The 69,888-nt window shown below is 40.2% G+C and overlaps 8 protein-coding genes across 8 annotated transcripts in view; 3 read left to right on the top strand and 5 right to left on the bottom strand.

Moving 5' to 3' along the window:
- Positions 1-3, bottom strand: part of pde8a (phosphodiesterase 8A) — a 45,669-nt gene extending 45,666 nt beyond the window's left edge. Inside the window, exon 1 of the mRNA XM_068730260.1 lies at positions 1-3. This exon is cut by the window's left edge and continues 1,525 nt beyond it. The gene's annotated coding sequence lies outside the window, so the exon portion shown is untranslated.
- Positions 4-9,245: 9,242 nt separating this feature from the next.
- On the bottom strand, positions 9,246-14,063 carry gatm (glycine amidinotransferase (L-arginine:glycine amidinotransferase)). The gene is made up of 9 exons (XM_068731083.1): positions 13,910-14,063; positions 12,784-12,996; positions 12,447-12,642; positions 11,796-11,986; positions 11,457-11,594; positions 10,967-11,131; positions 10,781-10,844; positions 10,575-10,691; positions 9,246-10,439 (listed from the first exon to the last, which is right to left on the bottom strand). The coding sequence occupies exons 1-9, from the start codon at positions 13,976-13,978 to the stop codon at positions 10,327-10,329; spliced, it is 1,266 nt and encodes a 421-aa protein (XP_068587184.1). The 5' UTR covers positions 13,979-14,063; the 3' UTR covers positions 9,246-10,326.
- A 6,755-nt stretch (positions 14,064-20,818) lies between these two features.
- Positions 20,819-30,442, top strand: LOC137887568 (long-chain fatty acid transport protein 2-like). The gene is made up of 10 exons (XM_068730658.1): positions 20,819-21,400; positions 22,540-22,749; positions 22,836-22,994; positions 24,283-24,407; positions 27,583-27,777; positions 28,012-28,102; positions 28,328-28,526; positions 28,972-29,069; positions 29,163-29,293; positions 29,533-30,442. Exons 1-10 carry the CDS (start codon positions 20,917-20,919, stop codon positions 29,707-29,709), a joined length of 1,869 nt encoding a protein of 622 aa, XP_068586759.1. The 5' UTR covers positions 20,819-20,916; the 3' UTR covers positions 29,710-30,442.
- A 1,739-nt stretch (positions 30,443-32,181) lies between these two features.
- Positions 32,182-37,831, top strand: LOC137887430 (long-chain fatty acid transport protein 2-like). The gene is made up of 10 exons (XM_068730409.1): positions 32,182-32,744; positions 34,817-35,026; positions 35,144-35,302; positions 35,481-35,605; positions 35,816-36,010; positions 36,185-36,275; positions 36,366-36,564; positions 36,976-37,073; positions 37,222-37,352; positions 37,438-37,831. The coding sequence occupies exons 1-10, from the start codon at positions 32,264-32,266 to the stop codon at positions 37,609-37,611; spliced, it is 1,863 nt and encodes a 620-aa protein (XP_068586510.1). The 5' UTR covers positions 32,182-32,263; the 3' UTR covers positions 37,612-37,831.
- Positions 37,832-37,901: 70 nt separating this feature from the next.
- On the bottom strand, positions 37,902-41,723 carry hdc (histidine decarboxylase). Its single transcript, XM_068730408.1, has 12 exons — positions 41,661-41,723; positions 41,331-41,503; positions 41,133-41,246; positions 40,883-41,005; positions 40,657-40,794; positions 40,429-40,572; positions 39,949-40,015; positions 39,664-39,826; positions 39,480-39,570; positions 39,289-39,387; positions 39,019-39,120; positions 37,902-38,765 (listed from the first exon to the last, which is right to left on the bottom strand). The coding sequence occupies exons 1-12, from the start codon at positions 41,686-41,688 to the stop codon at positions 37,983-37,985; spliced, it is 2,025 nt and encodes a 674-aa protein (XP_068586509.1). The 5' UTR covers positions 41,689-41,723; the 3' UTR covers positions 37,902-37,982.
- A 3,356-nt stretch (positions 41,724-45,079) lies between these two features.
- On the top strand, positions 45,080-56,761 carry usp8 (ubiquitin specific peptidase 8). The gene is made up of 19 exons (XM_068730465.1): positions 45,080-45,156; positions 45,849-46,024; positions 46,189-46,333; positions 46,452-46,537; positions 46,647-46,788; positions 47,066-47,108; positions 47,274-47,445; positions 47,690-47,852; positions 47,970-48,111; positions 48,645-48,931; positions 49,046-49,543; positions 50,091-50,165; positions 50,318-50,616; positions 50,816-51,034; positions 51,114-51,324; positions 52,344-52,580; positions 52,896-53,038; positions 53,212-53,344; positions 55,171-56,761. The coding sequence occupies exons 2-19, from the start codon at positions 45,921-45,923 to the stop codon at positions 55,327-55,329; spliced, it is 3,258 nt and encodes a 1,085-aa protein (XP_068586566.1). The 5' UTR covers positions 45,080-45,156; positions 45,849-45,920; the 3' UTR covers positions 55,330-56,761.
- Positions 55,623-59,288, bottom strand: LOC137887731 (ubiquitin carboxyl-terminal hydrolase 50-like). Its single transcript, XM_068730916.1, has 6 exons — positions 58,945-59,288; positions 58,628-58,855; positions 58,383-58,525; positions 57,670-57,805; positions 56,966-57,150; positions 55,623-55,767 (listed from the first exon to the last, which is right to left on the bottom strand). Exons 1-6 carry the CDS (start codon positions 59,116-59,118, stop codon positions 55,623-55,625), a joined length of 1,011 nt encoding a protein of 336 aa, XP_068587017.1. The 5' UTR covers positions 59,119-59,288.
- A 9,332-nt stretch (positions 59,289-68,620) lies between these two features.
- The window catches only part of mapk6 (mitogen-activated protein kinase 6), a 12,035-nt gene continuing 10,767 nt past the window's right edge, over positions 68,621-69,888 (bottom strand). Inside the window, 1 exon segment of the mRNA XM_068731156.1 lies at positions 68,621-69,888. This exon segment is cut by the window's right edge and continues 387 nt beyond it. The gene's annotated coding sequence lies outside the window, so the exon portion shown is untranslated.

Here is a 69,888-nt window from a genome sequence, read left to right as displayed (position 1 = left end):
ACCTACAGCCTTTACTGACGTTAATGCAAATGAGCTCCGCGCAGCTAATCGGCGTCGTGCTCGGCTCCGCTGGGTGGTCCTCCGCTTTCCGTGGGAACTTTGAAAGCAGAAAAAAGGACTCGCTCAGACGAACACGGAGCTGGCTGTAAGTAATAAGCTGTCTCAACGTTTTCTGCAGATTGCACACATGTAAACCGGGCTGATGCTGTTTTTTTTGTTGGGCGGTTTTCACGGTATATATCTTCGGCACAGCAACACAATTTACAGATGTAGTTAAGCGCTTTTGAACATCCAGTAAAGCCTCTCTGGTCGAACGTCAGAGCTTTTTGGAAAACCAATTGGGCCAAAATAAATTACATTTAAAGGCACCTTATTTGACCAAAAACTATAAAACATACAAGGCATATACATGAATGATCCAATACACTGTCTAATGAGAAATTATTAATATTTAAAATCCAAAAGCATTTTGTTTGCTATCATGCAATATTAATAACATCCCCACATTTTAGAAGCTGATATCAGTATTTGTTTGATGTTTTTTTTTTTTTTAAATGACTCAAATGCCTTGTCACATGTTACAATAGTTTCTGATTGATTGTCTGTCCGACTAATCGATTAATTTAATTTTCATCTCTATTGTTTGACTTCTTCAAAGCATTTCCATTTGAAAATGCACCCCTTCATAATGTCTGTATATTTTTCCTAGTGACACTTTTTTTTAATAATGTCACATTTTACGACACCGTTCATGTTCACCCTCGGCCTATTGGCAAGCTCAGCAACCGTTACTTTATTTATCTTTATTTCCTCAACACCTTTAATGATACAAAGAGAGTGAATCATATGACCACCTGCTGTATGAAGGTGTACACAGTATAGCCTGATATACAGTAAAGCCCACAAATAGTCCGTTATTAAACTCTCTCGAGATTGTGTGAGAGATATTGTGTGGAATCTATAGTAAGGAGAGACCATCTTGTGATGGGATCACACTATGTGGCCAGGGGCGTAAAGTGTTTTTGTGTGTCTGTGTGTGTGTGTGTGTGTGTGTGTGTGGGGGGGGGGGGCGTCACTACTTTCTAACCCCCTTGCCTTTTTTTTTATCTCAGCTACACACCTTTAAAGTTTCGTGACTGCATCTTGCACGCTTGTGACGCTATTGCGGAGGCAAAATCTGTCCAGACAGACAAAGTACTCAGAACCTCCTCTCCTGTACTTCCTGTTACAGTAGGTGTCTCTAGGAGCACATTTTGCCATTATGATACACACAGACTTACAAGGTGAAAACCAGCGTTGCTGTTGCGGCTGGTAATTATGATGTTTTGTTAAGTTAAGTTTAGTATAGTATAGATAGCTTTGACTCGACTGTGTGTTGTTGCATTCGCTTTCATCATGAGATTGAGACCCTCTAATAACATCAGGAATTTCATTGTTCTGTATTAACAAGCAGTGATGATCAGAGCCAGTCTGACACTTGGTTTTCAAGGCTTATGTGTTATGTAGGAGCGTGGATATTTTATAACAAAATATGGTCCATTTTTCCCTTTTCTAACATCATGGATAGGATAAACAACTTTTTCTTTAAAAACCACATGTCATTTTGGTTATGGTGACTAAGATATGAGCTGAGCAGAACATTTTATAGTTGAAAAATAAACTTGTCATCGCCCTCTGGTGGACAAACTATGTGATAGCAACACTGTTTTTAACACTCCTTTGAAGCTAAAATCAGCCCATAATGTGGAAGCATTCTGTCACTTGACGCGTCTCATTTGAAGCCCACAGAAGACACTGAATGTGCAACACAGACGGATTGCATTACAGTTATACAAGGTCAAATTAAAGGCGTTGATTCTTTCAAAGGAGTACTCCAACAATTTAGTACTACACTTTCATAAAGCTGGCTTGCAAGAGACGGAGAAGAAAAGGAATGATCAGAAGCCAAAAGGCAGAGATATCCTGACTGTAGTCCCTATAAGCTCCAAAAATGTGGAATCCTACATTTCCCATAATGCAACAAATAGCATGTTTTCATTAGACCCCCTCTCTGTAGACACACCTGTCTGTCATGTAGTCTTCAAGGCCAAATTAAGATAAACCTGATCACCAGGAGTGTTTTCTAAGACTCAGGCAGAGTAGTGCTCCCGATGACAAGTAAACTCACCTTTTATAAGTAAATGTATCTGTTCAATATTAGTTTCAATAATAATTGCTTTATTGAGCTTTAAGCAACTAATCATATGAGGATGTGGTACGTTTCTTTAGACAGGGCATTACACAAAAAAACAAACCACTTTAAACCAACTTCAAAATTACAGCCTCAAATGTTTCATTGCTCTTATAAAACAAAAAGTGTTAAATATAATCGATGTTGGAGATGACTGATGACAGCATGTAAACAAATCCACTAACAGATCATGCTCACTTCTTTCTAAGCTTTCACTGTCATTCATGAGGGGATGACTTCTGTCATTTAGGTGTGTTTAGCAGTTATCATCACCATACCTTGTGCTGCTTCTCCAGTTGGGCCACTGTAGAAAAGGTAACTCGTTGCGTATGTTTACTGTCAGCTGCAGGTTTTGTGTACACTATATGTTCATTTTTGTGTCAGTCGTGTCTTTTCCAATTGTCCTGATCAAATTCCTTTGGATTATGTCACTGTGGAGTGTTTGTCATCTGTAGTTTAAAATACACAAACCAAATAAAGATCACAGCATTGAGTTATGTGAAAATTAGCATGATATTGACTTAAGTTTGTACAGTATATTTGAAGTCTTCTCTTGTAAAAATAGCTTTTTGGAGTAGAACAAACGTCTGCATTTCTGATATTAGACTTTGAATGTCAATATTAATATTCAGCCTCCAATCAGGCCAAAACCTTTTTTGTTTCCCTCTAACTAATAAACCAAAGCTAAAGCTGAACTACCTATAAACTGCAATTATTCCCATAACCGTCATCAGAATTAGCTTGGATTTGGTGGGTGAAATTTATTTAGTTATTGATATTTCTAAACCAGTAAAGGTCTTTTGCAGGCAGTAAAGAAACAGCTGGATGCCACGTCGTCCAGAAGCTGTAAACATCAGCATTTTCACAAAAGCAGACAGTTTTCTTTAAAGAGTAACGTCAACCAAATTAGGAAAAAACAACATTTTCCTACTTATCAATGGTTGTATTTTATAGTTTCCGTGTTATTTTGCAGGTGTTATTTTTTGAGAATTTTTGAGACTCCTTTCACTCTCTTCTACAATAGTGGTGAATGGATTTGTAGTTGTAGTAGAACATTTCCACTTAAAGATAGCTGATGTATCCTGGGCATATAAAGCATGTTTTAGGCAGCTGAAGAAGCCTGTGTTCATAGTGTACGAAGCTCAAGTGCTCCATTATACCATTCACTGAAAGGAGTTGAGCCCTAGTTAATCTTCCTGTCCTACGTCACCTTCCTTGTTCTATCTGTGACTGTCACAGGAATCAAGAAGCCCTGGAAGGAACATCTTGAAAGGAGCTGCACAAGAAAATGATTGGTTTGTACCGCTGCAATAATGTTTCTTCTGATGTTCAGAGTCAGAGAAAGCTTGTGTGTGTGTGTGTGTCCCTATGTATGTGTATGTATATATGTATGTGTATGTATGTATGTGTGTGTGTGTGTGTGTGTGTGTGTGTGTGTGTGTGTGTGTGTGTGTGTGTGTGTATATGTATATATGTATATATATATATATATATATATATATATATATATATATATATATATATATATATATAATAAATAAAATATTAATTTACATAGGGACACAGCATTGCGGAAGCTTATTTGCAATTCCCGTCCCTAGATGGGCCTTTAATAGGTCCTAAAACTTAACAATAAATACACAAGAGACATGCAAAACACAAACTCAGCAATACGTACATTAAAAACACAAAAAGAAGACACCAATTAATACAATAAAGCACTATTAAACAAGAAGCACCAGATCATGCATGACTACATGACTGAACCCTCTTCAAAATCGGATTCAGTTTGAGTTTGAATTGATCCTGGTCACAGAACCCAAAGCTCTGAGTGGAACAACAAGGTCATTGAGCCTGGGAAGCCTAGTTATTATGAGTGTAGGATTATCGTACTTAAGAAAATGATCACAACTTATATTTAATTTCTTAAGAACATGGCAATGCTGTGATCTTATTGGCTTACTATCCAACATTTCCATTGCTTGATTGTAGATCATGATAAGAGGTTAGCCACTGCTGGAGTAGTTTTGGCATTTTGTCTGCATGATTGCAGTGGAATGAGAGCATTGCTGTTTAAGAGTCGACAGCCGGAATCTAACCGCATGATTACGGTATGCATGCATGATTATGGCCATACTCTTTTTTTGGATTTTGGAATTTTGGAGGCGTGATTGTGGCTTTATTTTATTAAATGAAATGCATACTGCATGCAACAGTACGTATTTTGTAAGGGCAGCTGCAGCATGTACTAAAAGTAAAAAGGAAGAGTATGCCATTTGCTAGTATGTGTGCAGTCCAAATGAGTTTTATGTTTTATATTTTATCAAATTACTTATCTTGCTCACCAGAGCCTTCGCTATATTAACTCTACAACTTCACAACAAGAAAACATGTTCCACTTTGGCCGTGTTTGTTTTTGCAACGGATTTTAAACCAAATTCTGCTGTACACCATTTACGGAAAGTGCCTGACAACTGCCCCAATAGAGTGCAGTGAAGTGTACTTCAGTGTCTTTTCTGATCCACAAGGGGGCGCCAAACGAGTACATTTCCATATTCTACAAATAGTGACTTTAAACTTAATCATGTTACCTTAACAGAATATACAACATATATTTTAGAGGCTGGATTAAAAAAAGTTTATACCTCTCCACACAAGTCTTTCTACAAATTTAGGGGTTTAATACAATTATTTGATAATTAGGATATATCTTAATCTTATCTTGTTATCTAAATCTAAAAAAAAAAATTCTGTTGCGCTCTACTGTCAACTGTGACAAAATGTTGTATAATAACGTTAAAAAAGGTGTTTAGATGTTTTCTTCTGAAGGCAGTAAACTATTATATATTTAAATGTTAATGCAAATACAACAAAACAAAAACAGCGTTTTGTTTTTAATGCCCAAGACGTCTACATTTATTCCTTGTTCTGTACATTTTTTTTACTTTTCAAGTTGCTACAAAACCGCCTGGATATGACAGCAGACAATAGTGTAAACTGAGCAGCGTAGCATTTGGCAGTGACTCTATTTTATGTCACGAGTATCTATTCAAATTTAAAAACAAATATTGATAGTATGTGTTGTCTGCAGGCATTGTGCTCGCAGTGTCTTTGATCAACAAGCGGTACTTGGCCAGTTCAATCTTCAATCCAGTTTTAAACAGACAATATAAAGGACACCTTGTTCAAATCATTAGATTAAAGTGAGTGCATGAAACCTAACTGACGTGGATGAACTCAGGATCATCTGTCCTTTCATACGATTGGATATAAATCAACACATCAAAGAGTTACTCCAACCGTTTTTACACTTAAAGGTCACTTTACTCTTCATGGTTAGAACAATCCAGCCTGTGAAAACAGCTGTTAAATATCTTCTTGGACTTTCTGTCGCAGGATTTCATAACAGAAATCCTTTGTTACAAACTCAGGGCATGACATTTGAAAGATGTGGTTATTTACCGCTGCCAGAAAGGGGATCATTAGCATTTCTCTTTTCTATTTCTCACGTTATATATTATATTACCACCACAAACTATTGTTTGTCCCAATATGGCTAAAAAAAACCATTTTGACCACCTGTAAAGCTTCAGCTGATAGAGATGTGAACATGTGGATCCTCTTTGGCTGACTGTTCTGGACCTAATTCAGACATAGTCAAGTCACACATAGTCAAGGAAATATGAGAAGATGACGGCTGCTTTCTTACAGACGTTTAAGCCTAATCATTACCAGATCCCAATCAATTCTCCTTTTTAGAGCAGTTGTTGAGGCAGCCGCAGTATTACGTAATTAGGCAGCTGTACAAACAAGCAATCCATCTGCAGAAGACTAGACTTACATAGAAGCAGGGCAAAACAAAGAGACTGAACAGCTGTGAAGAGAAGCGACTTGGCTTCTAGTGAACCTGTCACTGACACACAGTCACCTTCAATCCGGAGGGTGATTCTGAATGTGATTTATCGGTGGATCGTCTCAGGCCACAGCTGTAGCCTCATAGCGTTCACCCTGCAGCGCCTGATCCCGACCACATTGTGACAAAAGTGAAGCAGTTAAGTAGGCAGCGTGCTTGTGCCCAGCATCAGATGGTCCGCACATAGCCAGGATGCGTCTGCTGGCAGCAAGCCGCTGTGCTCCCAATGAAGGCGTATGATGTCAGGTCTGAAAAAGGTCAATCGGATGGAGGAAATTATGAATACTCTGCCCCCTAAAATGTGGGCTACTCTTAACTGCAGATCAATCCTCAAGTAGTTGTTTACTCATCAGCAGTGGAGGAAGAAATACTCAGACCTTTTACTTAAGTCAAAGTAATACTACAGTGTAGTAATACTTAAAAGTAAAAGATCTTCTTATTATTAGTTTAGTGAAAGGACAAAAGTATTAGCATCAAAACATATTTTTAGTACCAAAGGTATGAAGTACTCATCATGCAGATTATCCATTACAGAATAATGTATCATTTGATTATAATTATTGATGCATTAATGTTTACACTACCTTATCTTATCTTAACATTTAACAAGACATATTTGATGTGTTTATCATATTTTGTGTTATTAATCTGAATCTGCAAAGTTAAGTTATCAAATGAATGACAGTAAAAAGTACAATATTTACAATACAATCGTTTTTTTTAAATAAATTAGCAGAAAATGGAAACACTTAATTGAACTTAAATACATTACTTTCCACCACTGTGAATCAGAGCTGTTTATTTAAAGGCCCTTGTTCACACCTTACAGAGCGCTGCAGTATGTGGCTTCGGTTTTAAGTGATGCTCTCAGGAGCAACAAGTGCTGCAGCAAGATTTACATAAGAGAATACGAAGATTGTTTAATTGCGGTCTTGAAAACAAAATCAAATAACAGCTATCCATAAAGATGGAGGCATTTTAGAGTATGACAGGGAGTAAACAAAGTATTACGATTTAATGTGAAGTCGTAGAAGCATTTGGAGTGTGAAGGAAGTGTTGAGAGGTTGAGTTTTTTTAGGGTCTGGATCAGAATAATACATTTGTCTTGTATGTTCTTTGCCTCTTCAGCACAAATGTAATTTGCTAAATAACTTGCACACTGAAGAAAACCATTTCATATGCTACAATGTTACACATACACTGCCTGGCCAAAAAAAAAGTCGCCACCAAAAAAAAAAGGTCACACACTCTAATATTTCGTTGGACCGCCTTTAGCTTTGATTACGGCACGCATTCGCTGTGGCATTGTTTCGATAAGCTTCTGCAATGTCACAAGATTTATTTCCATCCAGATCAAGATCTTGTATTGATGATGGTAGAGTCTGACCGCTGCGCAAAGCCTTCTCCAGCACAGCCCAAAGATCCTCAATGGGGTTAAGGTCTGGACTCTGTGGTGGCCAATCCATGTGTGAAAATGATGTCTCATGCTCCCTGAACCACTCTTTCACAATTTGAGCCCCATGAATCCTGGCATTGTCATCTTGGAATATGCCCGTGCCATCAGGGAAGAAAAAATCCATTGATGGAATAACCTGGTCATTCAGTATATTCAGGTAGTCAGCTGACCTCATTCTTTGAGCACATACTGTTGCTGAACCTAGACCTGACCAACTGCAGCAACCCCAGATCATAGCACTGCCCCCACAGGCTTGTACAGTAGGCACTAGGCATGATGATTCAGGTGGCGACTTTTTTTTTGGCCAGGCAGTGTGTGTATGTATATATATATATATATATATATATATATATATATATATATATATATATATATATATATCTCAATACATTTCCCATTAGCTACAACTGAATTTACTGTTATGACCTCAAATTTAAGATGCAGCAACATCATTTTTTGTGTCATTCAGAAACAAATTGTTCTATAAACGTCAGAGTGCTAAGTGTAGTTACCACTACTAAAAGGCAGCAGAATGCAGAAATTAACTGGTACATTTTCAGCATGTTGTAATTTCTAATTGAGATGAACATTAAAATACTGAGACAGTCATAAATAGTTCTCATGGAGTATGTTCTCCGGTAAGCTGTGTATGGTGCCAGAGAATGACATGAAAATCAAAGTTAAGGTTTTATGAATTTGTTCAGAGGTGCATACATGGCAGAATACCGTATGAGACAGTACAGTAAATACATTAAGTCAAATGTGAGTGATTATTTATGAGCACCACTTGCATAACAATGTTTTGATACTGCGGATCTTGAGACTGTTATTTTGTCTTTTACTGGTCACTTCATCAATTGTTCATTACACATTTCACCTACGTTTATACAGCATTAAGATGGTTTTTAATACTGTTAAAAAACATTTTAATACACATAAATTACCTGAAAACAGCACCTCTGACTACAAGCCTTTCATTTAGTAGAATCAAACTGAAGACTCTGCTTTATTTTTTCATTGCTTTTGTTTAAGAAGAAGCCAGTGGACTTTTGAATCGTTACAGTAAAGTCACCATTTCTATTTGCAGTAGTCCGGTTTACATAACGATATGTGATGCAATATTTCTCCCAGCCTGGTTAATGTTTACAGACATAGAGGTGTCACAGATCTGTAACCCTCACTGACCTATTCTGCTAAATGTGTGGTATACTAATATTTACCATATGATGTACCTTCACTCGGGTTTTTCCATTTGATGCTACTTTATACTCTGCATTTATTTGATTACTTAAGTTACAAGTTATGTTTCAGATTAAAAGTTAAAAAAAATATATGAACAGCCTCTAAAATATGATGCATTGTAAAATAAAACTGCTTCACAGTATGTGAAGCAGTTAAATAACTCCCATTTGAGATTTAAAATGCTGCTAACACATAAATAATGAATAATATACAAAACGGATATAACACTATGAAAGGACTCACTCTGTGTAATGAGTACTTTTCCTTTTAATACTTAAAGTGCATTGATGCTGATAATACTCCTGTACGTTTATTTAGATATGCAGAGCTAAATACGTTTACTCTTAACAAACACAAATGTGTGAAATATAACGTAATACAATTAAAAAAAACTGACACACAACTCTTTTTAATTACATTTAATAGTATTGCATAATACAAAACATCACTTGCATTCATCTGCTGAGCCAAAGCTTCCCTTGGATTCATTGTATTCAAATAAACCTCAAGACTTAAACATCCTATATCCTATACAGCAAAGGAATCACAAAACATCTTCACCACAAAACATATTTCTTTCTTTGGGCATTTTTGCTTTGCACACAGAAGCAGCCAATCAGCTCAGTGAGAATGACGAGTAGCATATAACTGGCCCAGATTTGTAATAGGAGAACAAGCAAAAGGTACACAACATCTGATATGGGCTGCAAACTTTTTTAAGTAAATATATAATCCAATCAAGAGTATGAAAAATATAAATAGAACTTTGTCTGTTAAATCAATTCAAATCTTTACAAAACTATATACTAGAGATAATAAATTTATATTGTTTATTGACCTACTTAACAACTTTTATACATTTGTTTGAATAAAAAATGTAAAAAAAATTTGGAAAAAGATGGTGTCTGACTTTTCCATGAGGAGGTAGCTTCTCTCCTCCTTGTTTGATGACTTTCACATACCAAATTGTACCTTGTACTCAACGTTATGACTTTTAGATGTATGAGCCATAAACAATTCAGCTTCACAATAGCCAGGCCAGAAATGCAGTTAATATTGAGATTACTGATTGAAGTAAAGTTATGTTCATTGGTTACTATTGAGCATGTGTGTGTATACGTAGAGATATATAGATATCAGGACAACGCTGTTGGCAAAGGCACTGTTTTTCCTACATGTTCATTTAGGGCAGAAAGACACATTTCCAGAAAAGAACTTTGGTGCCACCTGTCATGATAAGATTGCCCCATTATTAGTTTGTTCCAGGCACGTTTGAACGATATGCTGCTTTGACTTTGAGCTGCAGCGGGTGACACACAAATTTCAAATACTTTTTCAAAGAAATTTGCCAGAAGTAGATTTGTGACTAGTGTGTACATACACAATTGACTGACAGTTAAGATTCGATAACTATAGTGGAAGCAAAATTCCAAACTGACGCTTTAATCTTCAAAGCTCAATAAAAACTGCCTATTTCTGGCATGACTAGTTGAAGTAGGACTCCAGGGTACCGCGGCGGCGGACATCGGTTGTCCAGCAGTGGAAGCCACCACCCAGGGAGTTGGCATGGCGTATATTGACCTTTATGGTCTTGATACCTGCAACAAAAACACATTCATGCCTCAAACACAGAGTATTTTAAAACGGATGATTTGGAAGATCAGAACATCTGTTGAAATGAATCTTAAATGCTGCAAAAATAAAGATGGAACAACTTTAATTTAGGAACTCACCGAGGCTCTCGAACATTTTGTGAATTGTGCCCTCGTTGGCGTCAACCATAACACGCTTCTCACCCAACATCAGCACGTTCATGGACAGCCATTTGGAGGACATCCACAGTGGGTGGTCTACATAGAAAGGGAGAGGGAAGGTTTATTTATAAGGAACAACTTAAAATGTTTTCCTTATGTAGGAGAAGATGACTTTTAGTACACACCATCAGGCATGAGAGGTGTCGGAGGTTTCACAATAGTCCAACCGGCCTTCTGGAACATGTCGATCTGAGGAAGAGGACAAAGAGGAGTAGTGAACATGGAGCACTCTAGGTTAAAGCATCTGTCCACAAGAGGGCAGCACACGACACTGTGAGAGTTGAAAGACCACCTTTCCTATCCTACAGTACCTGGCGACATGGACGATCAGGGTTTGACAGCACCAGTCCTGGCCCGATGATGTTAAAAGTTGCATCAATGTGCATGGGGTTAGGGTCCTTGAATGAGATTATGTGGACGTTGTAGTCTGGAGCCAGATGGCGGCGCATCCACTCAATGCCCATGTAATTTGTAACCTGCAAAAAAAAAAAAAAAACAGTGGTGGAGGTTTGAGCTGTATATTCCCAAACTTGTATGTATCTGTATTAGTTTTGAATGAATAAATGGTAAATTGGTGTTCACACGCACAGAGACCTCTGTATGTCATCTTGAGTTTAGCTGAAGCAAATAATGCTTTATCTAATCTTTCATTCTGCACGTTGCACGTTGCTCTGCATGTGACTCCCATTAAAAAAACGTCTACACCATAGACGTCAGTACTTGTACCTGGGGTGCTTTTTAAGAAAGGTCACCCTCCCTATCAGATGGCAGACGTGCTCACAAGTGCGACAGCCTTCATACCTGACTCCTCTGGACGAAAAGGTCCCTCCCAGCTCGGATGAAGTCGGCAGCATCGAAGCAGGGCTCGTGCTCTGTGGTCACAAACTTCCCATCGGCAGCCAGCTTGTGTCTGTCCTCCACTGTGCGCATGGGGTAGTCCTGAAAGACCCCACGCAGTCATGATTTACACTCAATTGATCAGTGTGTGGCCTACAGAGGCCTGCGGTGATATGGAGAACCTAAACAATGTGTTTTAGTACAGGTTTAACTTTATAATGGAGCATTAGTCCTTAGTCCTACACAGTCCACTCTTCAAATATTTAACATGTGCTATCCTAATCTCACAAGATAAGGTCTCACCTGATCATACAGCTCATCGGCCATAGTGGGTTTAGGAGCAGTGGTCCATTTTGCGCCGTTTCTGAAGTACTCCTTGATCAAAGGTCTGTAAGCTCTGTACTCGAAGAAGCGAGCCCTCCAGGCCATAGGAGCCTCGATAATCTCATTCCCCACAACCATGAGGATGTCTCTGGGCATGGCAGCATACATGCCTGCAACGGATTCAGCAATACATCATTAGCTTACATAAAACATTCTATAAAATACAATTTGAGCGTTGCTATAACACAGAAAAATAAGAGACCAGCAGGTGAAAGAATTATTCAGATCATTTACTGAAGTAAAAGTAGCATTACATTAAAAAAAAGACTTGAGTAGGCTACAAGTGAAAGTGTCAAATGTACAAGTACTTGTTAGGTAGAATAGGCCTTGTCAGTATTATATCATTATTGATATTATTATTCTAAGAATAAATCAGCAGTAAATGGAAATACTCAAGTGAAGTACTTCAAAATTGTACTTGTACTTGTGTCTTCATGGATTACTGGCTTTGAGCTGTGAACTACTTCTTTACGCACACATTTCAGACATATTTGTGATATGAATGGGGAATGAAAACATATTTAAAAGCCTAATCAGTGAGTGATACTTCTGCTTTGTCTCGTTCTTTACCTGATGATGCGAAGTCTGGAGTTTTGTATTCCATGGACCAGTTGTAGGGCTCCGGCCTCCTCACAGTGACGCCCTCGTGGCGCAGAATATTGCACATTTCCTCAATCTCAGCAACAGCTTTTTTTAAGTGGTCCGCAGGAAAACACTGGCCCCCATACTGCTGGTAGAAGGGCCAATACTTTTCATATGTGTTAGCCTGTTGAGAGGTTCACAAAATGACAACCTGGAGTTAATCTCACAGTGCACACCTTAGTAGCTCTTTACCTGCACAACAGTGGCCCACTCGTGAGCATCGTGAGATCTGGCTCACAGAAGTCATCTTGACATTATGGCTTACTTTCACTTCCACGGTGAAGGGAGGCACACAGGCGTTTTCGGCGCGACCTACGATCACCTCCTCAAGAGTGTCCCATTCATTGTAGCTGCACACAGGACACTCCTGCTGGACGGGCTCAGTAACATGTTCAACAGCATGGCGCGGCTGTGCAGCTGCTGCACTGGAAGTGCTCTGGAAGGCCCCCTGCACCCATCCAGTCATCGCCCGGCCAAGCTGAGGAGGGAACAAAACGAAGCTCTAGTTGTTTCTTTATGTTCTGCAGCACAAAAAAAAAGCCCCTCAGTTTTGTGAATCTATACTGAGAAAGGCATATTTTAAGATTGAATCAACCTTTTTTTAGATAAAATAAATTACAAATGTTGATACAATCTGTATATTAGTTGTAAACAAAACTAATGTGCGTGTTACCATTGTTGTTTGCTTGTTTATAATTTCATTTTAGTTTTAAGTTAAATTCAAATAAATGACGTGGCTGGCAGCTCACACACACAAAGGCCAATTTAAACACAGTAAAGCAGTAGAAGCTGATAAGTAACAAAGATATCTGCTTCAGATTTGTTTGGTGCTAAAGTTCACATGTTATTAAGAAGCCGCTATCGCCACAGAGAGTCGTCTGCTGACTCAGGATCAGCTCCAGTGTAACTGAGTCTGGGAGCGCATCTGTTGCAAACAGCTGCTCACTGTCACTCAAGGACCAGGACCAAAAAAAGCTCTCTTAGCAGTTAGAAGAAATCGATCCTTTGACTAAGATCTCTTTGAGATAATCTCTGAGTTCTTTTTTTTCTTCTTTTTTCTCCGAATTGTATTTTCAACTAAAATGCTCAATCTCGGAATAGGGCAACAACTCGTGGGTAGAGGCGAGGCAGATCACAGAAAAATAATAAAGAATAGAGTACGGCAAATATATGTTGATTAGAAATGTATTTGTAATACGTCAAAAACAAACGCAATCAGGGAGAAAATACGTTCATAGTTAAACGTAATTGAGAATGCATTTTAGTTTTGGGGGAACGTAATTTTAGGAGACAGGGCTGGATTTTTTTAACCCCCCCCCAAAAAAATTTAATTTTTCTAACATTTTTGGAAGAAAAAAAATAGAAGACATTAAAACCACCAAAATACCAACCATGGCTCCGATCAGATGGGCCGCCTCGGCCCCTCTGCTACCTCCTCTCAGACACCTGACTCGCAGCATTGTCCAACGTAATAGTGAACGTGTCAGTGAAATCAAACGGCAGCGCAGGATCCACCTCGCAGTTTGCTCATGAATGAAGGCGCCTCAGCTCAAAGCCAACTTTATAGCGGAGGGTCTACGTGCCTCTTAGACTATTGGTCGCTGTCATGCTGAGAGTCAACGTGACTTTTGAAAAAGCATTTCTGAAACTCAATCCCTGACGCCAGCAAATTCTTATCAACTGTGCTACTAGGCGCTAAAAAGTTTCCAAGGACTACGTCTGAAAATGTATCAAGAATTATTTGCATTGTGCAGAGCATTTTTGTTGTTGTCCTCCTTCAAAATAGCGACCTGGGCAGTGTTATATCTGCTGAAGAAATTATTAAGGAAGTGTAAAAAACTGTTAAACACATTTCAAACTCTTTAAAAAGAAAGAAGAAGATTGGAATAGACTACACCTTGTTTGCTACTGCATTAAAAAGGCTGAACACATACATTAAGCATTTTTAGTGATTTCATTTATTCAGTATTTAATTTAAGTACACGTCTACGAGTAATGTATTTTTTTCCAATATTCTCTTCTTAATGTTTCCTGTGTTAATCACAAAAAAGCCACAGGTCTATTGTATTAGGAAAACAATCACATTTAATAAATCTCCTAAAAAACTGGCTTTACTGTCTGTGGGTGTTTGTCATGCTTCTTCATTTGACCCCTTTGACTCCAATGTGGTGTAATAACATTAACAGTATTTCAGTATTCTGAAACATTAGAACAAGCACACCGGGAGTCAAAGCACAGCGAAGGGTGAGAAAGGAGTGGACATAATCAAAAGAAATAGATAGCCTTGTGCCGGCTGTGTCACCACATGCTCTGCTGGACTGTGCTCACAGGAGTTTCACAACCCAAAGACCTCAGTGACCGCTGATATCCCGCCCTCTAAAAAAAATGATATATATATCTCAGGCTGATGCCCAGGGTTCACCGGTTAAGCACCGAGGATGCCTTCAGCTCCATAGCATCAATTACTGGTCCAACGGTCACAAAGAGAACTTTGTGAGCCTAATTCATATCTAACGCTGCATTATTCAATTCATCGTCATAGGGGGCAGAAGATCATCCAATCCAGCAGACACATACACGGCTGATATGAGTTCAGGAAGTTATTGCCTCTGTGCAATAAATAGCTGGACACATAACCGCCCATTAAACTGCAACCTGTTGTTTTGCACGTATATGTTTTAAAGTTATTAAACAAACAAGATAAAATGTGTTATTTTGTGATCTATAAAGATGCTGGTAGGGAGATTTTCATACCTTTAAACAGAGCCAGGGCTGCTGTTTCCCTGTTTCCAATATTTTTGTGTGGACACAAAACGGGCCTGAGGATTAAACTTCATAATTATTATTGTCTTATTGTGTGTGTGTGTGTGTGTGTGTGTGTGTGTGTGTGTGTGTGTGTGTGTATATAGGCCTACACATGCATATGCAGTCAGTCATCTGAATTGTCCAATCTGTGCTCTAAACACAAGGGTCCCATTACCGGCAGAAAGTACCATATACTCAAGTACTGTACTTGAGTACATTTTGAGGTACTTGTACTTAAGAATGTCCACGATATGCCACTCCTACTCCACTACAAGTCAGAGGCTTTCCTACACTGCATTTATTTGACAGCTTGAGTTATGAGTTAGATTGAGTTCACATAAAACCACACTAATGAATTGCTGTAAATTTACAGTGGATTGAAAACGGTGTCTTACAGTATTTTATAATAACTTTAACATAGTTAAATGTTCATCCCTCACATGTAAATTAACAGTCAATGCTATCAATTAACCATAACAGCAGAATTCTGCAATTCATCAGCATAATACAGTATTTTCTGTGAAGTGGAGAATACACGCTTCTCTATACAAATTCCAAATCCATCTACATCGTACTGTCTATTGTAGGTTAATGTATCTGTAATGACAATATAATATTTTTTATTATTCATTCATTGCCTAAAAGTCATTTTTGAGTGACAAGACGTGACCAACTGCTCATGAACGTGACTTTGGTGCACACAGCTTCAGTTCATCCTTCTGAGTATATTCCATGTGGAGATCAACCGAGGAGCCGAAGTAATGTTAAGCTTATCATCTGAAATGCAAAGTCTCCAGTATTGTTTTGTCTTCATGATTATTGAACTGTTAACATCTCAGATAATGTGTCACTTGGTCTATTTCGTTACATCAGGTTGGTAATATTGGTGGAGCTAGCTCTGTAACATTAGCTAGCTCGAGCTAAATTAGCCTTAGAAAGGTTAGCTAGCTAACAGCATAGCACGTTAAGTGAACACAAATAAAGTTAATCACCAATTACAGTGTTAAGATGTAACGTTAGTAACCTAACTTGTGCCAATATAGAACTGACTGTAGGACCGCAAACGGGACGATTAGGCTATCAAAAGGGAGAGCGGACCAGAAATCACCGACATGTGTTCAAGACGATGAACAGTTGAGGTAACCCTAACAGTAACGTTAGTGTGTGTTATACCAGGAGCAACATTAAAACCAGACCAAACTCATTTTATTGTTGAACGTTAGTCCATTGTGGTCCATTGTCTCAGCTTCATTTCTTCACTTCACGTAATCAGCTCATTACATAGGAGAGTCTGTTGATTTAAACTGTATGCTATTGTTGTATTAGCTTTTTGCATAGACTTGCACTGATATGTTCACATATGTGAGGTACATGCAAACCCACAGTTGCACACCCAAAGCTTATTTTAAGTGTGCTTATCCTGGATGTCATAGAACTTTCCAGAAGTTCAGAACATTGTGTTTCTTAAGTTTTTATTTTGTTTGTTTTACAGTCAGTCATCATCAGAGATTGAGGGTAGCAGCCAGACGCTGCAGTCAAGTCCTCTTTTAAGGTGTTCTCTCTCTTTATTGTTTTCATTCATGTGTGAGTTCATGCAGTTCAAATTAACTATTAATGTGTATAAGACTTGTTAACAAGCTAGACTGTGATGCAGTTCTATTACACTGTTCTTGATACTATTTTAATTCAGCGTTTCACTCTTAATGCTATTTTAATTCAGTGTCTGAGGGAGTGACACCGAAATCGAAAAGTGGACGATGGTATGCTACTGTTGTTCAGAGGAAGGTACCTATCCCTGGAGTGGTATGCGAGTACTTTTCCAACGGCACACTGTTTGCTGAAGGCAGGTGCCGTTTGAGTTCATATTAGTGGTATATGCCGTTGAATCAGAGTGGTATACATATATATATATAAATATATATATATACACGTATATATATATACGTGTATATATATATATATATGTATATATAAATATATATATATACACGTATATATATATACGTGTATATATATATATGTATATATATATATATATATACATATATATATATATATATATATATATATACACATATATACAGTTGTGGTCAAAAGTTTACATACACTTGTAAAGAACATAATGTCATGGCTCTCTTGAGTTTCCCCGTTATTTCTACAACTCTGATTTTTCTCTGATAGAGTGATTGGAACAGATACTTCTTTGTCACAAAAAACATTCATGAAGTTTGGTTCTGCCATGACTTTATTATGGGTTAACAGAAAAAGTGATCAAATCTGCTGGGTCAAAAATATACATACAGCAGTGCTAATATTTGGTTACATGTCCCTTGGCCATTTTCACTTCAATTAGGAGCTTTTGGTAGCCATCCACAAGCTTCTGGCAAGCTTCTCGTTGAATCTTTGACCACTCCTCTTGACAGAATTGGTGCAGTTCAGTTAAATTTGATGGCTTTCTGACATGGACTTGTTTCTTCAGCATTGTCCACATGTTCTCAATGGGATTTAAGTCAGGACTTTGGGAAGGCCATTCTAAAACCCTAATTCTAGCCTGACTTAGCCATTCCATTACCACTTTTGATGTGCGTTTGGGGTCATTGTCCTGTCGGAACACCCAACTGCGCCCAAGACCCAACCTTCGGGCTGATGATTTTAGGTTATCCTGAAGAATTTGAAGGTAATCCTCCTTCTTCATTATCCCATTTACTCTCTGTAAAGCACCAGTTCCATTGGCAGCAAAACAGCCCCACAGCATAATACTACCACCACCGTGCTTGACGGTAGGCATGGTGTTCTTGGGGTTAAAGGCCTCACCTTTTCTCCTCCAAACATATTGCTGGGCATTGTGGCCAAACAGCTCGATTTTTGTTTCGTCTGACCACAGAACTTTCCTCCAGAAGGTCTTATCTTTGTCCACGTGATCAGCAGCAAACTTCAGTCGAGCCTTAAGGTGCCGCTTTTGGAGCAAGGGCTTCCTTCTTGCACGGCAGCCTCTCAGTCCATGGAGATGCAAAACACGCTTGACTGTGGACACTGACACCTGTGTTCCAGCAGCTTCTAATTCTTGGCAGATCTGCTTTTTGGTGGTTCTCGGTTGACTCTTCACCCTCCTGACCAATTTTCTCTCAGCAGCAGGTGATAGCTTGCGTTTTCTTCCTGATCGTGGCAGTGACAAAACAGTGCCATGCACTTTATACTTACAAACAATTGTTTGCACTGTTGCTCTTTGGACCTGCAGCTGCTTTGAAATGGCTCCAAGTGACTTTCCTGACTTGTTCAAGTCAATGATTCGCTTTTTCAGATCCATGCTGAGCTCCTTTGACTTTCCCATTGTAGTGTTTGTGGCCGTTTGTATCCAATGAGCCCTATTTAAATGGCCTCAGAGAAGTCACCAGCTGTAGTCACTCATAATCACTCACAAGAAGTTAAGAGGCCATGCTATGAAGCTCATTTCATTGACACAACTTTCTAAGTCACCAAAATTGCTAATTCATGTTGCTGTATGTATATTTTTGACCCAGCAGATTTTGTCACTTTTTCTGTTAACCCATAATAAAGTCATGAAAGAACCAAGCTTCAAGAATGTTTTTTGTGACAAAGAAGTATCTGTTCCAATCACTCTATCAGAGAAAAATCAGAGTTGTAGAAATAACTGGAAACTCAAGAGAGCCATGACATTATGTTCTTTACAAGTGTATGTAAACTTTTGACCACAACTGTATATATATATTAGTGCTGGGCAACTTAACGGTTATTATCGCGTTAACGCATTCATTAATTAACGCCGACAATTATTTTATCCCGCATTAACGCAGTTCTAAAAAAAAAAAAAAAGCAATACACACCATTGATGCCAGCAAATCACCCACCCAAACAAACAGTGGAGCGAGGCTTCGGCAGACTACGTTGGATGCAGCGTGTGGGAGAAGTATAGATAAACAAAAGCAATACAAGCTAACAAATGCCACAGCTAAGTGGATAGCTACAAACTGCAGGCCCATTAGTATTGTGGAAGATGTCGGTTTGAGGAACGTTCTCAAGATGCATTCGCGTCGCGTTTGGTGTGAACGCACCTTTAGCATCGCAACGAATGACGGCACATATGAGCCTCCCTCAAGACGCACCATCACAAGAAGAATACACAAGTTGTATGAAAAGTTGAGGACTACAAAAGCGACGGCGTTACAACGTGCACCAGCTGTTGCTCTCACTGGAGACTACTGGGCATCGCTGGGTAACCATAATTACCTTGGAGTTACAGCTGCGTTACATTGATGAACAGTGGGAGCTGCATTCACATGCTCTGACTGTCATGAAAACAGAAGACAGACATTTTGCTGAAACATGCGCGGAACATTTTATTCATGTTGCACAGTAGTGGAACGTTCCAAATAAAGTCAGCACACTGAGCACAGATAGTGCAAGAAATATAATTGCTACTGTGTAAAGGGAATACTGCTGTTATAAAGCACCTTATTTGTTTAAAGTGTTTGCAAACCAAATGTTATTACACTTTTGTTCATATAGCAGTACTTTTAAAATAAAAGTGTGCAATACACTACTTTTTAATTCATTATTGAACTATGCGCATAACAATGCGATTAATCTGAGAAAATCATGCAATTAATCGCAATAGAAAACTGTAATCCTTGCCCAGCACTAATACACACACATACTGTATATATAGGGCATATCAGTAAATACTAAATCACTTTATTGTCATTTACAAAGCCTTTAATATATCCAAACAAGAAAATGGACAAGATAAAACTTTTTTTTTTATTTAAGACACTGTGTTGCGCATATATATATATATATATATATATATATATATATATATATATATATATATATATATATATATATATATATATATATATGTGTGTGTGTGTATGGCACTAAATAGCGCAAGTTAGATGTTAATGTTATTTGTATGTACCTTTGCACGAGGAGATTTTCTCAATCTGGACCTTTTGGAATTTTAATTGAATAATCCTGGGCTAGGAAGTCTGGCCACAATGTGTATTCTTCATCATATGCCAGTACTTTTCCAACAGCACACTGTTTGCTGAAGGCAGGTTGTCTCTCAGTAAATTACCGTTATTTTACGGTGAAATTGTTTATAGTGCAGTGGTTCCCAATCCTTGTTTGGCTCGTGGCCCTCTACATACCAGTCATGTTTGTGTGGGGCCCCATGGGACGTTTCATATGTCTGTGAGTTGTTACATATTTGTGTGTTGTCGCTGCTATAATCATGTCTCAGCTCCATTTGTCTCGTGACCCTCAGGAGGGAGTCTGACTAATTAACACACAGTGCGGTAGGAAATACGAAGGGGCTCATTTACAATCTTTATGTCGTCAGGTTTGAACACAGCGACACACGCCGCTGCTGAGCAATTTCCCCTTCATCATTTGTATTCCGGATTATTCAAATATTTGACATTTTCCATGAACTGAACTTTTGTGAGAAAATGCCCCGCCCCACTGAACACAATCCTTATTGCCACAACGCTCCCCATTTTGCAGCCCGGAGCTGCACTGTTGTTGTTTTTTCTTTTCTTTTTTTACACAACTCGTGGCTCAGGGAGAAAACATGATGTTGGTCTATTTTATTTCAGTCCTTTTAGCAAGTGTTCTCATCATACCAGTGTCGCTCAGAACTGTGGCCCCGTATCTTTGGATGGACGTTCTGTATTTCGGGGATCTGCTACGGATTTTGGTGAAGTTCGTCTCGAGGCGAAGACGGAGACCTCTCTTCTTTGTTTTGGACCGTTTCTTGGAGCAGACCGCGGCGCAACCAGACAAGATCTTTATTGCGTTTGAAAATGAAAGCTACTCGTACGCGTACACGGACAGAAGGAGCAACAAAACAGCCGACGCGCTGCGGTCTCACCCGGGGTACGAAGCCGGGGACACCGTGGCACTTTTCATGGGGAACGAGCCCGCCTTCGTGTTCACCTGGCTGGCCCTGGCTAAATTAGGCTCTCCCGTGGCTCTTCTCAATCACAACATCCGCACCAAGTCTCTGCTGCACTGCTTTAACTGCTGCAAGGCCAAAGTGTTGATCGCGGCCCCAGGTATGCATCTGCGTAAATGAGCGAAGCTTTGCTTCACGTTAAGGCAGCAAGGCCCCTGCTCTTTTACAAGCCGTACATTCAGAGTGGGCGTTCCCATTTTAAACCACTGTGAAACAAAATCATATGGTTTGTGGCTGCAGCTATTTTGACCTCAGTCATGCCTAAAGGTTCAAGCTGTTTATTTTTTATTGTTAAAGAAGTTAAAAGATTTGGCCCTCATGGGGTTTGCAACCTGAAGTGCAGAAATAAATAGACAAATTAAAATGCTTATGGAATGCCGTACAGTTTTTGTTTCAATAAAACTTTTGTTTAGGGAAGTATTCTTTCATCCAAACGCACAGTAATCTACCGTTCAATAACAGCTTCTTCCTCATGTAATTTATACAAGTAACAAACTGTCATTTAAAAAACAACAACAACAAGGCTCACCTAAGGCCACTGACCATTTTTCCTAGAACTCCATTGCCTTTGGCGAGTCCTGATCCTTCTTTGAAGAAGTTAAGGATGCATAATGTATATGCTTGGTTCTGATACTATACAGTCTAGTCTCTGACTGTACGTTGTATCTGACTGTACTATTTTAGCTATTCTGACTGCACTGTTTTAACTCTTTGTTTTACGTCATGTATTGTATTTATTATGTTTTGTCCTTTCTGTGGAACTAAGGAGAATTAGCGGCTGCCAAGACGTCAGCTAATGGGGATCCAGTTAATAAACAATCTGAACATACATTTATTTTATATCTGACTGAAGTTTAAATTTCAAGCCTCTGTGAAAAATATAGAGAATTTTTTTTTCGAGATAATATAGAGAATTTCACTCGGTTTGACAAGACTTTTTTCAGGGGTCTCAACAGTTGCCTTTGCCGTTATTGTCCTCAAAATACTGCAGCCACATTGTCTTTGTCTCCTGAACTAATCCCCGAAGTTCACTGACTACCGTCTTCCATGTTCTCAGTGACTGTTGTCCACACTTACAACTCAAAGTGAATGCCAAGCTTGCAAGGTTTTGGTTGGCTTTAATCATTATAGTTTTTGTTTGTAAAGTTGCATATTTCACTGCCAGTAGTGGGCCAATATCTGCATATTAACCTGAAACTATATTTAGTGGTAATGTTTGTCCTGTATGTCCCTTTCCAGAGCTGAAGGAAGCGGTGGAGGACGTGCTGCCCTCACTGAAGGAGCAGGGCGTCACCGTCCTCCTGATGACCAAACACTGCAACACACCTGGGATCGAGAGCTTCTCTGATAAAGTGGACGAGGCATCAGACGCTTCACTCCCTCGATCCCTCAGATCACACATCACGTTCAAAAGTCCTGCGGTTTATATTTACACCTCCGGAACTACAGGTAGGGTTTGTCCATCAGTTCCCACGATGACGTGTCAGTTCTTCTGTTGTCAAGGTTTGTGCCGTTTGTGTCTTGTTGTATTCCAGGTCTCCCAAAGGCGGCTGTGGTCAATCAGAACCGCCTCTTAACCGCTCTGGCTGTTCTATCTTCAAACGGTGTAACGTCCAGTGATATCATCTACCTAAACCTGCCTCTGTACCACACAGCTGGATTCATTGTAGGCTTTATTGGCGCCATTGAGACGGGTGAGACGAGCTCAGACCAGAGTGTAAATCAAACACGACTTTGTGAGGGCTGTGTGAAATTCCTTTCAGACAAATGAATACTCACTTTACTGAGCTAACATGGAGTTTTCAGGTTGTTTTACATTTAAGGCTTGGATAGATCACTGTACAAAAACTCTATAGTTATTTAATCTCAGGCCAAACTGTTTCAAATTCAGACTGCAGTCAGGGTTAAAGTTCAATATCCATCCTTAAGTTCACCAAGTTGACCCCAAAGGGGTCCAACTGCAAGCCAGTGAATTTTATTTTTAATGCAAGCTGAATGTCAAACTATCCATCCTAGTGTGAAAGCAAACAGGTCACAGGTGTAGCATTGTTGTACCATAAAGCAAACAAAACTTAAAATGGTTTGAGTCTTAAACCAAAAAGAAAACTGTCACTAAAAGAGGTTGTCCATGCAGACAGTGGCCGTCGCAGGAAAGAGAAGCGATGGATGATTTGTGGCAGATCCAGGTTCAGTTTGTCGTCATCCATCATTGACATAATTAGTGTTCTAAGAAAACCATGGGTCTCTACTTCAAAGTGGCTCAAAAAAACATTTCAAAATGCCATCGGATTAGTAGAAAAATGTGTCGTCACAAAGCTGTTATTAGCTTTTGAAAAGTTGAAGTTTTGGAGATGCATGGTTTTCGCAGGACAACCACGACAGTTAACATACAATGATTCATTGTTTTGACAAGGATTTGATCCCTCACTGGCTTCCCACCGACTAGGTATAGAGGAATCACGCAACCCAAATATGAGGCTACAGCGCTTCACAAAAAGTGATGCCCCTGATCCTCCTCCTCCTCCCGCTGGGTTTTCTGTCCCCGTGGGAAACTAAAAGAAAGAGTCCTTTGTCGCTGTGAACCGGTAATATGAACAGAGCCGGGTCAACCACAACCAGATTACCTCTAATTTCTAACTGCTTCTTTGTAAATAGGCTAAAGTTCACATCCCTACATGTCTGGGTTAGCAGCCTGAGTTAGGCACATCTTAGGAGATATCCAACACCGTTGCAGAACAATCACCGTCCTGTTGTGCAGTACAAGCTGTTAAATTACATACAGTTTAATATTGTTGGCATGAGTGTTTTGGAAATGTTCAAGATTAACATAAAGTACAGCAATTCATCTTTAACGTAAATCAAAATACAGTGCAGAACTTGCTGAAAGGAAAGCCTTAAAAATGGATCTGAATCTGTTGTCATCACATTTTTATGCTGTTTAGCTCATAATCAAATTTTCTTTTTTGCTGTCTTATTGTGAAGGGTCAACTATCATTCTGAAGAGGAAGTTCTCTGCCTCTCAGTTTTGGGACGACTGCAGGAAATACAGTGTGACTGTTGTGCAGTACATAGGAGAGGTGATGCGTTACCTCTGTAGTGCACCCAAGGTAAATGTATTATTGTTGTTCGTTTTTTTACTTTGTCAGGGTGACATAGTACAAACAGGTGACAAATAGACAGATAAAGGTGTAACGAAATATTCAGGGATTAACACAGGACGTATTTATTTATTTGTTATTATTATTTATTATTTGTTTATTTATTTATTTTGCAGGGACAATGCACACCAATCAACAGTGAAACTGTAGGTGAGCCAGAGTTAGCCAGAGAGGCTAGTTTTCATCTGCTGCCAGATGTTCGAAGGCTGCCTAAAAATTACAAAATTTCAAATTAAAATGGAATTAAAATTCATAGATAGACAGTAACGTATAGACAAAACCAATACACATATCAGCAAAAGAAAAGTGTACGACACTAGAGCAGAGCAGACATAACAGGCTGCAGCATGCGTCAGGCAGAACAAACCCTCCTACAGTGCAAGCACATATATAACACTGAGGAACATAACACACACATCAAAAATGGAAAATAGCAACAGTGAACAAGACAAATGCACATATAGGCGAAACAAGCAGGCAGGACAGACAGTACTTCAATGCTTACACACCTGATTGGCAACAAGCCATTCCTTAAGGCTGTGTTTGAATGTTGTGTACATGTTTTGTGTGTGTGTGTGTGTGTGTGTGTGTGTGTGTGTGTGTGTGTGGTGGCAGAGCATTCCACGAGTGAGCTGCCTTCACAGAGAATGTAGATTTGCTAAAAGAGCTTGACCTATGTGAAATGACACAATCACCTCTTGAAGCAGATCCAGTGAGTCTGCTGCTTTGAGCGCTTTGTTTAATAAAATCACTAAGCGGAGGCAGGGCCATGCTATGTAACATTTTAAAAAGCAGACACACATCAGTGGATTTACTGAGGTTCTCCCAACTCAAGATATGTTTGATGAGGATGTTGCAGTGATGGTGACTTTTTTTTTTTTTTTATCAAGTGTTTTTAGAGCTTGTTTATGGAGAATATGAATAGATGTTAATGTTGTGCTGCTGGCTTGTGCCCAGCTGGTTAAGCAGTAGGTCACATGGGGGACAATCATCGCTTTAAAATACAGTTTTGCAGAAAGTATGAAAAAGACATCATCATTTACAAATGGTTCAGGTTTTTTGTTGTTTTTTTGGAGTGGGAGTATTGCCTGTTTGTGTGCATGTATGAAAGTGGGTTGTGTAAGTTTGTCATATATTCATATTTAAATAACTGACCAGAGGAATCTGCAGGTATGTTTCAGGAGGAGGAGGAGAGAGTAATACATAAATGGAAATAATATTCATTAGTTTATCACGTACATAAATAAATAATAACAATAACAAACAAAATACATAATAATAATAGTAAAAATAATTGACTTAAATAGAGGGCTAATGGAGTCTACACCTTATAAAATGATTTTCACTGTTCTCAGCCTTTCACATAGTGTTGCTGCAGCCACGCAGAGATCAGAACTGCAAAACTAAGCAGCATTACAATATTTCAGCATTGGTTAAGTAGGAATAATATTTGTTTTGCAGATTTTGAAGTCTGATAATAGTATTTAGCTTATATATAACGCTTTTAAGTTGCCCTTTAGTTTTCTTTCCTTCAGGGCTGGCAGGAGCTAAAGGTCTCCCTCCCTCTTAATCAGGGACAAATGGAAAATGCCTTCAGAGGAACATATTTGTGGAACAGAATGTACAATTTAAGGGACAATTAAAATTGATATAATTGTTTTAGTCATCTGTGGTTGTGACGGAGCTGTCATGATGTCATAAGTAAACCGTCGTACCTGATGTCTCATTTTGAATATATTGTATGCTGAGGGATTGATAATATTGATAATATATATTAGGTATTTTGAATGACCATGTATCTCTTTTATTAGAGTGATTGCAAGGCAAACAAGCCCACATAAGATCTTTGGCATGGCGCTGTAGAACCACGCCTCCTCTCTTCCATCTTAGTGTAAAACTCCTTTTAATAGAGACAGAGTACTGTGAACCGGCGGCAGCAAGCTGCCATTGAGACGCATCCAGACAGAGTTAACTTTCCAAATCAGTACATTCCCACAGTGCACCACAGCTGGCTTACAAAAATAGAAATCGTTAAATCTCAACTATCGGGTTTCAGCCTTCTGCGTCATTATCTGTAAGGGGTTTGAACAGCATGAAACACTGTGGATACATGTCAATATCATGCTAATATCATGCTAATACGATAAACTGACATTTTTCAAACAGCATTGCATACTTTTCATGTCACTCAAAGATGTATCTGCTGTATTTAGGAGAACTGTACGCATTCTGTCTACATGTATGGCCATTCAGAGTATCTAATTGCATCACATGAAGTGCAGTCTCAATTTACCGTGTGACCTCGAGTCAGAAGAGGTGCCTGTCTGTATCTGGTCATCACTAGGAATAGATGCTGGCCTTAATTTAGGAAGACCATATCAAGTGACTTGGCAACCAGATTACTCTGGACTTGTAGACTTTAGGGTCACATTTAAAGTATTTCTTATATAGTATTTGTTTGTTTTTAGAGAACAATAATAATTTTAAGACGCTCAGACATGTTTTTGCTTGTGTGAACTGGTTTTTCAATTACAAATTCTCACATATAGACAGGGATTAGCCACTTGATCAGAGATGATCCTAATTAAAAACCTAATTAGATGACGGATGTCTGTATTATGAAGCACATGACATATGTGTGTTTCAGGGTTCAACTTGTCACCTTTTGTCAAAAATCACCGTTTTGAATTCAAAATAGGTCATGTGTAAGTCGTGTAGATCAACGTATAGATCAAGAGTTTTTTTGGGCCTTCGAGGTCCTGGTAGCCACTACCTACTGTAATTTACGATAACAGTTTATAACTGTAATATTATTACAGTTTCTTCATGTTAAAATCAATATTTTTAAGCTGATATTTAAAAAGAAAAATCTTTCTGGGTGGTCGCCTCTTTGCCACCTTTTCAACTCTGATGATTTTGCACCCCTGGTGTTTAAAAGCAGTGCATTCTCACATTTTATAAACCCCCATAAAAACTGCTGACAGGTGTTTTTTGGCCCCACCGCCCACAGTCAGTCAATTCCAGCACTTTGACTATTACATTGATTAACTATCAAATCATGTATTTCTGTAATATTTGCAAAATGCTTGATCTATTCATTTTCTATTTTTATGTGTCAACGCAGAAAGAAAATGAGAAGGAACATAAAGTAAGACTGGCCATTGGCAACGGGATCAGAGCAGAGATATGGAGGGAGTTTCTCAATCGCTTTGGAGACATTCAGGTCCGAGAGTTTTACGCCTCCACAGAGGGAAATGTGGGATTTGTCAACTACGTAGGGAAAATTGGAGCTATTGGACGAGTTAACTTTTTTCATCAGGTAAGAATGGAAAAATAGTTTCTGTCAACATTGTTCCTGCTATCAATTACAGCCAATTAATACATGTGTGTGTGTAAAAGTAGGTACATATATATGTACATTTGTTGGAAACACACATATGTCATTCATTAGAATGTCATGTCTGTCAATAGATTATTTTTATTTAACCGTTGGTGTAAAGATGAATTATGCACATAAAGCAGCTCTAATGTCTTTGCTTCTTTACTCCTGTAGAAGCTGTTTCCCTTCACTCTTATTAAGTACGACACAGAGCGGGACGAACCGATTCGAGATGCTAACGGCCTCTGTCTGGAGTCGCCCAAAGGTGAAGAAACTCCAGCTTAAACTTGATATATATACTGTATGTATATATATATATATATATATACGTCTCTGCTTATTTCATCCACCATGACCCTCGATATAACATCTGGATCTTGTAGACAGCTTGGGATGTTTACCAACTAAATCAGGACCCCGAAGATGGGGAAAGTATTCCATTGATAGACAATGGCAGTAAAAGACATGTCTCGTTGTCTTTTTCTTTAAGGTGAGACTGGACTGCTGGTGTCGAAGATCACAGACATCGCTCCGTTTGTGGGATACGCCCAGAACGAGGAACAAACGGAAAGGAAAAGACTTCGCAATGTTCTCAAGAAGGGAGACCTTTACTTCAACAGTGGAGACCTGATGAAGATCGATAAAGACAACTTCATTTACTTTCAGGACCGTGTGGGTGACACATTCAGGTACAGAACTCATGTACACAGTGATTTTAATGTAGAGTAGAATCTCTTTACTCGTTAATTTACTGGCAGCAGGTTTAAGAGAAATTCTGCCACTTTTTGTATGAATTAAGAAAAAAGATTAAATTAAAAAAAACACAAGGTTTATTAGTTTTTTCCTCCCAAATGTGCTTTGGTTTTTCTTTTGTATTGAAATGATTATCTACTTCCTGTTTGAGATGCAATCCATTATTATTACAACTCTCCCTCTACCAAAACTATCTAAACTGGAGAATTTCATGAGACAGTCCCGCAACGCTTCATGTACAACCTCATTGTTGTTATGCACAAGGCTCCTTTAAAAAGGCTTGGCAAACTTGTGTTTGTTTCTCACACGAGTATCTTGTAAATTGTACTTTTTATAAACCAAATCCAAATCGATATAAGTTGCAACTTGTTTGTTCAACAGGTGGAAAGGTGAGAATGTGGCCACAAACGAGGTGTCTGACATCCTGACGCTCAGTGATTGTCTCAAAGAGGCCAACGTTTATGGAGTCCAAGTGCCAGGTAGCGGACATGTCCTCTGTGCATTTTGTCACGGCTTACAAATGGCAGAACATTGAAGTGCTTTGTCTGTTTCAATTTTGTCTGTCAATGTAGGACATGAGGGGCGGATAGGGATGGCAGCTGTCACTGTGAATGAAGGTGCCCTGTTTGATGGAAGTAGACTATATAACCATGTGGTTAACTACCTGCCTTCATATGCCCGACCTCGCTTTATAAGAATACAGGTATGTTTATTTCATACACACTTTACTGCATTTCACTTTTGGAAGAAACTGTACATTAAATTGAAATAATTTAAAATATTTGAAAAACAAACATTGTTCTGTTGTGAAGGAAGGTTTATATCACTTGTCAATATTGGACGATGCATTTTTCTCACAGTGTCTGCAGCGTGTGATGAGAAGCAGTAGTGATATGTTGATACTGTACTTGAGTGAGTATTTTGTGCCTGTCGTCTGTCTAGAATGCAGTGGAGGTGACGGGGACTTTCAAGCAGATGAAAGTGAAGTTGGTGGAGGAGAGTTTCAATCCAGGGCGTATCCAGGACCCTATTTACATCCTTGATGGAAAAGAGAAGAGCTACCTACCGCTGACAGCTCAGGTCTACGGCTCCATCCTATCAGGAAACATCAAACTATGAGTAGGAGCTTAGAATGCACAAACTGTGCTTTCAATAACTTTTGATAATGAACCTTCAGCACAGCGACTAAACAAATGTTTTTCTACTAATACTCCTATTATTTGAGTGTTGTAAAGTAATATGGATAAATAAAACGCAGTAGACGGTATATGCTGCTTTTGCTTTATTCCGTTTAATAATGGCGTTGAAGTGTTGCTTTGTATATCGATAAACAGATGTAGCGTTTAATGAGATGTTTCCGGAGAACAAACTTTAAGACTGCGGCTATTGGACTTTCTCTCAGGTAGTATCTGATGTACTAACGAATACTTTGCTTTTAGGAAAGAAACAAGTATCATGTAAAATGGTTTGAGAGTTTGTAATGGTACATTTTTACTGAGTATATATTTCTACTTAGTTTTCTCTGAACTCAGTTGAGCTTCACTGTGTTAGTGTACATGCTCAGATGTATCTTTCTTATTGTTGTGCAAAAGAAGAATTCACCCATGGCTGATAACTGTAACAGTGTTGTATGAGAATGTTCCAGCACCAATGCCATCTGGCCGCTTGTTTTTCATTGTTGTTTCTATCAGTCTGAGACCAAAATGTCTGTAGCATTGCTCCCCACCTTTTGTTCCTTCTGTATAAAGAAAGCGTGTTCACTTTATACGGGGTTCTTCCTCACTGAGACTGTACGCATTCTGTTGTGATGATTGAACCTTCTCTGCGCAAAGAATAAATACTCAAAAAGCAACCTCTGGTTTTTCGGTATTCTTTATTTCAGCATTAAAAGACTCACGCAAAGCGGGTATGGGATTTTTCCCACCACAAGTTACAAAATACACTGATTTTATATTTTTGTGCCAATATCTGTAGATTGCCTTCCTAAAAAATAAAGTGATTCTTACTGAAAAACCAGGACTAGTTTTCATGTGCACATCTACTCGGATTTTATTGATTTTTAAATATCGAGTGACAGATGTGTAAAAACCACAAGGTGGAGACAAATGCACATGCAACTAGAGATTTTTTCCTCAGTGTTGTTTACTGATATACTGTACCCTACATCAACAAAAATTGCACCTATATAAGCACTAAGATTTATTTTAAGTGGAACGAATGAAAAACCGCACCAACTACACAGATGAATGTAGATAGGGGTGTCTACGTACCTTTCTGCCATGTATGCTTTTGTGTTTAATATTTCCCGATATTTATAGCGTATCTGTACAGCCCTTTAAAACCTTAATAATTAAAAAATGAAGTTGCAGATTTCTCTCAGGGGCCTGCTGCGGGTATAACTTGTACAATACTTTCAATTCTAATCAGTCACATGCCAGTTCAATTGTAACATCTTCACTCAAAAACGCCAAATCATCTATGTAAAATATGAAATATATAAAAAACAGGACATGACGGACCTTACCTAAGAACACTGTTGGCACGGTCCCACATGCGTAAAAATTAACTTTGACAGTCTTCTGTTCCCTTCCAGTAATGTTCACTGTCTCAGCAATCCTGATTGAGGAGAAACAGTTTTTTATTCTTTTATGATCAGTTTGCTGCTTTAGATGGAAAAATGTGGAGACATTCACAGGAAGTTGATCTTTGATTTGATAACTCGGTAAAGGTCAAGGTCAGGCTTTTTTTTTTTACTGTTACTGCCTTGTCACAAAAAAATATTTTAGGCTGTAGGTCATACTGATGTTTGCCATCATTTTATCATCTATACTGTTGACCTTTACCGAGTTATCAAATCAAAGATCAACTTCCTGTGAATGTCTCCACCTTTGTCCATCTAAAGCAGCAAACTGATCATAAAAGAATAAAAAACTACTTCTCCTCAATCAGGATTGCTGCAACAGTGAACATTACTGGGAACAGAAGACTGTCAAAATTAATTTTTACGCATGTGGGACCGTGCCAACAGTGTTCTTAGGTAAGGTCCGTCATGTCCTGTTTTTTTTATATATTTCATATTTTACATTGATGATTTGGCGTTTTTTGAGTGAAGATGTTACAATTGAACTGGCATGTGACTGATTAGAATTGAAAGTATTGTACAAGTTGTACCTGCAGCAGGCCCCTGAGAGAAATCTGCAACTTCATTTTTTAATTATTAAGGTTTTAAAGGGCTGTACAGATACGCTATAAATATCGGGAAATATTAAACTATTCTATCATCTATACAGTATGTGTGTCTAAATTAAATTTCTTAATGATGAGGAATAATTGTCGGAGCCCTTTCTTGGTGTCACAATGGGGTCAGTAACAGGCATAATGGAAAAAAAGAGTCCTTAAGGTGGAGATTGGGCCAAACACTCGATGATTTGACAGTGGGACTGTCCTAAACTTTTACGGATTTTTAGCGCGCCTCAAAATCCGTGCGCCCGTGAGGAGTTTGGGATTAGGCCAGAGACTTGCGCATTACTCCAACAGAGGAGGACACACGGTCAAAGTTCAAGAGGCGTAAACTGAATTGTTCAGCAGTATATCAGCTTTTGTGTGCTGTAGAAAGTTGAACCTTTCAGCACTCATTCTGCAGCCCGGACCGACACTGCTCTGTTGATTAACAATGATTGCACACATCCTATACACCGCTCTGATAGGTCTGGCAATTTTGCCGTTACTGCTTTACTTGAGAAACCCTTATTTCTTTCAAGATTTACGCTACACGATTTCTATAATTAAAATTGCTGTAAGTATGGGTAAATTCAAGAAGCAGAAACCATTTTACAGTATTTTGGATCGTTTTCTGGAGCATGTGACGAGGCAGCCGCATAAGAAGTTCATACTTTTCGAGGACAGCTCGTACACTTACAGCCAAGCGGACAAAGAAAGCAACAAAGTGGCCAGAGCTCTGTCCTCGCATGCCCAGCTGAAGGAGGGGGACACGGTGGCCCTCTTCCTGGGCAACGAGCCTCAGTTCGTGTGGCTCTGGCTCGCTCTGACCAAGCTGGGATGCACCGCTTCTTTACTGAACAACAACATCAGATCCAAATCTTTGCTGCACTGCTTCTCCTGCTGCCAAGCCAAGGTCCTGGTCGCTGGTGCTGGTAAGGTCCTCTATGTGATTATGATTTTCAGGTTTTTCTGCACTATTTACTTGTCTAGTGTTGCATTTTTAATATAGTACCCTGCTGTGAATATGTTTTTTTGCATGGCGTTTAAAGTCTAGCCTGATCGACACTGGGGACCCACAATTAAAGAATTACTTTTAACATGAGCAAGCAATCTGGATATGGAACCCTGACATTTAAAAACACATGTGATCACATTTACAATTTAAAAATCAGTTCTCTCTGGTGGACTAACCATGTGATGGACACACTGTTTCTAAATGACCTCAAACCAGATGAGCTGGCCAGGGTTTGATCTTAATGGGCTTAATTCCCATGATTCTCCACATCTGTTTGGATTGTTTTCACATTTGTTATTGTCACTGCACTGACCTACAGTTGTGGTCAAAAGTTTACATACACTTGTAAAGAACATAATGTCATGGCTCTCTTGAGTTTCCCCGTTATTTCTACAACTCTGATTTTTCTCTGATAGAGTGATTGGAACAGATACTTCTTTGTCACAAAAAACATTCATGAAGTTTGGTTCTTTCATGACTTTATTATGGGTTAACAGAAAAAGTGACAAAATCTGCTGGGTCAAAAATATACATACAGCAACATGAATTAGCAATTTTGGTGACTTAGAAAGTTGTGTCAATGAAATGAGCTTCATAGCATGGCCTCTTAACTTCTTGTGAGTGATTATGAGTGACTACAACTGGTGACTTCTCTGAGGCCATTTAAATAGGGCTCATTATACAAACGCCCACAAACGCTACAATGGGAAAGTCAAAGGAGCTCAGCATGGATCTGAAAAAGCGAATCATTGACTTGAACAAGTCAGGAAAGTCACTTGGAGCCATTTCAAAGCAGCTGCAGGTCCCAAGAGCAACAGTGCAAACAATTGTTTGTAAGTATAAAGTGCATGGCACTGTTTTGTCACTGCCACGATCAGGAAGAAAATGCAAGCTATCACCTGCTGCTGAGAGAAAATTGGTCAGGAGGGTGAAGAGTCAACCGAGAACCACCAAAAAGCAGATCTGCCAAGAATTAGAAGCTGCTGGAACACAGGTGTCAGTGTCCACAGTCAAGCGTGTTTTGCATCTCCATGGACTGAGAGGCTGCCGTGCAAGAAGGAAGCCCTTGCTCCAAAAGCGGCACCTTAAGGCTCGACTGAAGTTTGCTGCTGATCACATGGACAAAGATAAGACCTTCTGGAGGAAAGTTCTGTGGTCAGACGAAACAAAAATCGAGCTGTTTGGCCACAATGCCCAGCAATATGTTTGGAGGAGAAAAGGTGAGGCCTTTAACCCCAAGAACACCATGCCTACCGTCAAGCACGGTGGTGGTAGTATTATGCTGTGGGGCTGTTTTGCTGCCAATGGAACTGGTGCTTTACAGAGAGTAAATGGGATAATGAAGAAGGAGGATTACCTTCAAATTCTTCAAGATAACCTAAAATCATCAGCCCGAAGGTTGGGTCTTGGGCGCAGTTGGGTGTTCCAACAGGACAATGACCCCAAACACACATCAAAAGTGGTAATGGAATGGCTAAATCAGGCTAGAATTAGGGTTTTAGAATGGCCTTCCCAAAGTCCTGACTTAAATCCCATTGAGAACATGTGGACAATGCTGAAGAAACAAGTCCATGTCAGAAAGCCATCAAATTTAACTGAACTGCACCAATTCTGTCAAGAGGAGTGGTCAAAGATTCAACGAGAAGCTTGCCAGAAGCTTGTGGATGGCTACCAAAAGCGCCTAATTGAAGTGAAAATGGCCAAGGGACATGTAACCAAATATTAGCACTGCTGTATGTATATTTTTGACCCAGCAGATTTGATCACTTTTTCTGTTAACCCATAATAAAGTCATGAAAGAACCAAACTTCATGAATGTTTTTTGTGACAAAGAAGTATCTGTTCCAATCACTCTATCAGAAAAAAATCAGAGTTGTAGAAATAACTGGAAACTCAAGAGAGCCATGACATTATGTTCTTTACAAGTGTATGTAAACTTTTGACCACAACTGTACATGAGGCCTTCACTTGCTCTCTGTTGTCTCTCAGACCTGCGAGGGGCTGTCGAGGAAGTGTTACCCACCTTGAGCCAGCAGGGCGTCCGTGTGTTCATCCTCAGCGAGGACTCCGATGTGGAGGGCATTGAAAGCTTCTCTGATAAAATTCGGCAGGCTTCAGACCAGCCTCTGTCGCCTCAGCTGAGGGCCAACGTTTCCATGAAGAGTCCTGCGCTCTACATCTACACCTCGGGAACCACGGGTAAATTTACGGGCTAATGTGACTTTTGCCTCTAATCTGCGTTGCTGTTTATCGTGTGGAGGCCTTGAGCTGCAGAACTAGGACAGTAAGAACTACGCTACGTCTGTTTCCTTTTAGGGCTTCCCAAGGCCGCTGTAATCAACCATGAGAGACTATGGATGGCATCTTTTTGTCAGTCTATTGCTGCCGTGCGCTCAGATGATATCATCTACGTGTATCTGCCTCTTTACCACAGTTCTGGCTTTCTGATGGGACTCTGTGGAGCCATAGAAAAAGGTAGTTCGTGGCACCATTCACTACAAAACTACTCTGACGAGTTTACTAAAGGTTATACAGGTATATGACCTCAGATCCCAGTTTGGTCCGGATTTCCACTATTTGTATTTCAAAGTCCTAACACTGAGCTCTCAGTGTGAGATTTTGAGTTGCTGAGATCTGTGCTTCTTCATTTCAGGCATCACTGTTGTTTTAAGACGTAAATTCTCTGCCTCCAACTTTTGGAATGACTGTAGAAAGTACAACGTGACGGTTATTCAGTACATAGGAGAGATTATGCGCTACCTCTGCAACACCCCAAAGGTAAACCTTAGTGTCATAATCACGTTTTACCATTCCTTTTTACCATTATTGATTGTTAAATTCAAAGCAAATCTTTAATAGTTCTAATGGCATTTGCGTGGGCAGGTAACACCTGCAGCAGTCAGACACACTGCTTTGTATTCAAAACCAAAGATAAGCATGATGTGAAGTTTATTCTCCTGGTCTCACCTCTCCTTCACTTTCCTCCAGAGAGACAATGACAGAGATCATAAAGTCCGATTGGCTTTAGGGAACGGGATGAGGGCCGACATCTGGGCTGATTTCATGCAGCGATTTGGGGACATTTGTATGTGTGAATGCTACGGAGCGACTGAAGGAAATGTTGGCTTTGTCAACTACTGTGGCAAAGTTGGAGCTGTTGGCAAAGAGCATTTTCTCCACAAAGTAAGAGCTCCCTTCTGCAAATGGTTTATTTATTTTTTGTTTGGTAACATTTAACACAATGGGATAACCTTGCAGGGTTGGCTGGACTATTTTATCCAATCTTTACAAGTTTGCTTTATCACAATTGAAATAGCAAAATTCTTTTCTACGATTTATTCTTAAACTGTATTTCAGATGGGATGTTCGTATGCCCTCATAAGGTACGACACGGAGAAAGAGGAGCCAGTCAAAGACTCCAGAGGATTTTGTATTAAAGTCCCCAGAGGTGAGCCCATCTCCTCCAAAACTAAAGCCCCCGCTTGACCTTCTCGTCTCTTACTAACACGTGCCCCGTGCTCACTGCTTTCACCCGCAGGAGAGACCGGTTTGTTGGTGTCAAAAATTTGTGAGAGATCACCTTTCGTCGGCTATGCCAACAACAATCAGCAGACAGAGAAGAAGAAGGTGAGAGACGTGTTTGTGAAGGGAGACATCTACTTTAACAGTGGAGACCTTCTAAAGATAGACAACGAGGGATTTGTTTTCTTTCAAGACCGCATTGGAGATACTTTCAGGTGAGTGGGTGAAACACATCTGACGAGTCCACATTTAGATAACAATGTCAAAGCCTGAGCTGTAAAGATGGTTTGACCTTGGTAGATGATTGCTTAATTAACTCACGTTTGACTTTTGAAGTCAGTTAATTGCAAAATAACAATGCATACATTTGACTGATACATTTCATGACAGAAAACTAAATACTAGGTGTAGGACACAACATTACATTTGACTTTATTCAATGCCTTGAATTTACAATTTCAGAATCTTCATTTTAATTATTATTTCAGCATTTTCTGCAAATAGAAAACAAACTTTCCCCTGACTAAGTTTGTATGTAAATTATAACAAAATTGTTCTCATTGCTTAAAGAAAACATTGCAGCTCAGTTGGGCACGTTCTGTTTCTTCTTTCGTCATCCAATACAGGTGGAAAGGAGAAAATGTGGCTACCACAGAGGTTGCTGATCATTTAGTCACGGTGGACTGTGTTGATGAGGCTAACGTCTACGGTGTGAAGGTGCCAGGTAATAATTACGTTGTTGGCAATGTTTTAATATGTACAGTCAACATTAGATGGCATCGGTGAAAATGTGTGAGAATTAACATATGAAGGGCGGTTCATACTCGCGTCCTGAAATAAGTCCTCTTTGTACTTTGACCATGGCTGATTAGGCCACGAGGGAAGAATAGGAATGGCAGCGCTGAAGCTCAGAGAAAACATGGACTTTGACGGCAAAGCTGTGTATCAGCACGTTAAGAACTATCTCCCCAGCTACGCACGACCGCGCTTCATTCGCATACAGGTGAAGAAAGTCTTGCTGATTAATATTATAACACATTAAAAAAAAAAAAAAAAAAATGATATAACCTTTTACGTTGCTCTGACAGGAAGTACTGGTACTAACTGGGACGTTTAAGCAAATAAAGGTGAAGCTGGCAGAGGAGGGCTTCAACCCCAGCGTCATCAGGGACCCTTTGTTCTACCTGGAGGACAACAAGGGCTACGTACCCATGACTCAGGAGATATTCAGCTCCATCGCAGAGGGAAGACTCAGGCTCTGAATGAGTTTCAGTGTTTATTATTGGATTGTCACTCTCAAAATAATACATTTAAATGACACAAGATGCCAAATGAATTAATGACCCACACATTGAGCATTTATGTACAGCACATTTTATGAGCTACTTCTGGGGAATATTGTGTACTGAAATTTTTCAAAGGATAACATTTTGTTTGAAACACTTTAATAAAAAAATATTCTAAAAACATGATTGTAAATGAGCTAAGCAATCCCAAATCATTGACACGGTTAGGTAGGGATCTTCAAATTAGCAAGAACTGAATTTGCTTGCTCAGCACCAACACAGCTATTGCAGTAAATTGGTTAATTATCATACTGTGCGTGTATGAACTACTGTACACTGCTTCAGGATCATTCCAGGAGCTTAGGAGCAGTGGCAGTTTCCAGTGGAGTAGGAGAGGGAGCTGTGTTGGCTACAGGGGAAGAACACATACAGTTCATTCGTCTGCAGGTGGAGGACAAGTGTTTTTGAGTTGCCTGTGAAACCTTCACAGGGCAGCACAGCTGGTGGCGGCCACACTGTACCCACTGGTTGCAGAAACTGGGCACGCTGTAGAACTTTGTCAGCTTTTTCAGGTTCTGTTTAACCAGAAGATTTGAAGGTATTTCTTTAATCTTATACATGGGACCGGATCCTGCCATTGATGGCGCGTTGGGGTGCACGCCTGCAGCATCTTTTAGACTAGGCCTCGTTTCAAAGTCATAGCAGGACAGCGGGCCGACGCAAGTGTAAGGCAGAGGCTCGCTGCTGCAGCTAAGAGATCGCATCGGTCTCCGAGATCGATTCCAAGCCTTGTCAATCCACAGCTCCACTTCATTCTTGTCCAGCCTGGAGGCAGCATCCTCTCTCAACTCAGACTTGGTGTCTGAGTCGCCGTCTTGGTTTTCTTGTATCACCTCATCCTTCCCTGATTGTGGTTGGTCTGCGTTATTCAGAGCCTGTGTCTCAGCCAGCAGAGTGGAAGCCGTTTTGGAGATGATGCTCCAGTCCTTAAGGATGTCCTCCGCGGTGGTGAACTGCGAGGTCACCGTGAAGCGGATGATGCGCTTTGTGTGAATGTCTGCAGGGATGAGGTATATGGTGCCCGACCGGGTCAGTCTCCTCAGCAGCTCCTGGGTCAAAGCATTTCCTCCCTAGAATGAAAAAAAAATGACATTAAATCTTCATAAACGTTGCTGAGCCAAAAAAAAGCCAAACTAAACTTAAGCATTTTCAGCGACATTGAGTCAATGTTTCAGTGCTTCTTAATGATCTGTTATTGCTCTGACCCTCACCTGTGTCTGATTAAAACTAGTTATTCAGTAATTCACCTTTGAACGAGGTATCTCAACAATGATTAGTCAATGAAAGATATGTTGCTGTGTAGTACAGATGTGTGCCACATACTTTCAGACAGAACACCACCAGGCCAAGGTGCCTCTCGGCAGGAACCTCAAAATTTGGGTCACTTTTTATGTGAGACTCCAAGAGCTTTGCCATCTCAATCCCCTAAAAAAAAGACAAAAGAAATATACATGTAAATTCTGAAACATAAAAACAAATCAATTCCATTGGTTGTCATGGACTTCCGTGGATGCACTTACAAGTCCCATATCTGATGATGTTAGATATTCATTCTTTCGATCATTTGCATGAAGAGAAGTGAGTGCCACTTACATGTCTGATATGAGCCTGGAGGTTTTTCAGCCCAAAGGAACGCATAACAAACCAGAGCTTGAGAGAACGGAAGCGCCGGCTGAGGGGAATTTGCCAATGCTGAAACAGAAAAAAAGCAGTTTCATTGCTTAAAAAATGATTTACTATGATAAATTATTCTTTAATTGGGTGAAGACGTGACAGTATGATACCATAAAGTCTGTGGCTGCCTGTGAGTTTTCATGTCTGAGGTAAACAGGATCAACAGTGAACGTCTGTTGGAGCTTGTATTTATCCTTAACCCTGAGAAAACAAAGTAAAACCATATTACCAACCAACAAGCTTCATTGATAATGTTAACCTCTAGGGAGATCGGGCTTCAGTCTTCTTACTCACCAGAAAGCTGTGCAATCAAAATGGACCATCATCCACTTTGAGGGGTTGAAAACAAAAGAGTGAGCAAATTCAATGCCCTCCAGGGACCAGCGGAGCTCAGGACAGAAGTAGGCTGAGCCAGCGTATGCAGCATCGACATGGAGCCACAGTCCCTCTTCTGCACCTGAAACAAAGATTTGAATACAAGTATGGTTATTCTCTGAATGCATCTCAATGGAACAACACAATATTTTGACTTTACAGGCGTTTAAACAGACATCATTGGGAGTGAATTTGAAGACGTACAGACTGGTCCCAGTTCAGGCAGATTGTCAAAGGCACACACTCCTGTTGTTCCCAAAGTTGCACACAGCTGAACAGGGGAGAAACAAAATGACATCATGTGAGATTTGACATCTAATGTCCGTATTTTGTTGTCATTTTTTATTTCTCTCAAAATAAAATTCCATTATTTGTTCATGTTTCAGTCCTACAAATTGTGACGTATTGTACAATTAAATCTTAACACAGATTTTTTAAAAATATATATATATTTATATATAAATATATATATATATATAAAAAAAAAAATATATATATATATATATATATATATTATAAAACGTGACATGATCTAAAAAGACAATGCGATTTGTGGAAAATCACTCCGATATCTTACTGTACAATATGCTTTCAAAAATAGTTACCAGTCAGCTAAAACACACAAAAAAACACTGGTATGATTTGTAAGTTCTCCACCTAGACACTTCAGTGCCAGATACCTACCATGAAAGGGACCAGTCCCATCCTCCTGTCTTCTTGTATTGCTTGAATTAAAGTCTCTCCTCTCAGAGACAACTGCTCATCAGTGGGCAGAAACCTGATCTTCACTAGAGAGATCAGACCCGCCTTCTCTACCGAGGAATGAGCCTGTGAAAGCACATCAGATCAAAATTCTCAGTTGAATTCATCTGATTGGCTGCAAATCACTGTAGAAGAAGTGGTGACACTGACCTGATCTGAAGCATAGGCCACCAGTCTTGAATTTAGGACCGAGTCGTCCACGTCCTGGTCGAGCTCTGGCCGCAGTTGCAACATTTTGTCTTTCCTGGCTGCCAGCAGAGCCACCAGTGTACTCTCACTGACTGTGCTCTAACACAAGAGTAAAGTAGAAAAGAACGATGATCACAGACTATAAAGGTTGGGGTTTTAAAATAAACAAATCAAGGTTGTCGCAAACCTGCAGGATGCCTCCACCTCTGCTGTCTGGATGATGATGCAGGAAGAAGGACGGGAGCCCCAGTGCTTTACACAACCAGTCCATCACATTAATTTCCAATTCTGTACACGCTGGGCTGGAGGCCTGTTCAAAACCAGCACGAACAATCATCATTTATCAGGACATGACCTCATTGCTGTGATGTTTTTTTTTTGTTTTTGCTGTTTTTAGGAAATGTAGGACAGAAAAAAAGTGTGGGTTGTCCTCTTACCCAGGTGAATCCAACACAGTTGATGGCATCGGCCAGCATGTCCCCTAGCATAGAGGGCCATGAAGTCAGACTGGGGTAGTAGGCGTGCATGTGAGGGCTCTGCCAGTGAACCACCTGGGAGATAAGATGAGGAAATATTTGCATCCTTGCCGTAGTTTCAAATCACTGATATGATAATGGATGACATTAAGAACTCACCCCTGGCATTATGACTTTCTCGATGTCCTTAAAGATACTCTCCCAGTCCTCCGGCTCTGTAGGCGCAGTGTCAGGGAGAAGCTCCTTCATGTAACCTGGCTTCACGTCTGGAATCACCCTCCTCTCTCTGATGGAGCCCAGGTACTGTGTGATGTAGTCCACCAGCTCCTTACCTGAGCAGTAACAGACTCTGTAAAAGCTGGAATGATATTCCTATTGAAATTCATAATTCACCTTTATTTTGCCTATTCTTTACAAATCATTAATTTCAGTGAAATATACCAACACAGACAGAATCAGTCAATGCAATAAAATGGAAGCTACCATTACCTCTGCGATTGTATTCCTCAGCCTGCATTTTTTTTTTTCAGATGAGAGTTCTTTGGGTTATTTGTTGTGTGTAACAGGTGGCTCCAATGATGCTTTGTGTATTCTGAAGCAGAGATCACAGGACTATAAAGACCCTGTTGTGAAGAACACGCCCAAAATTGGTGACGCATTTGAGCCACCAAACAAATGCCTATCACATGTTCACATTTGCGCTAAATATTTACCCTCCTCTGCATGTCGTGATTCATTTGTTCACATCTCAGTGACACAATACTGTATATAACGTGATGGGACGATATCAACAATGGTGAAATTGTTCGTCAAGATAACATTTTGCAACTTACATCGATCCCTCTGCACCTGGAACAAATATTCTTTACACAGAGGAAAAATGTCACAGTGTAATTATTTTACATACTATACCAAATATATATATACAGTATATGTATATACACATATACTTCATATACTTTATATGTATCTGAAATATATTGTCCATATTCAAATCTAACCATACATATAAAAAAAATAAAAAAAATTCAGTTTATTGCCATATTTTTACCATATAAACTTGAATCGAATATATATTTTTATTTTTAGTTATATTTTTGAGTTAGTTGTAATATAGTAAACATTTTACTGTTGGAGCTGGTTGAGGTTGTGGTGGAAAATATTCCTATACCCGCTTTGTGTGAGTCTTTTAATGCTGAAATAGTATTTATTCTCTGCGCAGAGAAGGTTCAATCATCACAACAGAATGCGTACAGTCTCAGTGAGGAAGAACCAAAAAAAAAGTGAACAAGCTTTCTTTATACAGAATTAGCAAAGTTGGGGGCCGATGGCCAACGTTACAGACATCTCGGTCTCAGACTTTTGGTCTCAGACTGATAGGAGCAACATTCAAAAATAAACAGCCAGCAACCAAAACAAGCGGCCCAAAGGCCTTGGCATGGAACGGTGAGAGACGGTGAAGTTTAACAAAGCTCAGAGCAAAATTACTTATGCATGAATACAATATACTGAGTAGAAATATATACTACGTAAAAATGACCATTACAAGGTGGAGCTGGTTTTATACACAGTTTGGTAGTTTAGTCCAATACATGGTTAACAACCTGGAGTTCAGCCCCCCTCCAATAGGTTAGGAGATAAATCTGAGGAACAGGAAAGAAAGACTTGAATTTATTTATTTTTTACTTTTTTGGTGAAATATTACACAATCATAATATGACCTCACTGGGTCTCAAATGGTTGTTTGTATGAAATTGTTTGAAAAGTTTAGAGGTGAAATCGCTCTTTGGTAGAACTAGCAATTCCATATTTTGAGAAATACACCTACGTTATTTTCTTTTCCTCAGAGATTGATTATATATACATTGGCACCATAAATTTCTAAAACAATTGTGCCCTTTCATACAGTAATCTCTCCCATTTCCTCTTCCCATCCGCCCTGAACGCATTACAGAAGATGAGTGTAAGAGCAAATCAATATTTGTATTCAATGATGCCTCTTCATGAGCAAACAGAAAGGTAAAATAGGGACATTACAAACAAATGAACAATGAATGAACACACACAAAAAGATGAGATGAGATGATGACGAGTCGCGCTCGTTAAACTCTGTCGCACCTGGACTGTTCACACACTGTGCTGTTGACTGTGCATTGTGGTCACATGTGGTAGCTCTCATGTGGTTCTATATGTGTAAGATCCAGCTGGAATAAGATCTGGATCCGTTGTCACTATCAAAATCTGTAAATGCCTTTTGTTTAATATCTAATGTTATCTGTTCTGTCACTCTTTTATTTACCATTGGACAGTTTCACAGACACTTTCAACATGGAAGTTTGTTTTTTTATTCATGCAAGTCCTCTGAATGACAGCTGACCCACAACTTCTTTGAATCTAACTGCTGCACAGACTTTTGATCCCACTGAAGGCAGGTAGCAGGCAATGACTAGAGTAATGGAAAGTGTGTGTGTGTGTGTGTGTGTGTGTGGTGCAATACACAAAAATAAGTGTTATGTGATCTAGAGCAGAGCACACTATGACTATTGTGCTCTTTGTGTGCCTTTACGTCTGGGCTTCTGACCCTGATGAAAGCAGGCTTAACCATAATTGCTCAATTGGCATGACATCAAAGTTAAAGTGCATCCTGATAGATCATATTCTTTTGTTTTTATTCAAATGAAAAGAAAAAAACCCTTGGGCTTGATATTTCGAACCAAAAGTCAGAAACAATTCATATAGATAGGATTTAGTTTGACATGAGTGGGAGCAGAAAAGACACGCTGGCTAATAATGACACTGTTTGTGAATGAAGGATAAAAAAAAACTAAGCGTAGGTTTAGAAATGTTGCTTCACAGTGACAGCAATTTTGCTAAGTTATGACACACCTTAAGTTTTATACTTTTTATTTTGACCAGCAGTATAAATCTGTGAGTGGATATTGACAGAGCGACACTTGCTCTTCCCTCATTACTGAGTGGCCTGTGAGAAGGCCTTTGGACGGGTTGGTAAGACAGATAAGACTGGTTGTAAATGTACTGGTCAGCTGCCCAGTGAAGGTGAATGAGTGTGTGAGTGTTATTTGCGTAATGAAAAAGACACCATGACATTCAATGGATTGTGAAACATTTCTGACCTTGATTTATTTCGTCACTTCAGCGATAATCACAATGTGTTGCACAAAGTAACAAGTTACACCATTTAAATGTCACTTAGGCTTTATACCACATGGTTCCACAGACAGGACTAGAACTGTCCTTTTTAGTATCATTTATACTGTATGTGCTTGTATCATTGCTTTGCCAGGCGTGATCACAAAAGGCTGACCTAATTACACAGAACTCAGGCCTGACTTGTCATCTTTAGCCATGCAGCAGTGCGGCTGGTATTGCTCAATGGCACTTGAGATTGGTAAAGTATATGTAGGAGGAGAATGGGTGTAGAAGAAGGGAAAGAAACAAAGTTAGATAATCACTGAGCAGGGAACTGATTCACAGGAAGATATAGAAAAGAATACAAAAAAAAATACATATTAGGCTACTGTGTGTACAATTCAGTTTGACACTGTAGAGTTTAAGGGTAGAGTACAGGGCAATGATTAACAATAGGACAGAGCACATTTAACACGACACATTGCAGGGACACATCTGACCGGTTTTGTGAACAATGTAAAGAATCTGAAACCTTCATGTGACAATAGAGGCACAGGGGGCATGTTCCCTGACAAAAACCAGGGCTATTATACACAAATGAAAAGGATCTTGGAGATTTGAGAGTTTGAAGTACTGAGAAGTTGGGACAGGACAAGAGAAAGTGGTCAATGAAGCGGAAAATTTGCTCCAGGAGGTGGCAGTACGGCAACATTAAAGACACCAGCTGCCGCAAAACGTCAGAGAAGAAGAAGAGGAGGAGGAGGAGGAGGAGGAGGAAATCAGGAATCAGCTGTCAAAAAAAGTAGCTAAAGTGTAAGCAACGGATCCGAAAGAGGTAATTTTAAAATTAACAGTATCTTATTAACAGACAGTCACGACGTATGTGTTGGCGTTATTACTAGAGGATGTGTCTTTACTGCTGAAGGTGTTCATAGCTGTGCAGTAACACTAGCTAGTTAAATAGACCAAGCTGCGTGAGCTTTGAGCATAGCTCGCTAACTAACGTAGCTAGCTCTGAAGGTAACAAAGCTAAGTTAACATTTAATTAGCGAGCTAACTTGTGTTTGTATTAAATCAATGATTTGTGTATGATCTAGGTTGAAAAACACCACTGTTGTTTCCCGTTAGCTGTCCAACAGGCATCCGGTCAAGGCTAACGTTAGCCAGAAAACTACTAGCTACTTGTTGTTGTCAATGTTGACATATCCTGCGCCAGCTAAGTAACTTACCACCACAAGCTAAATAATAATGGCTAATGCGCTAACAGTGAGAACAATAGCCTGGGGTAGCTTAGGTTAGATGTAACGTTAAATATCATCGACATGTCATGTTTTCAGCCAGTCCACTTGTGGCCATTTTTACATACTTCATAACTTTAACTCAATTTGTTTAACTTAACTGTAATCTCGCTGAGATACTATTGGAAGCCAACAGCAACTAATCTCTGAGCAAACGCTATTCAAAAATAGATTCGGACAGGACTAGCAAGTTGAATGTTTTGTTTATTTAGGTCCACGTTTATTCCAGGTATGTTGGGATCGTGTGTGCAGCACTGACTGGTTTCCTTCCTGTGAGCTCTGACTGAACACGACCGCGAAGATGCCTGCAGTCTCCACCGGGGTGAAAGAGCTGTACCTGTCCACATCTCTGGGTGAACTCAATAAAAAGGCTGAAATTAAGCCGGACAAGACGAGCACCAGAAGGTAACGTTAAGCTTTTTGTATGCTGGTGTTAACCCAGTATGGCATACAGTAAGAAAACACACTCATAACACAGAGGAACTGTCTTTAAGTGAGGGCAGCGAGATCAAATCAAGGATATTGCAATGATAGTAGTGAACTAATGTTTGTTATTTGCTGTGTTGCAGCTATGTTCAGAGTGCCTGCAAAATCTTCAAGGTGGCAGAGGAGTGTCGTCTGGACAGAGATGAGGAGAAGGCGTATGTGCTGTACATGAAGTATCTAACAGTATATGACATAATCAAGAAAAGACCAGACTTCATACAGCAACCGGTATAGTTAATCATTGTAAAACTGCGTCTTTTTTCTGTCTTTTTGACAGCGTCTTGCTGTGAAAATGTATCAAGAATTTGGTATTTCTATGTAAATCTTCTCTATTCCATTGTCCAAGGAGTATTACATGACCATGCTTGGGCCAAACAGCTTTAAGAAAGCCATTGAAGAAGCCGAGAAGCTCTCTGAAAGCCTTAAACTCAGGTTAGAGACTTGTCTTAGATTGTACACATGCTATTAATGCGTAAGCTGCACGGCAGCATATGGGAGTTTTTTTTTCTATTTTACTTAGCTAATCTTCACATTTTAACAGGTATGAGGAAGTTGAGGTTCGAAAAAAACTCGAGGAGAAGGAGAGACAAGAGGAGAAGAAAAGGAGGGAGGAAATAACAGAGAAAGATGGCGGTCGAAGCTCCCCAAAAGTGTCATCAGCAAACAAGAAGGACAGCAAAAAGGTAGAGATGTGCTGTTATGGCATCTACATATTCAAACATATTCACATGAGGCAGACACTTGATTCTAATGGAAATTATACACTCACTGAATTTACACAGTTTTACACCTACAGTTCACATCATACCAGTAATAACAGCAACACTAATTTCACTAACAAATATATAAATGTCCTCGTTTGTAAGTAATAGTATGTTTATAATGGAGTCATTTCATGTCAGAAGAAATCGGCCAAATCAACATTAAAATATGAACAAGATGATTTTGTCTGTACGTCAGGTAAAAGGAGAACAGAATGAACTCAAGAATACAACCTCAAAAGGTAAGCAGAACAACACTAAAGATAATCCTTTCTGAGGGGAAAATCATTCTAGGAACTGAGAAATTTGCTGACATTATGTTTAGTCTTAAACCCATGAAGTTTTGTGACAATGTTAGTCCGTTATTACTTTTTATTTTGTGTTGATTGAATGACTTTATCTGGTAGCTGTGGTGCCAGCCGGTGGGATTTCAGCCGAGAGGCTTTTCCACATGATGAAGGACCAGACGATAACCGTAATTGTCATGGATGCCCGCAGCCACAGGGACTTTGAGGAGTCTCGCATTCAGGTCCCAGGCCAGACCTGCGTCAGTGTGCCTGAGGAGGCCATTAGTCCAGGGTGAGAAAGCGGTTAAGAGACCAGGCTTCATACCTGATTGTTTGATCTGACACTGAATGTGTCATTTGTAATCTGGTTCTGGAGGCATAATATGAAGGGATCTATTATGTTATTTCTGTTTGTTAACTTATTTTATTCCCTCTGTTTTTTTGTCATTAACCGTCAAACAATGATAAATTAAAAAAAAAAAAAAGTAAAATTTCTTAAATCTGACCTCCTGAACTGGTATGTCGTCACTTTTTAGAATCACTGTGAATCAGATTGAGGCGAAGCTGCCGGAGGTGTCAAAAGAGCATTGGAGAAGGCGGGGCTTTGTGGATTATATAGTCCTACTGGACTGGTTCAGTTCTGTCACTGACCTGACACTTGGCACCACCTTGCAGAGCCTCAAAGATGCCCTCTTCAAGGTAACTGAGTGTGTGAGTGTGTGTGTGCGCACATGCTTTATGTGTGACTCCTAAAGTGTGAATAACAACAGCAGAACTTTCCTGTGAAGTATAATAATATGTTTGCACACCGCCCAGTGGGACAGCATCACCATCCTGCGTAGTGAGCCGCTGGTGCTGGAGGGAGGTTACGAGAACTGGCTGTTGTTTTACCCAATGTACACAACCAACGCTAAAGTACGCGCCCCTAGACAGAATGTCATCAGCGCCACCCCTCAGTGTGAGTATTACCAGCACAGCTTTGGCTCCTTGTGTTGATCAGGCCACGTAGTTTGATTTATTGTTTGTGTTGATGCAGCTGCTTTTTTAAAAAAAAAGAAAATAAATTATAGCAGCAAATTGATAAGATTAATAAAATAAAATGGGCTTAATTTTGATTCAGATTTTTTTTAATCAAAATTGTTATTGAGACCACAAAATTCATTTCTGAGCGTTGCATTCCTCATTATGCTTGTGTTTTCTGGATTTGATCCTTGACGAATGGGGACAACAAATTGACAATCGGTCCAGTATTGAGCAAGAAAACAGGCTGTGATGTGGAAGAAAAATGTTTTATGTATCTGTCGGGTTTTTTTCCACAATCTTGTCAGACACTTGTAATAACCTCAGCCTGTCAGTGACAAATGCAAGCACTTTTAGTGGACATGCATCGGCGGTGAGGAGATTACATTATACAATGAGATAAGGATGCTTTTTTTGTTTTTAAAACATTATTTTGCATCTTTTTATTTACTTTCTTGATGTTTTGAACAGTGAACTTTAGCTACCCATCCCTCGAGGAGCCAAAGCCTCCGACCCCACCTCCACCAGAGCCTGAGGTTACACCCAAGCTTCAGGAACCCTCTGCTCCTGTGCTGGTGAACGGGGTTCCACCAGCAGAACCCCTCACATCTGAAACTTCCATGGTTACCGACAGGCTGCCAGATGCTGTCGATTCCATTGTCGCAGGCTCCACAAATTCTGGGCAAGACCTTAGTCAGAAGGGCCCTGCGGCAGGCGCGTCCAGTCAGTCGCCTGCAACAACCAAGGCCTTCCCCCAGGTATTGTAACGGCCCTGATAACTGATAAACTTTGGGAGAGTGCAAAACATGGAGGACTGTAGTGTGCTAAACATCACTCATGGTTTGTTTTATTCTCTTATCCTCCTGTCCTAGTTTGACCGTACCAAGAAACCCTCTGTCCGGGTTTCGAACGATCCCAAGCCCAGCCAGAACGGGTCGGCAAAGGACTCCTTGCAGAACGGCCCACTTGTCCCTGACCGCTCAGTCAAACCACCGCTCACCTCCAACACTTCTCTGTCTAAAGAAGAACAAAGCCAGATACACTCTGAGGCGGTGGCAGGGATGGAGAAGGCGAAGCAAGAGCAGGAGAAACGCAACCAGGAGCGTCGTGGAGAGGAAGAGAGACGGGAGAAGGACCAGAAGGAAAGGCTAGAAAGGGAGCAAAGTGAAAAGAGGAAGAAGGAAGATGAGGAGAATGGACCTCAGGAGAAAAAGAAACTGGAAAGGCAGAAGGCAGAAGAAGAGGAAGATAAAGAGAACCGGGTGTGGGACGGGAAAGAGAGGAGGGGTAAGGAGCAGAACTCTGACACTCCCTCCAAGAGTATGTCTCTGGACTCTCCTGCTCCCAACCATATTGTTAGTGAAATTAAGGTGAGTCCTTTTTTCTATCAGTGTTTTTTTTTTTAAGATTTGTTTTATTTGCATTTTTTGCCTCTTTGTGACAGTATAGAGAAAGGGACTGGACATTATATAGTTACCCAGAATGACATGACAGAATTACCAAATACAGTTACGTTTCACTTTCAGTTCCATCTGTATGGTTTCTCTCTCAGGCTCAGCCACTAGCTGTCCAGCTCTTTCCACTCAGACTGACCGCCAACGTTTGTATAACGTGACCAAAATATGACACATCATAAATGATTTGATAGATAGATAAAAAACAACAAATACTGTAGACACAAGTTAGTGTTGTAGATATTCTCAAATTTGTTTTGTTTAAAAAGATTCACAAAAATAAGAATGTTTGGTCTATTGTTTCAAGCTGAACAACGCTGACGTGTCCGTGACATTAGGCTTCAGAAATGCCTTTTATTTCTCTTGTCCTCACCATGAAAGTCCCTCATAATTATTTTTGTAGAGAACCTTTAGGTGAAGATGGTGTGTGTGTGTTTATGTTGTGTTTATGTTTATCCCACAGAGGGAGCCCCTGACCCGAGCAAGGAGTGAGGAGATGGGTAGGAGTGTACCAGGCCTTCCAGTCGGGTGGATGAAGGTATGAAATATGTTGAGTCTTTTGGAATAGTCGCAGATGAAAGTTAAATAAAAAGTGTATATTTGAATTGAGAAATAGTGATTTCCTTATGCCTTCTCCCTAATGTTCTATCTCTTTTTGTCTCTTTTCTCACCCCTCCATTTATTGGCTAGTTCCTTGACACGGTGACGGGGACCTACCGATACTACCATTCCCCAACCAACCGCGTCCACCTGTACCCTCCTGAGGTCACTGTTCCCCAGACTCCACCCTCCACACCACCAACAGTCAAACAGAAACAACCGCGAGCAGCTGAGCCGGACACCAGCAGTGAACAAGAGCGAGAACAGTCTAAACTGAAACGCTCCTACTCCTCCCCTGATATCAGCCAGGACTTGAGAGAGGAGGCCCAGAAGAAGGCTGCCGCCCCGGTCACGGCTGCTGTCATTCCCACCATCAACAGGGAGACAAAGTAAGACACACAGATGTTTTAATTCAATTCCAGGAAGTCCAGGAACTGTGATAAATGGACAATGTCCTGGATCTAGTGTCTGTTGTCGTAATCTAACTGCAGTGTATCTCGTTAGACTGATTACACAAAGTATTTCCTTTAGTCTTATCTCTGCAGAAACTAGTCTGCTTTCCTCTCATTGTGCTCCTCTGCCTTTCAGACCTCCTAGTAAAGTCTACTCTAAAGTGGAGATTGTGCGGCCATCAGCTGCCAAAATTCGCAACCTGAATCCTTCATTTGGAGGTCTGGGTCCATCGCTGACAGGCCTTCGTAACATGGGCAACACGTGCTACATGAACTCCATCTTGCAGTGTCTGTGTAACACTACGGGCATGGCTGAGTACTTCAACAACAATTACTACCTGGAGGACATCAACAGGTCAGGGCCCAGATAGGTGGATTTACTAACCATAGAGATTCATGCAAAGGCAGTAATTTAACATCTCGACCTCTGACAGGTACAACATACTGGGCCATAAAGGGGAGGTGGCGGAGGAGTTTGGTGTGATCATGAAGGCCCTGTGGGCTGGTCTGTACAAGTGCATCAGTCCGCGGGACTTCAAGATCACCATAGGCAAGATCAATGACCAATTTGCGGGCTATGACCAGCAAGACTCCCAGGAGCTGCTGCTGTTCCTCATGGATGGGCTCCACGAGGACCTCAACAAGGTAGCGCACACACTTGTTTCATGCAGCATCAGTGTGGCATAAATAAAGTCTTAAAAAGCTCTTGAGAAACACTCGCATCTAAACGTGCTCGCCCTGAATTAAATATCGAGTGAATAAATAATAAGTAATTTATTCATTTTAACCATGGCTTTCTATGGCTTGTCTTTTACAACCCCTGTATGTTGTTGCACATATGCCTGTTAACGATTAAATCGTAGTATTTTTGTCATTTTCCTTCTGTTTTTTTCACCTGGTTTCATTTTGATGGCAAATTAGAGAGTAAGTAAATAGCTGTGTGTCCTTGGTCCTCCTGCAGCAGTGTGTGTGGCGTGTCTGCATCTGTCTGGTCTGATGCTCTGTCAGAACCTCTGTGCATGTAGACCCAAGACATGCCTCATTGCCTGTATCGACTGATTTTACTGGCTTCATGTGCATTTGAATGGGGAAAGGACTAGATGAATTGTTAAAGACATTTTATACTCCCTTAAACATCAAGACCTGATCTTTTTTTTTTTTTTTTTCTTTCTTTTTTTTTTTTAAGTTGAAGTAATACATTCACCACAATTTAATATCAAGCTATTCGCTCTTTCAAAGGATGAAGTGCCATTTAGGTGGTGAAGGCTGATAATGTGCATTTCTCATGCAACACACTCCATTTCATCACATCCCTTTTGTGTGATGTTCAGACCCGTCTGCCATCAGGCTCAGTCCACTGTGTCTCTCCAGACTAAATGACAAGTCAGTCAGTCAGTCTAATTAATGAGATATTAATTAGAAAGGGTTTACCTGCCTCTCATATCTTCCTACATGTCATAATTTAAGTGATTTGGCTGAAATGCATGCTGATGAAGCTGAAAGAGATTAGATAGGTGTTACAAAGTTTACCATTTTAGATATTCTGTTTTCTCATTATTGTAATCATTACCAGTATATTATGTATCTGCCGTGAGTCATGAAGGTAGGTTTTGCTAACACCTAAAGCAGCAGCTGTACCAACATTGTTCCCTCTCTGGTGTCAGGCGGACAACAGGAAGCGGTACAAGGAGGAGGAAAACGACCATCTGGACGATCAGACGGCAGCCGACTTGGCCTGGAGCAAACACAAGCTGCTCAATGAGTCCATCATTGTAGCACTGTTCCAGGGGCAGTTCAAGTCCACTGTGCAGTGTCTGACCTGCCACCGCAAGTCCCGGACATTTGAGACCTTTATGTACCTGTCGCTGCCTCTGGCCTCCACCAGCAAGTGCTCCCTGCAGGTCGGTCAGACATTAAACATGTGCATCAGAGCGTGTGTCGGGAGATTTCTCTTTTTTTAACAGTTTATAAGCTTTAAGCTTGTCAGAGCTCATCCTTTTATTGAGGCACTACTCAAAGTAAAACCACGTTCTTTTCATCTTCACACAACATTTTCACCTGTTAAGGCTGTGCTATTGAGTATTCTTCTTGACAACCACATAAGCCATTTTCTGACTACATCTTCAAGGCTTAGAATGTTCCCTCAGTGTCTATGTATTAAAAAAAAAAAAGTTACTTTGTTGTACTTGACTGATTTGTTCTCTGTTTCTTGACAGGATTGTCTGAGGCTGTTCTCCAAGGAAGAGAAGCTGACCGACAACAACAAGGTGTTCTGCAGACACTGCAAGGCCCACAGAGATTCCACCAAGAAGCTGGAGATCTGGAAGGTCCCCCCCATCGTCCTGGTGCACTTAAAACGGTCTGTAGTCATGTTTGCATTCAAAGTGATGTAGACAAAGACAAATTCTCTGTCCCTGCCTTAGTACAACTAAATACACACTTTCACTGTTTGGGAAATCAGATTAGCATTTTTCTTACTGTTCCCACATTGACACTCTTTTTCTTTTTCTAATGGGCATAATATGTCTGCAGGTTCTCCTACGAGGGTAGATGGAAGCAGAAGCTGCAGACTTACGTCGACTTCTCTCTAGAGACTCTGGACCTGACCCAGTACGTCATTGGACCAAAACAGACACTGAAGAGATACTGCCTTTATGGAGTTTCTGTAAGTAAAAGTGAAATTGGTTATGTTGTGAAGTGTATTTCTAAAAAGAAATGTATTCATAATTATGTATGTATGTGGTGTTGTTTTTTTATATGGACATACAAATGGTAAAACAAAATGAATATGTTACAGAAGAGGTTAAGGGATGCACACTAGAGAGCAATGTAGTATTGTTATATTATATTCTTATGTAGTTATATCTTGTTCATCTCCCATAAAGCGGTCAGTCCGTCGGTTGGTAGAGTCCATGAATAGTTGGAATAAAAGCCAATAACACATTTGTGTACCAATGTTTTGGCCCCATGATGGCAAGACAAATTGACATTAAGGTTTGGTAATCCTGAGAGAAAAGCAAAAAAAAAATCTAACTTGTAGGTAGACGGCTTTGGTCGCCTATCCCATCATTACATTCGGGTTGAACGGAATGATTGAGTGGGCTTATTAGGTCCTGTGACAGCCACAGTTGCACTCAAAATGATTCAATTCCCATTGCAAATTAGGTTTATTGGCAAAATGTACAAACTTTCAGATGTTTTCAATAAACAACTCAAACAAGGACAATTTAAATAGCTCAACACAACTAATGTCACAAGTGGTTTCTCCAAAATTCAACACAAAATGCCACTTTTAATGACTACTGCAGTCTCAAAATAATTCAACCCCTTCATGACCAGCATCTTTAGTACTTAGTAGAGCGCCCTCTTGCTGTTATGACCTGATGCAAACAGGATGCAACTAATCAAGGGCCTCATTCGTTGCATCAGGTGTGCTTGAGATAGAACACATCAAATACCTGGACCGGCAGTGATGTTTGTTTGCATATTAGAAATAAGTCGGGAGAATTGTCCAAAAAGTTAAGAGAAGAGATCATTGCATTGCACAAACGAGGAAAAGGATACAAAAAGATACAAAAGGAAAATGATACAAAAAGATAGCAAAGGCACTGAATGTTCCTAGATATACCTTTTGGAAGCATAGTTCGCAAGTTTATAGTTAAAGGAACACTGGCTACACGACCTGGACGTGGCAGAAAGAGGAAGCTATCGACGGCTGCCACCAGATTTCTGAGCAGGCAGGTGGCCAAAAACCCTCGGGTGACTGCAAAAGACCTGCAGCAGGCACTGAGGTTTCACTCTCCACAGCAAGGCGCATTCTACTTCAATCAAGTATCAGGAAGTCCGAGGAGAAAACGTCATGCCGTCTGTGAGGAAGCTGAAGCTCGGGCGTCGTTGGACCTTCCGACAAGACAATGATCCTAAGCATACCTCAAAGTTCACCAAGGCTTGGTTTCAGAAAAAGTCCTGGAAACCCAAGAATATTAGAGAGCTGGAGGCCGTTAGTCATGAGGAATGGGCTCAGATTCCCCAGGAACGCTGTCAGAACCTGGAGTCTGGCTGTGCATCAGGTTTGCATCAGGTCATAACAGCAAGAGGGCGCTCTACTAAGTACTAAAGATGCTGGTCATGAAGGGGTTGAATCATTTTGAGACTGCAGCAGTCTTTAAAAGTGGCATTTTGTGTTGAATTTTGGAGAATCCACTTGTAACATTAGTTGTGTTGAGCTATTAAAATTGTCCTTGTTTAAGTTGTTTAATGAAAACAGCTGGAAGTTTGTACATTTTGCCAGTAAACCTAATTTGCAATGAGGGTCGAATCATTTTGAGCGCAACTGTAAATAGAATTTCATCAAATAGAACAAAAAAATTATTTTGAGGAACATCACCAACCTTAACTTTTAAGCTCATATTCAAAACTGCAGCGAGAAACAATCGAATCCTAATGATGTGATTAACGATCCAGATTAACCCTCTTCTTTTCCTCTACCAGAACCACTACGGGGGTTTAGATGGTGGCCACTACACAGCCTACTGTAAGAACGCGCCCAAACAGCGCTGGTACAAGTTTGATGACCACGAGGTGACCGACATCTCCACCTCCACCGTCAAGTCCTCCGCAGCCTACATCCTGTTTTACTCCGCCCTGTGATGGAGCCGTCGGACACGAAGAGAGAATACGACACCAGAGCAGCGAAGCTCGAGCCTAGAGGTTGATTTTTTTTGTCTTTTTTCTTTTTAAAATCACAGCTCTGAGGACCTGGTGCACGTAGTTTCAGGTTCACTAGTCGTGTATGAGCACGCAAGGACGCACTCGAGCGAGTGGCGATGAGATCCCGTCTGTGGCAGACCGGAGGAATGTGCAGACACACAATGCTTCAGCTACTAGAGGACCTTATACCTGTTAAAACATGCCGTCTGTTCGTATTACTGATCATCTAGTGACTAAACGGACGCTCCTTTTACTCTGACTTCTCGGTGGTTGTGTTGTAGGGCTGACAGCTGGTTCAGATGCTCCTCGCTCTCATTTCTGTTGCGCTCGGCGTGGATGGCCGTATCGCAGAACTCGATCAGCTTCCTTGTACCGTGTCTACACCCGGGGTCAACCGCTAGATGGCTTGTACATACTTACCGATGCTGATGTTGCACATTCAAAAATGTAAATACTGGAGGGCAAGGTGTTAATCTGTTAAGTGACCAAATTAGAATTTGTTTTTGTTTTTCTTGGAACGTAGCAGCCATCATAGTATCACCATATTCATAACGACAAACTGTGTTTTAGGGGTTTAACTCTTTAGCCTTCTGATGTTCAACATGATCTTAACGGGGATGGAGGAGACTGTGAGCGTTGACTTTTGCATTCTTCCTTTAAGAGAGGAGGGACTTGAGATTGTCGCTTGTTCATATTAGCCACATTGTTGCACTTACACATTATGCAATCAATTTAAGTTGTTTATGTAGAACACTTTGTTTAACAGCGGACGGTAACACTCGACTCAGAACGCTTTAAAACTATACTGATGCGGAGAGCAGTGAGGAAGAACCTACCGGCTTCTATAAAGGTTGTTGTGAAATGTGTTCTCTGTTAAACATACGTAACTCTTTACATTATTATATTCAAAAACTATTTAGAGGACAAATTACTGCGATAACTTGGCATCCTTCTGGGCTTACAGCAGTGCTGCTGGTTCTGAAAGTTCCCAGGAGGCTGTGATTTAGATTGATCTGATTGATTTTGTTTCTGTGTTCTGTACTGACCCGGGAGAATATGAAGACTTACGAAATTGACCGTACTCACTTACACAAGCGTCAACATTTGCTGCCTGACTGACCGACCGACTGACGAGAGCAAGCACAAAGTATACTGATGTATCTTCTGAGTGGACCAGAGATCTGAGGCGACAGGATTCTGACTTCCTGAGTAAAGTTTTATTGCCAAGCATGAGATCATTAAGTTTTCTTTTTACTTGTACATGTTGATTTTATTTCTTAATGCTCTAAAAACAAATTTCTTTCAGATATAACAATTATATTAACCTCATACAACTCATGACTATTTATTAAAACTGCTTCAAATTACTGTTTGCGTTTGTGTCCGAGTGACTTTTTTTTTTTTTTTTTTTTTTAGGATGAATCGGCTAAAAGCTGAATGAAACCCTCCTGTTAATGTTGTAGTCCCTTCATTCCTGAGGCTATTAGACAATACCGTGTATGTTCATTACAGAAAAACAGTTCAAAGTTGAAACTCCGTCCCCTCATGGATTTGGCCTGCTGGTTGGAGAGCTCACAGTCCGTGGATCTTTGGCTTTTGAAAGGGCTTGCGGCTGTAGAGCAGCACATAGGCATTTGGAGATTGAACGAGGCTGTCCCGTACCTCTCTGACTGCTGAGTCGTCAAAACTGTGCCAGGATCTAGTCAAGGCGTTGTGACACAGAGCTGTGTAGTGACCCATGTTCAGGTGACCTGTGTGGTTCTGGAAAAGGGAAGACTTACATGAAAACTATATGAAAGACAAAAAGTGTGGACAAAGTCAAAAACTCCCATTTGTCCATAATGCATCATTTCACGCTAATATTGTTATACTCCGGTTTCAATATTCTTATTTGTGCTTCACACAGCTGCCGTTTTTGTTTCATCAAATAAATCCAATCAAGACCGTCCTCCCAAAGGTGTAGTTTTAAAGCACATCACTCATCAAGACACAAAGATATGACTTGGCTGCAGAAAATCATCACCATCTTGAAAAGTATGAACGATGTAGTGCATGAACTCCAAAAAATCACAGAACCAACACAGTCCTGTTCTAAACAATTTAAACCTTGACGGCAAAAATAATAAATTGGTTACAGATTTTGTCCATATTATGTAAAATTGCTTCTGTGCAAGTTATATTTGGGCTGAGATTAATACATCTGGCCAGTGTAAAAAGATAAAACATTTAACTACAGCTTTGATATTTAAAGAATCAGTTGTTGTAATACAGTGTACTGACCACAATAGCATACAGGCGGTATGAAGAGTATAAGGTGTTCTGCACTGAGCTGGATAGAAACGGGGAGAGATCGAGTCTCGAGGAGAAAACGACGTTCGTCCTCAGCTTCACCTGGTTCTTCCCCTTACAACCAAACCTGCCGAGGAGATAAACAGCTGATAATACCCACAGCATTATCTCTGAATACAGGCCCCATAACTTTAGGAATGTTCACTCGCAGTTAAATGATCCAGAATTCAAATGTTCTCTAGTTAGTGTCTCGAGTCTATCTCTCAGCTTATATTCATTTAAGCAGCAGTTCAGGGGGGCAGAAACCATCCTGCTAGTTTATCACTGAAAACAAGACAACCCAAAGAATGTGTTCAGGAAGACAAGATTCATGAACTGTTCTGTTTTTAATAAGGCTGAACAAAGGGCTCTGGTTACATGACTCGACTGCAGGTCATGCACTGAATGACTGAAAGTGTCGTCAAAGCTCAAGAATGAAGTTAGGATCTGAACTTCTAAACCAACATGGACTAAAAGTCCTTAAATGGCAACTAGGCAAAGAACATCTGCTTATGAAGATCATGCAAACCTTTAAGGTGAGATTATTGAATCAGTGATGACTTTTAATTCTCATGCATTTCACAATAACTCAAGATTCATGAATGTAACTTGTGACCTTACTGCTAAGTGTTACCTTTAACAGATTATGTTTTGTGTTCACCCACCGTTTCAGGTGCAACATGAGGATTTCGGGAGGTTCGTCCAAACAAGTGAGGACTGCAGTTTCTCTCCTCTCCCCACACACCAAACACTGCATCTGCTCTCCCTCGGTCAGGATAGTCTGCTCGAAGAACAGTGACAGGCAATCCTGCACAACAAAAGAGGCAGCATTGAGTGAGAAAGCACAGAACAAGACCACCAATATCTTCAAAAAACGTGACATTCGGTGCAAAGTGGCACCTGCAGGTACCTGAATGGAGCACTTAATGATGTCTGTTGGAATCGGTAGTGACAGTACAGTGAAGGTCTGTGTGCTGTGTGTCTGGAGGTTGCAGTGCATGCAGAGGGTCATGTAGCCGAGCTGGCCCTCGAACAAACGTGACACCACGGTGGTGGACTCCATCGCTGCGGTGGCACAGTTTCTGTTCCGGTCTCGCCTCGACTGTCGTAGTGAGGAGCGCATCGGGCGCTTTGCAACCTTGTAAAGAAACAGACACAGATCTACTCATTCTGTAGGCGTGGCGATTCACCACAGAGAGGTACGCGTCGCGTACGTGCCGGCCGCACCTTTTTGAGGTCGTCGTGGAGTGCGTTGACGAGAGAGAGCAGCAATTCCTGGGCGTCTTGTTGGGAGTAGTTGTTGAACTGGGGGAGTATGGAGCACATCACAGACCTCGCCTCCACAGGGGCACAGCTGGAGCTGCTTCCCAGCCACATCTCCTCCAGGAGGCGGACAAACATCTCGGCCACGCGGCACTTAGACCTGCTTGGACAGAGGTTAAACCGCTGGGAAAACACGACGGTTAACAAGTGAGTCGGAGAGAGAGGTGACGACTAGGGGAGGGGGGGGGTGTCTTACCTTCCCAGCTCTTTGCGAGTGTCCTGATTAAGGAGGTGCTCCACGAGGGGCACAGTGGAACACAAACACTGTAACACAGCGTTTAAGTAGCAGGAGTTGCCTGAGTTGTCCAAACCGCACACTCCTGCTCTGGTCCACCCGTGCAGCCGCACTGCAGAGCTGCAGCCTTGTTTCTCACTCTCCACCACCTGACCACGACTAATGGTATCTGTCCTGCAAGACCAGTGAACAGAAATAAGAACCTTATCCTTAACGTTGCACATGATTTGATGTAGTCTCATTAGTTGTACATTTAATACATTTGCATTTTGGACTGAAGAAATTTGAAGGTGTCACCTTGAGATCCGGGAGATATTTTCTGAAAATGTTATTGACTCTTAATATAATCAGTTAACAACCAGCATATTATTTGATATTGATAGTAATTATCTGTCACCGCCCTCATATTAAAATGATCAACCCAGTTTACACTCATAGACTAATAGCACAAACATTACATCTTGCACAACTGTGTCTTAGTTAAATGACCCACTATCCTGAGAAATTGTAATTCCACATGTCGTCTGTTTGTTGTCGATGCCATATTGAGTCATTCTGAAATGTGTTCAGCTTGAAGTTGCACTGAAATCAATTGAATTGAATACAGAAGAACCGAGACTTCCACAGCTAGCCTCTATCCTAATATATTTTTAAGCTTCAAATGCTTTCAAAAATAGAAGTTATCACTCGCTTGCCTTTTTTTCTTTGTTGTTTCAAACATGTCATACTGCGAAGGCTATTATTAGCTCAAATAGAAACACTATAACAAAAGAGTAACACTGACCTTTTCTTAGAAGGATTTGTGAAACCTGTCTCTTGGCATGAGCTGCTGTTTAGTCGTGGCAGAACAGGCACAGTCACGCTGCTGTCCACGGCCAGCTTGGAGGCCAGAGTTCTGGTGAACTCCGTCAGGTGGACCTGCCTGCCTGAGCCCTGCCTCTGCAGAGTGTGGAGCATAAATGTGTTGATGCAGATGACGTGTAGCGTCACCCAGAGGCCTGGGAGAAACACATCTGAACCCTTTAGGTCTGATGAAGGAAACAGAGCAGGTCCAGTCCAGCCCTGCAGGTGGGCCAATAGTGGAGACGGTGAGTCCTCGGATTGGAGCTGATCGGGCACGAGTGGTGGAGATGAAGATGATCTTTTAACAGTCGGGCCAAAATGAATATCCACCCCTAAGCCGGAGAAAATGTCTGAGAGCCCCGAAGCAGAGCTGTCCAGCTGAACCAGGTGTCTGTGGCTGCAGAAAGGTCTCAGCAGGTGTCCCACCACCTGCTCCACTACGGTTGTCCTGCTCTGCCTCTGGAGTCGCTCTGGACAATACAGATACATGTTACAGATGAACCCGGAGGTCGTGTCACAGAGGAGGGCAAGGTGGAGAGAGCAAGGACCCTGCTGGTAGGAAAGTCTGTATTTCTTCACAGCCAGCTTGTGACCAGGCGTGTATAAGGCCTGGTAGCGCCTGGTTAAGCGGCTACAGAACGCAGAGAGGGTTTCCAACTTGTCTCCATCCTCCAGTCTGGTCAGAGACAGGAGGTTGTTCTGGAAGCTGTTTCTCTTCAGGACGCCCTGCCATCCATCCAGTCTCAGGGTCAACTCGGAGCCAAAGCTGCAGTTCTCCTCTACAGACAGACCGCTCTGTAGGACTATGGAGAACCATGTTAACGCCTCGGCATACTCCTCCTCGGAGAGATCTGCACTCTGCTCTCTGCTCTGGTTGTACGGCGGACGTCTCGCCCCTGGCTTCACTCCAGCGGCTCTCCTGATCAGCTCCCGGATGGCTCCTCTGTCCAGCACTTCAAGCAGGAGCTCTCTGGCTGTATGGTACACCTGGTAAGTGGGTCCGGTCTGAATCCTTGTGAGCGGCTTCACTTTTTTGGACCTGAATATATTTGGTAAACAAAAGCTGTTCCTCTGGGAGTCTCCATGCAGCTCATCCACTAGGTGGCACTCCTCTGACGTCCAGGTGCACTCCCTCACTGACAAAGCCTTGGCCTTCATCTTAGCCTCTCTGCTTGGTCACAATAGAGACCTCTGATCTGAAGCCGCTATGACACGTCAAAAAGACGAGCCACAAAAAAGCAGTAATCGCAGTGTGCCTGAAGTCCTCCCTGTAGCCCTTTTAGTTTGATGACAAAATGAGCAGATATCCAGGACACAGAACGGCAGTGTTTCTCCTGTCCTATAGGGTGTCTGAGGAACAAGCTGTACATGTAAATCTGTGTGCGTTGATGAGTGACACTCAGGAGAATCTGCTAAATCCCCAGAGATCCACTGTAGCCGGACAACTGTGTCTTGGCAACCTGTAAACACAACAATTGAAGCCCAGTGCACCTTTCGTGACATGTTGTCTTGTCCTTAGCAAACCATTAAGCTAATAGGAACCCTGTATGTTATCAGTTTGCATCATAATGTAACTGTCAGTCATTATTTGGCGTCCTAAACTTTCATACACTCCTTCAGATGGGACTCTAGAATATATTTTTAGATGTACATTTTTAAGCTTACGTAAGAAATTCAACTCATGTCCAGCAGCTTTTAATGACAGAATACAGCAACATCCAATAGCATTCTTTATCTCTTTCTTTTATTGTTTTTATTTTGTCCCATCACACTCCATGCAGCAGCTGTCATAATCAGCCAATAGGAGCTGCTAGTGCATCTGCAGGGACATGAGCCCCTCACTGAGTACTGGTATCAGGGATTGTACCTGTGTCTCTGGGGGATCCAGGATCCACACTGAATAACCGATATAGAATTACAAAAAAAATCATTTTAAAAGTCAAACAATATAGACATCAATCTATAAGAGTATAAAGTGAGCATAATAAGTGGCAGCGTCGTCTTTGTATTGAAAAATAAGTTAATGTTATATTGTTGGTCTAAATCGCTGCTGTTGCTGCTACTATTTTACCAATCGGTGTTGCAGGTTGGACCAGAGGTGCAGATGTTTATTTGTGGCTTTGAATTTCCTGGTTTTAGGGGCATTACAGTCAATGGCAGTGGTGTTCTTGTTTTACAGAACTCTTTCCATCGGGGCAGGATCAGTTCATCTAAGTCTGGACAATTTCAGCCAACTTCTTCGGATAACTATTCTGTGTTTTGACAAAACACAATTTTTCTTCTAGATTTGCTCTTAAAATTCTCCATGTCTGTTGTAAACCTTTACTTTGGCTTCAGCACAATTGTAATATTCCAAGCTGTTTGTCTGTGAAATGCAAGACACAAAAACAAGAGGCATTTCTCACCATTGGTTTGCTTATTTAGTATCAAAATGAGTTCAAGTCCACAAAGTGTCCAGGTTCATTTCAAAACAACCTCGCTCATCTATTTTTACCCGTAAGAGAAGTAACATTTTTAGATGATGATATGACACTAACACTGTGCATTTCTGACTTGCACAAGTATGACTAAACAAGTAGATAAACAAGCAATAACAGTTTCTACAGTAGCTGTCTTTGGAACAGTGAACGTACTGTATATGCTGCAGCACTGGGGCGTCGTGACAATACCCTGCCTTCTGTCATTGGGGGTGGAAGACTCACACAATTACCTCGAGGGTTCTCTAAGCTCTTGTGCATAAATCAAATCCACTCTCAAGCTCAAAATATGTTAATCCGTTAATATCAAAGGCCATCTGCTTTCCTTCAGTACGCCCTTTGAGCTTTCTGCGCCTCCTAATTTAAGACCCAGTCATTTACACACAGAAAACATATCCACTGTTACTGGATGTGCTTTTATGTGGAGTGGCCAGTTCATGTCACCCACACAATGGATAAGTAAATACACAAGTGATGATTTTATTTCATGTAGGAGTCTCAAGTAATACATATGTAGGCGATATTTTGCAGTGAAACACCACTCAAATGATCTTCTGAAAACACAATTCTAGCACCTGGCCTCTTTCTTTCTTTCTTTCTTTCTTTCTTTCTTTCTTTCTTTCTTTCCTTCCTTCTTAGCTTAAATAATTTTTTTCTAAGATGAAGTACTTTATTTTAAGATGCACATTCTTCAAAATCTTTCTATTATGTATTTTATTTTTATATCCAGCCCTTATTTTACTTGAAATGAGGGAAGAACATATATGTATTATTAGAGTATGTATTATTTATAATTCATCCAGTTTAATTTGAATACTGACAATAAAATGTGTAATAGATCATAGTCAGTTGACATGGTCTGAATCTGGAGTTTCATTAGTATGCCTTTTTCAAACATCAAACGTTTTCTTTTAGCGTGCGCAGCAAGGAATATCATCGTAGGACGTAGCCAAGCGAAAATAAAACTTCATTTCCCTCCGTTTTGAGGTTGTGTTGGTCATGCTGCATGGAGGGGGAAAAAAAGCTAATTAATGTTAAACAGTAAAGCAAATTGTACAAGACGATAACTTCTACGCACAATATGATATTTTGATTGCACTAAATTAAAAACACCATATTTTGGGGCTTCCATTTGTTTGCACACAAAAGAAGAAATGTTTATTGTGGAAACTCTTCACCTAAACTTCCTGTGTCTTGTGTGCTTAATTAATGTTTACCAGGAACAAAGAATACTTACATGCCCATATGTACTCTGAAAGATCTGTACTGGCTGTGAACTTCTCCTTTAACCTGCTGTAACATATTTGACCATTTTAAGGCAGCAGAAACAAGTTGTGAACACAGCATTGACAAATCCTCTCCTTTTATGGTGATATGTCGAACTTCTCAGGAAAACATTTGCTTATTGACACACACACACACACACACACACACACACACACACACACACACACACACACACACACGTCCAGCAGTTACGGAGCAACATTTTCATTCACTTGGTTTTGTGTTTCTGGCCACATGGCGAATGTTCACTATTTTCACCAATTTTCCAATTTTTCACTCTTTCAACTCATGGGGGAATTATCATTTTGATGCTAAACTGTGTCTGTCTGGTGCTGAGCAGGTAACAGTTTGTCGAGCTTGTTTTGCAGAAAACAGCTGCCTGCTGCAGCCGAAAAACAAATACGACGTCATAACCGCACGTAGTTCAGAAGCGGTATAAAATGATGCACTGATCTGATGTTGATGGTCAGGACTATCTGTGACTTTGGCAGTAAATAAAGCTTTCAAAGTGCAAGAGCCCGAGAGGTGATGTCTATTTATAAAGGTACTTTGTGTGCTAGTTTTAGTGCCCAGTTCTCTGCACAACTCTGCTCTGAATATGGACACACATTCTGCCACCGAGGTGCCATAATGAGCAGCCTCAAGTTGTAGCAGATAAATGTCGGAGGCTTTGTCTCCACATGAATTCTACCTCACTGCAAGATGTGTGCCAAGCAGCTCATCGCCTCTATAGGTTATTTCAGTTCTCTCAGGGAATTCTGTAGAAGCTTAATCAGTTCCTGGTCTTTGCCGAAATCTCCAACATTGAGTTTTAATTGGCCTTTTCAGGAAAAGAGAATAGCGACCACGACCTTGAATTAGCAGGCGATGCGCTACACTTCTGCCATCTGATGGGGGGTGAGTTAAGCTGCTTATCCGAGTGTTTCTGGATTTTATTTTTAACCTGACCACACCTGACAGGCCCGGGACCTGAGGGGGAGACCTCAGCTGCTGAGGGATGAGCGGCAGTCAGGAGATGGGAACCTGAGAAAGTGAGGTATGTAGGTGCAAGACTAAGGAGAAATACAGTCGCAGCTTGCAGTAGAGTGCAGACGAAGTGGCATCAGAGTGGGAGGATGGAGGAGCTTGTCTCATGGCGGCGGTAAGGAGGATTCCTGTGTGATGTGGATGCCAGTGTTGTCATCTGAGCAGAACAGCTGACAATTAAATCTGAAGCATCACATCGTTCTGTGAAAGAGAGCAAAGACTGAGAAGCTGCAGGAAAGAGATGAGACATGTGACAGGAGGACATGTGAGGTGGTGGGAGTTTCAAAAAAATTGAAAATAGCACAAAACATTTAGATTTTGACCTACATTTAGTCTTAAGGCGCTCCTGTTATTCCGTCACTTGGCACAAATCAGGTACCGTAGCTTCCATCAGAGTTTTCCAGCAGGGCTTAATCTCTTCTGAGGATTCTATTGTTACCAGGAGAGCAGAAAAACAACACAGAGCCGGCCTCATTTTTCCCAGCAGGAAGGAACAGCGGTGAAAAAACTCGAGCCCAGCTGAAGCTGATTATGTTGAGAGATGCAGCTCCAACCTTCGGACCGCAGCTTTTCCCTCGTTGTTGTTTAAATGACCAACGTCTGGTCAGAGAATTATTCACATGATAAACCAGTTTTCAAACCGTTTGGCTCATGTGGACAAAAGGTCAAAATGTCCCTTTTGCGGGACTAATAAAGGACGATCTTATCTTGAGGCTTCTTACATGTTGATGCATCAATAGGAATATATGTGTGTGTGTGTATATATATATATATATATATATATATATATATATATATATATATATATATATATATATATATATATATATATATATATATACACAGTTATGTTCATAATAATAGCAGTGTGTTTAAAAAGGTGAGTAAACCTCAAAATTCTTCAAATAAATTGTATTTTAATGAACACAAATGCATTGGGGACACTGCACATTCTATTTCAAAGCAAGAAAATTGGAAAAAGTAATTGAATTTGATAATATTTTACAGAAAGTCAAGAACTATAATGTCAAAAAAAATAGCAGTGTTGACATCTTTCTTTACAAACTCAAAAATGTACTGTATAAACTAAGAAATGCTTGAAGATTCAACTTTCCTGAGAATCATAAACTAATATTTAGTTGAATAACCACGGTTTCTGATAACTGCTTCACATCTGTGGCACATGGAGTCACAACTTCTGGCACCGGTCAACAGGTATTGCAGCCCAGGACAATTGTACTACGTTCCACAATTCCTCTGCATTTCTTGGTTTTGCCTCATGAACAGCATTTTTTATGTCAGCCCACAAGTCTTCTATGGGATTAAGGTCCGGGGATTGTGCTGGCCACTCCATTACTTGAATTCTGTTTGTCTGGAACCATGATTTTGCTCCCTTGCTGGTGTCTTTGGGGTCATTGTCTTGTTGAAACACCCATTTCAAGGGCATTTCCTCTTCAGCATACGGCAACATGACTTCTTCCAGTATTCTGATGTACTCAAAGTGATCCATGATCCCTGGTATGCGATGAATAGGACCAACACCATAGTACGAGAAACATCCCCATATCATGACGCTTGCACCACCATGCTTCACCGTCTTCACTGTGTACTGTGGCTTGAATTCAGTGTTTGCAGGACGTCTGACAAACTGTCTGTGGCCCTTAGACCCAAAAAGAACAATCTTACTCTCATCAGTCTACAAAATATTACGCCATTTCTTTTTAGGCCGGCCAGTCAATGTGTTCTTTGGCATATTGTAACCGCTTCAGCACATGTATTTTTTTTAACAATGGGACTTTGCGGGGGCTTCTTGCTGGTAGCTTGGCTTCACACAGACGTCGTCTGATTGTTACAGTACTCACAGGCAATCTTAGATCTTCTTTGATCCTCCTGGAGCTGATCATTGGCTGAGCCTTTGCCATTTTGGTTATTCTCCGATCCATTCGAATAGTCGTTTTTCTTTTTCTTCCTCACCTTTCTGGTTTTGGCTGCCATTTTAAAGCGTTTGATATCATTTTAGCTGAACAGCCTATCATTTTCTGCACTTCTTTATAGGTTTTCCCCTCTTTTATTAATTTCTTAATCACAGAACGCTCTTCTTCTGAACAGTGTCTTGAACGACCCATTTTACTCTGTTTTTCAAGGACAAATGCACAGCCAGCATATGCAGCATCAGTTGCCTTGATCCTTAAATAAGGGCCACCTGTTTAACACCTATTTTGTTCACATAATCAATGACCTCACTAATTGAACTCGGCACTGCTATTTTTTTGAACACGCCCCTTTCAGTAAATGATTCAGTTTCACAGAATCAGCAGCATGCACGTCATGCCTGTTGGGTCTGTTGGTTTTCTATACCTTTACTAAACCTTCTAGCAACGTACTTGCAGTGTGGAAGTTCTAACAAAAACAGTGATTTATCTTGCTAGTGATGTGGGACTGCTATTATTTTGAACACAACTGTGTATATATATATATATATATATATATATATACATATATATATATATATATATGTATATATATATATATGTATATATATACATATATATATATATATATATGTATACATATATATATGTATATATATACATATATATATATACATATATATGTATACATATATATATATATATATGTATATATATATATACATATATATATATATATATGTATATATATATATACATATATATATATATATATGTATATATATATATACATATATATATATATATATGTATATATATATATATATGTATATATATATATATATATATATATATATATATATGTATATATATATATATATATATATATATATGTATATATATATATATATACGTATATATATATATATATATATATAGTGACAGGGGCACTACATGTACTTTTATACTCAAGTATTTGAATGCAGCACATTATACTGATAGAGAATGTTAATGGCTTGGAATTACTTCTTGTGCTTTCACCCTTTTTGACTTTTGTTAAACATGTATCTATTATTAGACACACACTACTTATTACCCCAAACAATTCACCTCCACTCCAAAATATCAAGCTCAATATCCAAGAGTGTATTCTTCGAGTGAATACACTAAAATGACCCTTAAAAAAAAAGAAAGTCTTTGTTGTGGTGAAAATGATTTCTCACCATCATGTGATTGCTGAACTGACCATCAGGGGTGACTTTGACAATGTGACCTCAACCTGCAGGAACCCGTCACTACCACACAATCTGATCGAGTTCTCTCTCTGAACAGTTCAAGTCTTAGAGAGGTTTGGGAATGCATAAAGTCAAGCTGCCTGTGAGTGACGGGACATTAAATGGCGTCATACTGTAAGGTAACCCGTCACTATTGAATAACAGAAAGTAAACACATTGCTCTGTAATCCTGCTTGTTTCTCTGTAGTGCTTTAAGAGCAGGTGGGAATCTGTGTCCCAAGTCAACGGCTCTGAAATATGGCGGACGGAGCCAGAGCTACATTTAGCTGCTGATTCAAAGCTTGTGTCTGCAGCACTCGCGGTGTAATTTAGTCTGCCTGCTTTGACATTAAAATTGAGTCTCGAGGTGTCAGCATTTCCTCTCCACCAACAAGGCTCTTGTGGCTGTGTGCGGCCATTCAAAATGAATGAAAATGAAAGTTACATAAAACACCACTTAACTGAGAGTGTGAGGTCAGAGTCAGAAAGGAGAGACGCAAGCTTAAACTCTTTGCCAGTAATTTTATTTCGAGATATTTTGTAGAACAGGGGAACCAATGATTACAAAAAAAGTCCATAAGTGTTCTACATGCTACACCTTAACCTAATTTATCATGCTTGCCTGGAAAAAGTACATAGAAATTTAACAAAAAAACGTACAATTAAAACTGACATACTTTATACTCAACCATTAACTTTACTTTGAATGTACCTTTCTCTTGCCTCCATGCACGCATTTCTTTTTAAACATTACATTTAGATAAAAAAAAAAAAAAAAAATTAAGACTTTTAGGCGCTTTTTGAAACCATAAAGCAGTTTTTCCATTAAAGACAGAGCGCACCTATAAATAAAAAAAACCCAAAATGAACAAAAAGAATGATATCCATTTGGATCATATTGGTGGAAAATGGAAAGCCTCGACTTCGTTTAGAACACAACTGATGAATTTGCATCCTAGCATAAACAAAAGAACACTTAGACGCCCATATAGTGCCGAAATGAAATGGAAGTCTGTCCAACTCATCGATCTTCAATAATCACATGAAATAACACATTTTGATAAAATAAATATCGCACATCTGCTAGAAATAAATAATGATTACTGAAACACCTCACTATGTTAAATGCTAAAGTGAGACAGATTTCATCTACGCGACCCGATGGTCATGTGTGTAAAGCACTAGTGCGGCTTCGAGTGTCTCTCGCGGCTGTTACCTTGAGGTAGATAACACATTTACATTAACGCCTACGATAATGGTTGCTGCTGGCATCATGTGTCAGATTTACAGTATGAAAGGGATATTTTGGAAGCTTTCTTCAGGGAAAAATGTCATGAATTCAAAACGAAAAATAAAAAAAAGACATCCAAGCCCCTTTTTTTCCTCGGTATCCCCGCCCAGGAAAGGCAATGTTAGTGTCTAGCACCTTTCCTTACGTCACACCATCAGAACTCCTCTCCTGACATCCATCTTTCCTCTCTCCTGCTTTCCGTTCTTCTACAGTACTTAAGTGTGCAAGTGACATGCCAGTTTAGCAATGAGGACGTAGACATTAACCCATGAAGGCCTGGTGACCAAGGCTCAGAGTGACGACCAAAACTCTTTAAATATAATAAATCGCCCCTCAACTCTTTAAAAAATAACAATAATTAAAAGTAACATAATAAAAAAAAAAGGTATGAAATGATTCAAGTTCAATAATATACCGTATTATAAAAAAACAAAAAACATAAAAACAAAACTGCCTAGATTTTTCACTGTGTCGGAGGATATAT

This window comes from Cebidichthys violaceus, unplaced genomic scaffold, assembly GCF_023349555.1.
Source record: "Cebidichthys violaceus isolate CVI_PGR_0920_01 unplaced genomic scaffold, fCebVio1.0.p SCAF_5, whole genome shotgun sequence".
NCBI classification, from domain to species: domain Eukaryota; kingdom Metazoa; phylum Chordata; class Actinopteri; order Perciformes; family Stichaeidae; genus Cebidichthys; species Cebidichthys violaceus.
The sequence above is the reverse complement of the archived record's forward strand: the minus strand, read 5'-3'. Positions and strand labels throughout refer to the sequence as shown.

Bases quoted from the DNA above. Each gene is read 5' to 3' on its own strand.
- gatm (XM_068731083.1), bottom strand. From the start codon at position 13,978: ATGCTGCGAGTCAGGTGTCTGAGAGGAGGTAGCAGAGGGGCCGAGGCG. The intron at 12,643-12,783 runs GTAAGCCATAAT...ACCTCTCAACAG, and splicing joins CCTTCACCGTGGAAGTGAAA to GCTAACACATATGAAAAGTA. The intron at 11,132-11,456 runs GTATGAAGGCTG...TTTTTTTTGCAG, and splicing joins TTTTCGTCCAGAGGAGTCAG to GTTACAAATTACATGGGCAT.
- LOC137887568 (XM_068730658.1), top strand. From the start codon at position 20,917: ATGATGTTGGTCTATTTTATTTCAGTCCTTTTAGCAAGTGTTCTCATC. The intron at 27,778-28,011 runs GTAAGAATGGAA...TTACTCCTGTAG, and splicing joins GAGTTAACTTTTTTCATCAG to AAGCTGTTTCCCTTCACTCT. The intron at 29,294-29,532 runs GTATGTTTATTT...TCGTCTGTCTAG, and splicing joins CTCGCTTTATAAGAATACAG to AATGCAGTGGAGGTGACGGG.
- LOC137887430 (XM_068730409.1), top strand. From the start codon at position 32,264: ATGATTGCACACATCCTATACACCGCTCTGATAGGTCTGGCAATTTTG. The intron at 36,565-36,975 runs GTGAGTGGGTGA...CATCCAATACAG, and splicing joins CGCATTGGAGATACTTTCAG to GTGGAAAGGAGAAAATGTGG. The intron at 37,074-37,221 runs GTAATAATTACG...ATGGCTGATTAG, and splicing joins CTACGGTGTGAAGGTGCCAG to GCCACGAGGGAAGAATAGGA.
- hdc (XM_068730408.1), bottom strand. From the start codon at position 41,688: ATGCAGGCTGAGGAATACAATCGCAGAG. The intron at 39,827-39,948 runs GTACGTCTTCAA...TCTTTGTTTCAG, and splicing joins GCCTGAACTGGGACCAGTCT to GTGCAGAAGAGGGACTGTGG. The intron at 39,121-39,288 runs GTAAGTGGCACT...TCTTTTTTTTAG, and splicing joins TCCAGGCTCATATCAGACAT to GGGATTGAGATGGCAAAGCT.
- usp8 (XM_068730465.1), top strand. From the start codon at position 45,921: ATGCCTGCAGTCTCCACCGGGGTGAAAGAGCTGTACCTGTCCACATCT. The intron at 48,112-48,644 runs GTGAGTATTACC...TGTTTTGAACAG, and splicing joins CATCAGCGCCACCCCTCAGT to TGAACTTTAGCTACCCATCC. The intron at 50,166-50,317 runs GTATGAAATATG...TTTATTGGCTAG, and splicing joins TTCCAGTCGGGTGGATGAAG to TTCCTTGACACGGTGACGGG.
- LOC137887731 (XM_068730916.1), bottom strand. From the start codon at position 59,118: ATGTTTGTCCGCCTCCTGGAGGAGATGTGGCTGGGAAGCAGCTCCAGC. The intron at 58,856-58,944 runs GTGCGGCCGGCA...TTTCTTTACAAG, and splicing joins TCCACGACGACCTCAAAAAG to GTTGCAAAGCGCCCGATGCG. The intron at 57,151-57,669 runs GTCAGTACACTG...TCCCTTTTCCAG, and splicing joins ACCGCCTGTATGCTATTGTG to AACCACACAGGTCACCTGAA.